Genomic DNA, 71,841 nt, shown 5'->3' on the forward strand with positions numbered 1-71,841 from the left:
CCAGACACCCGGGCTGCAGTTTCTGCCCGTGGGATTCTCCATGCACTTACTCGTAGGACACTGTACATAAAAGGTGCCGTCCTCCTGCAGCAGGAGCCCAAGCCTCCAAGCTGTATTCCCTCTTGTGAAATGGTTTGTCTTTATAGTCATGCTGTACCCTATAGAGACTTGATGCATGGCAGTAAATATATGCCTTTGTGGTGCAACAGACTTTGAATTTATCAGAGCTGGCTCTCAGGCAGCAAGCTGAGTAACAAAGCAGTGTGAGGAGAACGGCAGAGCTCTGTGCTGACTGATTTAGCCTGTCTATTAGCTGAACTAATTAGCCCAGATGGAAAGCAATACTAATGCAGTCACTCTGCTTCTGCTTTCTGAGCCAGTTTGTTCAGAGCCAGCTCTGATATTTCTACACAGTAGTGCATTGTCTGTGTAAATATATTCTCCATGCTGCAAATCAAATCCCTTAGTGCTTGCATATGCCGTTGCTAACTCTTATCTTTATATGTCCTGGGGACACGTTGTATAGGATCTACATGTGAAAAAAGTGCAATTTTCCCCATGTTATTTACTGGTAGAGTTCATATTTCCTACCCTAGGTGACCTAGATTGCATGTATTGTGTAATGACTTTTGATATGAAAATTCCTTAATGCTGCCGTGAGATGGCTTCTATTTTGCAATCCCACCGTAAAAGAGTATTTTATGAGTTCTTTCTTAATGTAGCTGTCAGTGTTGGCAAACATATATTCCAGTGAAAAGATTAAACAGTCTACACAGCATCATACAAAGCAGACTAAAAAGTAGGCTAAAAGAAAAATATTTCTAAGTGGGTTATCTTCACATGGTTATAAAACACAGAAGGAAGAAAATGAAATACCATTCATCAAAGCTATGATCAGTTATGTAAGGGTTGAACAAGGATGACTACTTATGAATAATTCTCCTTCTTTTGACTTCTAGCTGTCCTTTAAAAACATAAAATACAATTTAAAAACAGATTATGGAGCACTGAAGTGAAAATGCATAGGAAGGTCTGGGGAAAAAACAAAATAACACCCATTTGTGCTGAAATACGTACGAAAAACTATAGCTGATGTTGATGAACCTGAAGCCTAAAGGAGTGGAGGTGGAGAAACTGAATCTGGACCACAGTCCTCAAAGAGGAGGTATCAGTATATTCAAATATTCAGTAGTGTTAGTCCAGCATAAACCCCTGCTAGAAACACACCGTTCGATGATGATCCCCACTGAGGACTTGCTGAAATCTTTCAGCTAGTTGTGAACCTGTGCACGGTGTGGGTTATTTGTTATTTTACAATGCTACATTTGTATCAGGATGTCGAAGTTGAAACACCAAATACAGACCTATGCTTTCACTGAATTCTCTATCTGGTTTTCCACTATTTTACCCGAGATTGACAAACTTAAATATTTTATTGCCCAGATATACCCCACAATGCATTTGCTTGTTTTTAATGCTGGTGCAACAGTCACACTCTTCCAGTCTTTTGGGATTTCACTCTACCTTCTTTTGGTATTGTTAGTGCCAAGATATACTAAGAAATGTCAGTAGGCCAGAGGAACTCTATAGCCTGCTCTTTTACAGTTCCTGGGTGCAAAGAACGCAGGCTGGTTGATGTAACAGGATTTATCCCAAGAGCTGTATTTTGCCATCATCTGACTTCCTTGCTGATTTGGCTGCAGTTCGTCATCTTCATGTGATGTGGGTGCATCATATCCCTTCCTCCAAATATAAACTAAAACCCTTAAGTACTTCTGCATTTGCTGAATCATTATTGACAGTTTTATCATTTTCTTTGACTAACAGGCCTTCTGTGATAGCTAGGGTTTAGTTTCTTCCTAACGCATGTGTTAAATTTCTTCCTTCTTGCTATCTTAACTTCACTCCCGACTTCTTCATTACTTTAGTCCCTTTTAACAGTTTTCTGCCATACTCTAGCAGTTGCCCACCCCACAGCACCCTGTTATGAAAACCTGTCTCTGGCAGACGATAAAACAATCCTTTTATGAGTGTTCTTCCTGATGAAAAGGCCACTCACACACAGCAGCACCTGAGTCACTGCGACTCAGGAGACACAAGGACTCGGTAACCACTTGCTGAGACCATCCATACCTGCATGTATGATTTTAGCTGTTGGGAAAAAAACATTTCAGTGATAAGCAGTGCCCATTCGAGTTCAAGGGATTTAGTATGTTACATATTCATCTGAATGAGCTGCCAGTGAGTGCTGCTGGGTGTACTGATGGATCCCATGATGAGCTGAAGATGTCCTCAGCAAGGAGGCAACCAAGCCTTTGATGTTCCAGAAAGCCTTGAGGTCAGGGTGTGGGTTTGCATGAACCTGCCAGACCCTGAGAACATGACCTTCACCTCGGTATCTCTGACCGCTGTGGCAGTGGAGGATGCAGTGGAGAGGCCTTTTGCACAGGTCACAGAGATGGAAAAAAAAAATGGGGGGAAGGAAATGGCTGACATCTGTACAGTAGCAGAACCTAGGCTTGACGGGATTCTCGTAAATCAGCTATATCGATTTGTAGTAGAGGGGAAAGGAGAGAGAGCACACAGACATATGGAACTTCTGGTTGCCCAAATGCGAGCACCGAGTGCTGTCTGAGGTGCTCCGAGCCATGTCTCCAGCTGCAGCTCCAAGGACACAGGTGCCTTGTAGCTCCTCTGCCATACCTGGCAGTTCCATATAAAAGTTCAGGATACCTTAAGGCATCTTAAATGGCATCAAATGCAAATGTTTAGGCATCTGAATTAAGCCCATTGCATGGGAGTCAGATTAATACAGTTTAATTGAGGTAGCTAAGTGGAGGTATCTTATTTGCAAATAAAGCTTCCTTCATAAGCAGTGGAAATGCAGTGAGTGCGCCCTAGTAATTTGATGAAGCACAGGGGGGGTGCCTTTGGCTGAGCTGAGTAGCTCTCTGGAAATCTTGGCCAGGGCCAGGACATTACTGCCTCAACAGAGGCACGTTGTGGCTAGTTAGATGCCTCGGCTATCTTGCCTGGCCCCTGGTTGCTGCTCCCAGGGTGCAGGCCCTGTGTCGTAGCTACTCTCCCTCTGCAAACGTCACGGATGCTGTAGGGCAGCCTAAACAGCATTAGCCATCTGTGTGTGAGCAACAGGAAAGCTATAACCAAGCCCTGGAATTCCACTGGCTGCAAAGGAAAATTACCCAGCTAGCACATGTACAGACATTTACATTTCTGTTTCTTAATCTGGAGCTGAATCTCACCTGCTGTGTTTGATGCAGGACTCGCATAGATTTAAATAATCGTTATTTCTAAGCCTTACGTGGTGCTTAGTTTGGCTCAAAAGAAAACATTTCTAGATTGCATGTCAAAATGTAGCTGCTGTAGGGAATGGTTTGTGTGGTTTATTTTTAACCTGTGCAGGATATGTCATAGGCTCAGATGCTCTATTTGTAGAAGCAGAATTTACCAGCAGTCTTCTGTCCTTTGTGCCACCAAGACCTGCAGTCTCTTCAGGCAATTTACGCACAGTAGTGAGGACAGGGAGGGGAGAGTATCAGCCTACCTAGCAGTGTACACCCATGGCCTGAAGTGAAGGAGGCACATTAATATTATGCGAGCAAGAAGCTGCAACGCTGTGTGATCGGCCCTGACAACATAAATAACAGCTTCTGTCACCTTGTTTTTGCTGTCCTTCATTCCTAATGTAAAGTGATGTTTTGCAATAAAAGAGGATATTGCAAAGACTTTTTCAGGCACCAGTCTGTTCACATCAGAGACAGAGTCTTTCTACTTCTGCAGACACATCAATTCCAATCAAGGCAAAATTTTCTCTACTTTCCTGGAGAAAAAAATCACTGGAAATGTTTTGTGGCATCAGTGAGTTTTGCATGAGCAGAAACAGAGGAGAAATGTCTCTTTTTTCTCAGTGATTCAACACGTCACCAGATAACTCTGCCCTGACGCACTGGAGAAGATTTAGCTTTGAATGGGGATGACAGAAGTTAATGAATAATTACTTGGATATATGAAATCTTTCATGATAAGATTTCAAATTGCTTTACAAACAGTAAGAAAATCAGCTTCATAACGCTTGGTAATGTAAAGTAAGCTGAAGGAAAATTCATGTCATACTGAAAATATGGGGTTGGCTCAATTTCGAAAAAAATATAGGGCTTGGAAAAGTAAACAAGCTCCCTTATCATTGTACCAAGAACAGAAACACTAATATTTTAAAAAACTATGAGGAAAAAAATGAGCACTGACTGTGTACAAATTAGTCTGAGATGTGAACATCTCAAACCCTTCAGACTTTTAGTGGTAGGAATGAAACCTTGCAGGCAAGGACAATTCTACTCTGCACTGAAAGTTTTGCTGCCTTCTTTTACCAGTGGTTCAGTAGCCTACATGTTTTCTAAAAGTTTTCCTGTAGACTTTCAGTTGTTCAAGTAACTATGCTTTGTGAGTACTGGTTTTTCTTAGCATTATTGTTATCTGTTCTTGGTACACAGACAAATATTATAATAGAGCTAACTGACAGGCTTCAAAGATCAGAGCGGTGTCATTCCTCCTGTATGCTTACTTCATATTGCGATGTTTCACAGCCCATGGTCCTAGCATCTGCTCTGTTCTACAACTCCACAGCATCTCTTGTGCTTGCTTATAGTGAGCCATCCTATATTGTATCTGTTTCTGCCTTAAGACTACCTGGGGCATGGATACAATTTATTGTTTAAATAACTTTGTCTATTGTAAAGTGCTGTATTCATTCACAGACAGTAAAATTGTCTTCAGGTGATGAGTCATAGAAAATGCCAACCATGTCTCTCTTGTCTGCTTATTCTCAGTTCAATGCTCACATAATTTCATTTGGTCCGTTACAGCTTGATGTGCAAACTTGCCTTGAAAACACAACATTTCAAATACATTCTTCAATCTACAGTGGGATGTCAGAGTTTGTAGTCATCTGTGTTATGTCTCTCACAGAGTGTGTGCTCTCCAGAGCTAGACTGCACGGTACCAGACAGCTTCCCCAAGGAGACAACACTCCTTTGTTCATTTCTGGCTGTGTTTTTCGCTTGTTAGTTGAATTCTTGGCATAGTTGTTGGACAGATGTCCACAGCGGTCACAATCACAAGACTGTTTTTGGTCTTCTGGTTGTTAGGTTTGGTTTCTAAGGAGCATTCCGCTCCCTTTTCATTGTCTGTGCCCTTTTGAGACATAGCTGTCCTCTCCACCACCTTTCTGAAGAGTGAGGTGATTTTCTACAGAATTCTGAATATAGAATTTTCTCATCCAGATAGCACTGCTATGTCACAATAATTCAGTTATGGTATCCAGTTCACAGCTATGTCTAATTTCAGACTTAGATCTGTATATTAAAAGGGCAAAAAAATTCAGAAGTGCTACCTCTGCAGAGCTTTCAGTGTTTGTATTAGCTTCACCTAGATCTTACAGAAAGTCGCAGCAAAATTCGTGCTGAATGTAGCAGGCAACCAACTGAACCTGATGAAATACAACATGATGGCTCAGGTGTTAAGAACCAATCTGCTGGTACAGTGCGTCAGATGGCTGCAGAGGTCTCAGCTGAGGCACTCTCACAGTGACAAGGGAACAATTTACATACTACATTTTGAGAGCAGTGAAGATAATGTAAGAACGCTGGTACTAGTCGTATGAAAGGTCCATCTAGCCCTTTTCAGGGTCTTTTTGCATTTGAACCAGATGATTGTTGTAGGTCCCTTCCAACTGAAAACTATTCTATTCTATTCTATTCTATTCTATTCTATTGTACTCTATTCCAATACCTAGCAAAGAGTGAACTTTCTGAAGGGCAAAGTGGTATATTCTTTAACAACTAGCACTGCACACAGTTTCCAGGCTGTGAGGCTTGCTGGATTTACAATGTGGCATCAGGTTGTTCTCCGCTATGTTCCCAGTTCCCTCACTAATAACCGCAAATGTTCTGTTTGCAGTTTTACTCTTGCTAAGCATTAAACCATCAGCTTTCTGGAACTATTACAGCCCAAGAACTCATTCCTCGGTGGTAATAACCAGCTCAGGTTAACCATCATTTTACATGTAAAGTTAGGAATATTCTTGCAATTATTGCACTGTGTTTCAGCCTGCTCTTCTGCTTGGTACTATAAAGATCTTCCTCACGCTCAGCACTTATCTTTACTACCCCAAATAATTTCATATCAGCACATTTTATCACCTCCCTTCTCACAGTAAGTTTTGCATTACAGTATTTTTATCATATTGTGTATGACTGTGTTGAACAGCTTTATTTCCCTGCCAGTTCCCAAGGAAGGAAAATGCCTTTCCTTGCTGTGAAAACTCTCTGTTTAACTCCTGCCCTCTTTTTCCCATCTTTTAGCCATTTTTTTGCCATTGCTGTTCGGCTTCTTGAAAATCCTTTGATGAGTAACTGCACTAAGGGTGTTTTCGAATTCTGAATAGACTGCATCAGCCGTATCTCCCTTTTCACATGCCTAGTGACTCTTTAGGGAACTTGTGAGGCAGAAGTCCTCTTTCTAAGAGCTATGCTGACTCTTCCTTAACACATTATCTTTATTGCCTCTCCTAGTTCTTTTATTACACTCTTTATTAATTTATCCTGGTCCAGATGCCATGTCTGTAGATCCCTGACACTCTTTTGAAACCATTACAAAATAATCACAATCACGCTTACTGCCTTTCTCTTCCTAGATAAAAAGCTGGTTTTAAGCAAGAGGTTATACACCATAGTTTGAGATATATTCACTTAGAACTCCTGGGACAATACAGTTTTGTTCTGTGATTATCTGTTTATCATGTTTGTTTAAACTATAAAGCCTTTCCGACTGATCCTTCAGTTTGTCACAGATTCTCTAATAACTCTCCCATAAAGAAAGGGTCTTGCATGAGAACTTCCCTAACTCTTTTAGAAAAGCCGTTTATTCAGCTTTTCTGTAATGCTCTGCTATGATCTTGTCTTCTCTGAGGGTACCTTTGAACCTTAATCTTATATTGACTGTACTGATTCTCTGGTACGCTTTCTGCTTTTGATGCATTTGGAAAAGGATTTAGTGTTGCTTTTCATACTTTTTTCAAGTTGCCCTTGAACAACAGTTCTGGCCTATTTTATTGTGCTTTTAAGCTTTTTTAATTTATGATTTCCTCCATTTGGATATGCATCAGTTTTTAAAGGATGCTGTAATAAATTCTATGTCCTTGCAGGATAAAGAAGCAATAAAAAATCTGCTAAAGTTTTGCTCAGTTCAAAATAATGATTACAGAGAGGATTCTTGCCAGAAAGAAGCTCAAAGCAGCAGTTAGGAGAGTTAAATAGTCTCCATGCTGTCTAACAAGGATTTAAAGATAACTATGTGAGGAACAGAGCAAACATAGCCCACATATGAAGAAAGATTTGAGAAAGGGCATGAGGATGTCAGTACAGTCAAAGGGCAGGGTAAGGGCAATTCAGTGTCCTGTTGCTAGGGAGCAAAGCTGGAAACTGCCCTGGTTTCCCTAGCAATACTCGCCGCCCACACCAGCAGCTTCAGCTCTCTCCACCAGGAAGACGGAGGCAAGAGCTCCACACTTCCTCACACTAGCGTGGTTTTGACGCCACTGCCACCTTCAACCTTGGGCTGCTTCCTCCTTTCACTGTGCCTAAAATCAGCCCTGTTCCTGAGAGAAGCCTGCTTTCCCATTCTTCTAATGATGATTTCATATCTAAATCCTCCCCTTAACCACCAAGTTTTCTAATGTTCATGTCTTCATAAGCATGTCTGGAGCTGAACAGCTCTGAAAGGTCGTATTCCTATGCTGGATTTTATGTCTTGCCGCTCACTCTTCTTGGTGGGAGCCATCCTAAAAAGGCTGTAGTTATGTGAGTAGTAATTTCCTGCTGGAAACTTCATAACCATGTAAGTTATATTGCTTTGACAAGTTGAAAATAATTTTACTCACTAGCAGCAGATTGGAATTGTTCTGATGATTTCCGTTACCATGCAGTTTGCTGTAAGAGACTGGAAAGAGTAGGAGGAGATCACAGCATGGTGCACTCAAATCACGAATCGTATGTTGGAGGTTTGGCAGCGTGTTATCTGGGATCCTCTGCCCCTGCAGCTACAGCTAGATTTCATTTACTCAGTTTCAAAAGCAGAAAAAAAAAAAAAAAGCACACTTCATCTGGAGACGAGTTTCACTGTCGTTACAAATTTCGTGTTTACTGTCATTCTGATTTATGCGCTCAGTGTGAAACTGATTACTGCATTTTGGATTGTAAGGAAATATTCCTTTGGAACGTATGATGGAAACTGATGTTTCTCACCTGTCTTATCAGAACACGGGTTATCAGATGAGGTCATACTTTCTGCTAATAAGAGCCGGCAAGTTAAGGAAAATGCATTCTTCTAGTCTCAGTAATGGCCTTCTCCTCTCTTAATAAGTATAATCATGCAGACTGAAAATCCCAGCTATCCAGAGTGTGACTATTTCCTCTGAAGACCAGATACATGACAGATTGCTTTCTCAGAATTTTTATGAATCCCTGTTTTTCAAATACTTTTGATTTTCTTCTTAGATATTATTTCATGCAACTGCAAAACATGTTAATCGAATGGACATCCCTGAGTATCCCATGACAGAACTCGGTAATGTAGATGACAAACCCAAATTACAGCTGCTTCAACACAAACACACCGAAAACCAGGCAGAAGAGATTGTTGTTCTCTGTAGAGAGGAATGATACAATTAGATTGCAAATGCAGTACAGCAAAAAAGAGAGGGAATAATCTGTGTTGCCAGCAACAATAATGACTGCAAACAGATCACTTTCCTCTCATCCTGTGCATCAGCAAGACGATAATATTGAAGACAAGGAGGGATGTTCCAGCTGTCAGCCAAATACATTGGAGAAGTATTACTGAGTTTATTTCCTTGAAGCCTCAGCCGGAAAGCATGACAGAAATAGGCAAAATGCCTTCACGAAGCCTTGCTTTTTCTGGCATACTTCCTCCGTCCATAATGAATTGTTCTGTCTCTGCAGGGATACATTTGGGCCCTGGAATAGGTTATGTAACTTAAATTAATTGCAGTATTTGTCAGCATTAAAAAACAACAACAAAAAAAGCCAAAAGAGAGGGTTTGTTTTTACAAAAGGCTTGGTAAGAGTCCTATAAACACAACAGAGAACACTATTAATGAAAACATCTGCTCTTTTTTAGATCTCTGTCTTTGGAATTTAAATATTTTTCATGTTTCTCTGGCACTTCTAACTAACAAAGTACCCTCTTTGCACCTAAATATATTGTCATTTTAATGCATGCCTTTTGGGGTGAACAATCAGAATCTTCGTACTTGGAGAAAATGTTGTTACTTACGTATATGGCACTGAGAGCCCCTGTGAGGGCCCCTTATCATGGTGTCTCTGGAGCCGGACTCACGTGCTTTCAGTCTGCATGCACGTTGGGATAGCAACTAAACCAGTAGCAAGCAAAATCAAAACTGGCCATGATTCCGGGGTAGAACGATCGATTGAGAAATACCTGAGTATATTTAAAGCATTAGGTGTTCTGCATATTTAAATAGGTCACCACCCCAGGTTTGCATTTTGGATGATGCTCGGTTTGGTGCAGACAGCTTAGACTGGCTCTTTACAACTTCTGTGCCACGTGACTGCATGAAAAACAAGGAAAGAAATTTTTGCAGAGCAGCTTGAGCTCAAAGTGTCTAGCAAGCCATTACAAATGGGTAATCAAGTATAAGCAGTGATTCTGCAAGAAACAGAAAGAAAGATTGATCAGCAAATGTAAACCGTGTCTCGAGGTCAGGAAATGAGACTTGCCAAAAGTCAAGCTAAACTAGACATGCAAAGACAATTACAACAAACAGACCAAGGGTTTACAGGCAGGTTAAAAAATAATTTAAAAAAGAACGAAGAAAGAGGAAGCAAGGCCGCAATGCAGTGAGTGCCAACATCTTTCTCAGAATTCTGGATGAGCTGGTTAATGAAATCACAAATAAATATTTTCATAAGTCTGTTCAGTTGTGAATCTAGTCCGGCTAAGAATAACGTACTATTTTTCATAATAAGGCTTATGCAAATTCTGTGTTTAACAACAATGGAGGTGAACACAGCATCACAGCTATAGTCCCTTCAATCTGATTTGTTATATGCAAATCTGAAGGAAAAAAATTAAGAACGTGGACATAAATGGGATAAAATGGAAACTTTTTCCCCAAATTAGACCATGCCAGACTAGTCTGACCATTCTCTTTAGTAAGAACGTGGATTTTTTAGATGAAGGTAATGTTATATTTACTCATAAAATGAAGTTGGGATGTTTCCTCACTACAGATGATTATTGCAGTTTAAAATAACCGGCTGGCTTCAATGACTAGAATAATGCAAATGCAATAATATAGGATACAGTTATGAGCTGGTAAAAGCTTTAGATAGAAGTAACTAGTTAGTCAGTTTGAGACAACTGAGAAAGAAGAAGCTGAAAAAATAATGATGATTTCCTGACATTACACAAGTGTGATCCTGAAAGTCGCACAAGGCACAGTGTTTCCAGCAGGAATAAGCAAGTATCTGAGTCCTCTCAGCTGGAACACTGCGTCCAATTTAGGTCACACAGAAAGCTTAGCTTGTATGAAAGGAAAACTCAACTCAGAGGAAAGATGGAGAAGGACCCGTTACCCTGTAACACAGTTTGTATAAAGGCTTGTCAGTTTAGCCTTCAGTTTGGGAGTGGGGAACATGTTCCTTACTAAGGATGAAACGTGCCTCTCCAGCACATTTGGCAGACCACACTTTAACATGCTCCGCTATCCAGTAATAACACACACGCTAATTTTAATCATGGGCTGTACCCTGTAAAATGAAGTCACAGGGCACAGTCAGCCAACAAAATGAAGGTTCCCCACACCTGCTTCAGCTTAATGCTGTCAGTGCTCTAATCTGTCTTCTCTGGAGACTAAAAGTTCTGGGTTTAGTCAAGCAGGAAAAGAAATGCTGTAATTTCCACCAGCAAAGTCAGGATGTTCTGACACAGAACTCACGCTGAAATCAGTGGCAGTGCTACATACAAACAGCTTTCCCGCTTGTACTCCTCATGGGGGACTTACTTGTGTTAGACAGCTTGCCCAGGGCTGTATGCAGCTGGCAGTCTTTGTGCAACAGCAAGCGAAGACCAGGGTAAAGGCTGCTGCTGGTTGCAACTGAGATACATGTCATGGGAAAGTTTAAGAAACTTAATTTTCCTTAGGCCCTGCCAGCACAATTACTCCCTTGAACTCAAAAATGATTTTTTTCTTCACATAAAGACTCCTTCAAATCCAATAGTAGGTGTTAACAGCACTATATTTATGTTATAAATCAACCAAAGCTTATCACTAAACCACATTTCGTAACCAGACTTTGCTAGTCTCTGTTGTGCTTAAAACACAGGGCTTCATTTCACAGACCAAGCACTGTATTGTTTTCAGAAGGATTCTCTTTGCTGCTTCATACTACAAATTTCTGTGAATGACAAAAACACTAATAAATGGCATTCACAGGAAATATCACACCACCTTATTTTCTGACCACAGAAACTACTCTAATACCACTGTAAAGGTTAAAGGCTTTAAAACAAAATTAAAGTATTAGCAGACTAATCATCAAAGGAATCTGCTGCTTTTTATTCAAATAAATCTACAGAATTATGCAAAGATCAATGTTTTGGGCATATTGCTGTATTGAGTGCTCTTTTTCAGTTACATTTGTGTTACGAAAGTAAGTGGAATTAAAACTGGCCACATTGTACCTCTCATAGCAGTACTCTCACAGTGGTAATACTAGTTTGTACACCATTTTTACAAGACAAAAAATGCATTCTAAGTTGCTGAGAATGTTTTAATAGCTTTTAGATTTTTTTTTCGTATTTTGCTTCTGTATTTTTTTAAATGTCACTTTGATTTATGAAATTTCTGCTCACCATATTTAAAAAAAAAACCAACAGTTTTTCCACTTTTTTCCGGTTAGAAAAAGAAATCTGGGAATAAAAGGCAAATGGAGAAACAAACAAAAGCCCAAGAGAATCCAAAATGCCGAATGAAATAAAAAGGTATCTTAAATTAACATTTAACGTGTGACAATGAAGTAAACTTCATCTTATCAATTTTTAAAAGTTAGCTTTTAGAACACTTCAAAATACCTTTCCAGCCACATAACATCTCGTGGGGGTACAGGTAAGCTTCAGAGTAATGGGGTCTAGCTACCATGGACATGGGGAAAACCTGGATAAACTGAGAGTTGAGTGCAGAGGCAACCCGGTGTCCCCGTGTGCAGCCAGGCTGGAGCCAGCATGGCTGGTGCAGCCCTAGGCTGTTTCAGACCCAGGCTAACCCTGCAGTGCTCCTGGTAGCAGAAGCAGGGCCCTGAGGCAGCCCAGCTGCTCCACGGAGAGCCAGCCCGTGCCCACACGAGCCAGGCTGCAACATAACCGCTGTGCCTGCCCCAGACCTGAGCTCGCCGTCCTCGCAGCAGGGCCACGCTGCTGCCATCCAGCCAGACCTGAATCAGGGCCTCCACCTGCTTCCCCATGGGGATGGGACACCCGTAAATGACCTTCACCATTTGCAGGTATGTTCCAACCTGCTTTCTCCCTGCCTCTGGTGTCTTCCAGGTCCAGGCACCTGCGGCAGACCCTGGTGCCAGCCAGGCAAAACCTAATCATAGGATGGTTTGGGTTGGAAGGGACCTTATAGATCATCTAGCTCCAACCACCTGCCGTGGGCAGGGACACCTGCCACCAGACCAGGTTGCTCAAAGCCCCATCCAGCCTGGCCTTGAACACTGCCAGGGAGAGGGCAGCCACAGCTTCTCTGGGCAACCTGGGCCAGGGCCTCACCACCCTCACACTTCCTGATACCTAACCTAAATCTCCCCTCTTCCAGTCTAAAGCCATTACCCTTGCCCTGTCTCTACGTGCCCTTGTAAAAAGTCCCTCTCTCTCGATCCTGCCAGGCCACGTCCTCCGGAGCTGCGATTTTTACCCAGATCGGGACAGTCGCCGCCACTCGCGGGGCTGACGAGGCCGCCGTGAGCTCTCCGCACGCACAGCTCCGAGAGGGCCGAGCCGCGGCTCTCGGACCGGACCCCGGCAGGGCAGGGCGGCCCCTCAGGCACCACCGGCCGCTGCCCGGGCACGGCGCTGTACGGTCCAGCCCCCGCCCGGCCCAGCCCTTCCCGGTGGCCTCCGCCCCGCGGCAGGCAGGGGAGGGACGGCGCGGCGCCGGCTGCCGGCAGCTCCCACCGGCAGCGGCGGCGGGGCGGGCCCGTCCCGGCAGGTGAAGGAAGGGGCGGGCGCTGGGCGCGGTGGCCGCGGCGGGGCTGCGAGGCGGGGATGAGCGGCCGGCGCGGCGGCTGCCGTCCGCGGAGCTGAGGTAAGCGCCATCCCCTCCCGGCGGGGTCGGCCAGAGGCGTTGCCGCTCCCCCCCGGCCACCGCCGCCCCGGTCCCCCTTTCTCCCTCCCGTCGCCTCAGCGCGGTGCCGAAGGGAGGGTGTCGCCGGGAGCCTCGGGAAACGCCGTTGCCGGCCCGCCAGAGAGCCCCGTGCCCGGCGTGAGGGGGAAAGGCCGGGCCCCGCGGCCCCCGAAGCTGCCGCCTGGCGCCGAGGCGCTCGGGAGCGGCCGGTTTCCCTCGCCTGGGGTTGTGGAAGCTTCGCCCCTCGGCGGCGGCGCGACCCTGGGAGCAGGGTTACGGTCACCGCGGCCCTGGGGAAGGCGCGGTTCCCGCCGCCGTGAGGGGAGCCGCGGGAAGGCGCCTCGTGTCTCCCCGTCCCGCGTGTTGGCGCCTTCGGCTCGGCGCCGCGTTGGTGGCCTGAAGGTGGGATGGAGCCGTTTTGGCAGTGCAAGTCCACCTTTGTGAGAAGGAAAGGCTCTCCAGGGAAAAACAGAAGCGTAGGTGCTTTCCTTCAGGAAGGAAAAGATGCAAGAGCTGTGCTGTTTCCCCACTTGCGCTGAGGTGCGGCTTTGATGTTGAGTTGTAGGGGTCGGGAGTAATTTCCTAGCACATTTCCAGTGATAATATAAGTGTGTGTTAGAGGATGAAGCAAGACTTTTTAGAGATTATGTGTAGGGTACAAATGCGTTGTTGACAGCATTTTCTTTAGTGTTACCGTCTTCTTCAAGCCTCCTCAATCTTGGAAGCCCGCTCGTATTTACCTGGGTCATGCTGTCCCTTTGGTGTAGGTTTGAAGTTCCCGTTCATCTGCGGGTGTAGGCTCTGTGCAAACTGTGTACTGCAATTCTTGTATCAGCAGAGAGCAAGGACACTGGGCATGTGTTTGTTTAGTTTGTCAACTTTTATCCCACAAGTCACTGGTGCAAATCAGTAGTAACTGAAGGATACTGATACCCAGAATGAACTGAGAAGGTAGATAAGTATTTCCCTTCCTACGATTCTGTCTGCCAAAACCTCTTTTCTTGGGTCTTGATGATGCTAGCAAAGAACAGGTCACTAGTGGGACCGAACCGGCCTTGCACCTTGTCTAACTTCATCATTACAGATGAGGTAAAATTGCTGAGCAGATGTCAAAGAGCCTCTCCTGCTGGTGTATGTGCTCAGGGTGGCCGATGTGCAGACGGGACTTCAGTTTCCTGTGCGAAAGAAGTTGTGTTAAACTGGTATGTTTCCTACTGTGAAAAGCAAATTTCCACTTTCGCTCTGCTCTTAGTGTCTTAGGGGTTATGAAACAAATTCAGATCTGAATAATTACACATTTTTTCTGTTTATATGTAGTGGTATTTCTACAGGAAATGTAGAGCTGGAGCATCTGCAGTTTGTTTCATTCACGTACCTCTTTCATGCTAGAGACAAAAGTAGAATTAACTTGCTGTTTTTCTTTTAGGCATAACACATGTTTCTTTCCTTTCCTGTTGCTGTATTTTGGAGCCATTTTGCTGTTGCGAGAGAGCTGATTAATAGATATCCCTTGCCAATATTCCATCACTGAGGAGTCAGTACTGGGTCAGCTTAGTGGTGGGTTAAATGCTGTTTCCTTTTCGTAATTTTCTGTTTTAAAATCTCCTAGCTCTCCATAAACATCTCCACAAACTTTGTGCTAAAAACATCCAGAAAACAATGAGCTTTTTCTGAAGTTATAAAGGAGGGAGATACAGAGATGCCAATTCTAGAAAAGGTTTAAAGTTTTCAAGCCAGTAAGAATGAATACACCAAGATAAATTCCTGCAGGCACCTCAGGCAGGGCTGTCTGAGAATTCCGGTGTTTGAGGCCGATCTGATCAGCTGACCAAGAATCTGTAAGCTCTTGCAGGCAAGTGAACCCCCTGTACTTTAAAGACCAGGCTTCCAGTCTAATTTTTTTGTTAGAAAACTTAGTTAGCCTACAAAAAAACCCAAACCAAACCAAAAAGAATGGGGCCATTAAAAGTCTCCTCCTTTGATTTCTTACTTAAGTGGACATGGGGCAGTCTCCTTTGATAGAAAACCAAACATGGCAGCCACTTTGATAATGAATACTAAGCAGAAATGGAAATGCATTGAGAACTGTTAACTTACTCTTTACGACACTGGAGCACAGACAAGGATGACCAAAAGGCACATACATGTTATCATTTTACCTGTAGAAGTGCTTTTGACAAACCCTGGTGGTGACAGTTTGCTCTTTGCCTGGTAGCCCTTAGCTTGTTGGTACGTTTATTGCTGTGCATTGCAATACAGTAAGATTGCAGTAAGGGAGATACGAGTTCTAACTTGATGGCATTGACTTAGTGTTGGTATATCTTCTAGCCTTTTTGGCATGAGATGTTAGACAATGGGTAACTTAGGCTTTCATTAAATTATCCAGTAGTTTCATAAGTTGTTTGGAATGTGCAGCCCTGAAAGTATTTTGTCAATTAATTGTTGCTGGCTTAAGCCCTGATGTTAAAAGTACTTGCAGATGTAAGTAACCCTGTTATTTGTAAAACTGTTAGTTTGCAATACTGTAGGATCTGGATCTTGGCTTATTACATCTATCAGACCTTGCAGGAAAGTTCATACAAGCTCAGACTCTCAGCAGAATTGATGGATAGCTCTGTAAACGATGGTGAGGACTCAAAAGTTACCAGGGGACTTCCAGAGTAAATTGGTTTTCTCTAGATTTGAAAGTATTGGTTGATACAATGATTCTTTCACAATGTGTTTCATCTTCTGATGGGGATTTCTGAGGGAAGAGAGAAAATAACCTCCTAGATGGCTATTCCTCTCTTGTGTAGCTATGCATTCTTCTGGCTTTTTTTTTTTTTTAAAGGTAAGCTTATTCCATAAAGGCATTTGCTGATGCCATTGCTTCGCATTTGCTTTTGAACCTGTACTGTAGTGGAACAAACAGTGTCTGGAAAGGAGCTGTGAGTTTGGAGATCAGAGGAACTTAATGCAGCCTCAAAGGTAATCTGAGAGAGACGATACATTTCTGTAAATGCAATACTAAATGGAATCTGCATTCTTTTTACTGTTCTTACATGTACATAGGTCACTGTCTATTCCATTGCTAAGTCTCTTGTTAATGAACACCTCTGCCACTCATCTTATGCTAGAATGCAAGTTATACCTTTTGCAATGTGTTGAGAAAAGAATCAAAGGCACTGTAGTTTTGATCAGTAAAATTACACTGGGTATCATAAACTTTAAGGAATTATTTATCATGTTATATATTACAAGCATATGTATCATCAGGTTGTTTAAGATAGATGACTAGGCTAGACCTTACAACAGAATTCTCAGTACACCATACTTTTTAACACTAATATCTGCCTCTACGGTATTTCTCAAAGACCTGTTCAAAGGTTTGTTGAATTTCTTATATCTTTGTTAAAAAGAAAGGGGGTTGAAGATTCTACATTTCATTTAACACATGCGGGAATCTGGAAACTATTTTTCCTGAGGTAAATGGTGAATTCTGAACAGGGCAATGGTTAGGGGTGAATGCACAAACTTGACTTCCTATGGAAACAAACCTAGATGTTGTTCTCTCCCTATCCCAGCATACCTTTGTAACTTAAATAATCTATTTATTTTACTTGCATCTAGCTCATTTCCAGTAATGACCAAGTTCTTATCTCTTCCAAGGTGCTGTTATCGCAGTGGTCACGCCTATCTGAGTGTCTTTGGCACAACGATGTTTAAAGATGACGTACAGTGCAGAGAAGGAATTGCAATCATGCAGAAATCAGACCTTGGCAATACCTTCAGCTCCTGCAAGCTTTGTTTTTAGGAGCAGAAAAGAGAGTAGCTTGCATGCCTGTTGTAAGGATTCCTGTTGTATCTCCCTGCAGCAGTCACAGGCTGGTTTAACCAAAATAATTCAGGGGCACCTAATCTGTAGCTTGGGCTCTCCTTAAAGTAGTTCTGGCAAATCTTAGCTTTATGGAAAGTGGACATTCTGGATCTGTCTCCTAAAACAGTTGGAAAGAGCTGAGCTAGATAGCTAGTGTCAAATAAGCAAATCTTTGGCTAAGTTTAGGAATAGCTGCTTGCTGAATTTTGTTGCTGGATTAATCTTCATATCTCTGGTTGCCCAGAGGTAGGGAAAGCAGACCGTTGCTTCCTTACAGTCTTATCTTTCTGGAAAAGCCACAGGTTAATCTCCAGGAAGGCTAGGGAACTCTTATTTTTATCCTCTGTATGTGTGAAAATTCTCACTGTTCAACTGGTTATGGTTAAAGCTTTCTGGACTTTTATTTATGCTAAGTTATAGCATTGACTGACAAACTGTATGGCATTAGTCATGTACCGTCAGGATTGCCTCCCTCCTAATAGAACAGTAGGTACATTCGAATCATTATTCTGTTCTGTCTTCCAGGGAATGCATATGTCTTTAACCCCCTGCCCCCCCTCAGCTCTTCTAGTGTTAATTTGTCAAAGAAGGAACTTCCCCATTCAAGCTAGCTTTGTATCCTTACATTTTTAAAAGGTAAATGCTTTTTTCCATAGATACGTGCAACCACTCTTCTGTAACTTATAAAAACATGAGATTGTTTTTTGTCATTATAGACCATTTCCTTGGATATGTTAGGGCGGGAAGATGGGATTTTGGGGTTCTGTTCTTTAAGGTATGACTGACTCTAGTGCAGGCGCTGATACTGTATGTTGTAGTGTGTGAGCGCTTAGGGATGACTGGTAATTCCTGCTAGTTTCAGATGGATTTAGGTGCCTATGGAGACTTTCACAGTGTGGAGATGGCTTTCGCTCTCTCATGGAACATTTAGAAAACTTATTACCTGCAAACAGATTTGAGATCACTTTACAGTGGCCCATGTAAACAGGTTGTAATTGTTGTTGCTTGATGTAGTACACATTGCAACTAAACTTTAAGTGTACAACATCATCTCCTCTTCACACATGCATGCACAATGGACTTGTATATGCCACTGTAAAACACTTCATTGATGTTTTTGATTGTTTCCGTGCAGGGAATATATGACAACCCCGAACAGGAAAGTTACCGAACGCATTTAACCAAGGCTTTTATTTCATTATCCCTTCAGCTTTACCATAAATGAGAGTACTAGGAGAAACTCTGATTTATGCTTTTATTCATAACTGACCTGTAAGGGCTCTTCAAACAGGAAATCTTTCATTCCAGATGGTTTCCTCAAAAAAATGGAATTTTCATATGGGAGCAACAACTGAGCAAAGTATCAGCCTTAAATTTTTTTTTTAAAATCTAGTGGCCATGCTGAGTAATATTTAACTTTTTTTGTGAGCACCAAACCCCTGAAATTTTAGAATTCTATTCTTTTCAGCAGGAACACCACACAAATATGCAAAGGTTGTGAATGAGGTCCCCAAGAAGAGGGAGTTGTATGTATTTTAAGCAAGCATCTATTATTCACTTTCTTTCAGGGTGCGTGTACTATGTGTTTTAAGCCTTTCCTCTAACTGGAAGGGTAACGTGCTGTTTTAAAAACCCAGAAAGTAAAATCCCTTAGTGTAGTAGCTGGAGCCTTAAAAGAAGCAAGACTCAAATTTAGTAGTCGGCAACGTACAGTACTACTTAAATATGATAAATAAGGATTCTTTTCCAAGGCTCTGAACACTTTCGCAGAGTTGACAGTTCATCAAATTACTGCAGTTCCTCAGAGTTTGCATTCAGTTATGAATTTCTGTATAGATAGAGCATCATTTTTGTCCAATAAAAGAGATAACTTTCACAGACTGGAGCAGCAGCCTTCTGTCACGTGGGCTGAGAGTCACTATGACAGGGTGTAGTCACCCTTTCTTTAGTGTCTTCACCTTTCTTTTGTTTGTTCACCTTCGCTGTGCCCCTTACCCCTGTCCAGATAAGTGTACTGCTGTCTTTTTACCGTTTTCAGTATACCTACGAGAGTAGTAACAGTCTGTGGCCTGAGTCTTCAGGCAGAGATGTGGGGTTTTTTTGTTTATTTTTTCCTTTCTCTGTCAAAAGTGATGGTGTGACAGAAAGACTGGAGGTGGATCAGCCATTTATCTTACCAATTATTTTTGATTGTGCTGTGCAGCAATACCATAATACACTTTTTTGCATATATGGAGCAGTACTGCAATGATGCTAGGATTCAGTCACTGTATCAGTTTCATTGCAATATCAGTGAGTTTAAAAAAAGAAACCACACACTGACTGACTAGTGCTTCTAGACAGTAGGTGCTCACACCTAGAGCGGAGGAGAAGCAGCAATATGTAGACCAGAAATTTACTAAAGGATTCAGTTCTTAGAGTTGGCTTTTATTTTATGTTACAGTTCATCTCCTGTCTTGCAGCCAATTTGTAAATTTCCAGCACCCTGACTTAACACAGGTTACCAAGTTCCAGTTAAGTGATTAGTCCCAACTTGCTGTAGAAAAACAACTTACATTTCGGAGTTTGAATTATTATCCTCATTCTTGCTTCTGGCAGTACCTGGAAAGAAAAGACTGGGAGAGTCCAATGGCATCAATGTGCATGTCTGGAACTGTTGCTACCTCGGAGATCTTTGTCTTGAGTGTTGACTAGAGAGAGGTGATGGGAAGTGTGCTGCAAGACTCATCATGACAGGTGATTTATGCATAATAGAAACATGACTAAAAGCAAAAGATTTCTCAGGAGTTTGAAGCATATCCAAATAATCAAGAGGAGAGAGAATAGTAGAAGGAAGTAGGAAGATTTAGGATTCCTAGGTTCAGTACTTGTATGGTCAAAAAAACATACTGGGTGATGGAAATGTGATCTGTATGTATGGGTTTTCTCTCTGTTAGGACAAGCATGTGAATTTAGATTGGGCTCCACTGACCTGAACTCCATTGTTACTGCGTGTAAATGCACTGTTTCATTGTTCAGGTCAGCCAGCCTGGAACTGCCAGCTGAACCGCATCTTTTGGTGTTATTCTGCTTTAACAGCTGGAAATAAGGTCAGGTCTAATTTAGCTGGCAGTCTTCCTGTTTAGATGAACCATGAACCTGTGCTGTGCAATTTAATAATTAATTCTTAAATGAAAGCAAAACTTAATTCTAAATGTTCTTAAATTGAGGTGACTTTAACTCCAGCTTCATCTTGTATCAGCATTGAGTTTTTCATTCAAAGATATGCAAAATGAAAAACAAGAACCCTCGGAGGAGGGAAATCTTACTTATGTCAGTTTCCACTTTCGTATTCAGTTCTTCAGACAGCTTTCTACTCTTCAAGAGAGCTTTACTCTGCTGAAATCAGTCACTGAGATGTCTTTAGCTTTATTTATGCAGCACTTCAGGACAGCATCTCGCATCCTGAAACGGATTCTGTGAGTGTAAAAGCATGTGTTACTCGTTTTCATTTTTCATGTAATAACTGCTTAGTAACAAAACAGGAAGAAGAGAGGTGGAAGTAGATGATAATGTGAATACCTCAGTCTTGTCTGGTGAAATATGACTGGTAAGACAAAAAAAAGTGGTTTGGTAGGAAGCTTTGTTTCCCCGTTCTATTTTTAACTTCAGCTACTGCAGTGATAGACATTAATCATCATTCTGGAAATAGTAATAGTAATATTTTTATAAATATTTGCATATTTTCCTATTAAATGGTAGTCTAGTGAGGAGAGAAAAAAAACAAAGCTCATGTTGAGTTTAAAAGTCTTGTGAACTATGATTTTGGGGGTTATACCCTGTTGAACATCTAAATTTGATCTGCAATTTCCTTCCAGAGTCTACATGTAAATCTTATTCCAAGCTAAAATCTCGTTGAAATGGTCCTTGATCTCATGTTTTACTAACTCTCTTAAATTACTATACAAGACATACTGTACTTCTTAATATACTGACGTGAGGGACAATCTCTCTATTTGTGTATTTGTGAAACTTGTCAAAACTCTTCTATGAAGAAAAAAGTTTTGGTTTAAATGCCACATCCTTACAAATTTCACCTTGAAGTCTACCTAGTTCCTCTTAATTTCAACAGAAGTTGCTTGCATGCGTCTAAGTGCTGAGGTTAGCCTTCAAACCAGAATATAGGTAACCTTGAGAGCTAGGTCTTGCAACCAAGCAGCAGAGGCTTAAATTATTAGTCTCTAATCTTGTGGCAACTCTGCTAAAAAGAGTAAATCATTACTGTGATGTTGCTTAACAGTAATTCTATTACAACATGCCACGTAATTGCTTGCTTCTCATAGACCAAGCTGGAACTCTGAAGAGACGAAGTTCAACATAGTACAATTGCAAGGCAGTTGTTTCCTCAAATGGGAACATCTCTTATCTTGGAGTGCTGTGGCATGATCTTATTGCAGAGATGGCATGTGTTGTTGCTGAACATTGTTTTTTAATTACATGAGCTCCTCAGCCTTTTACATAATCTAGCAACTGCACTGTTTTTGACCAAGGCTATGTACTGAAGTATTTCCTTATACTAATAAAACTGTATACTTGTGTAAGAGCTAGTTTTCTTCCTCTTTGTTGTTTTCTGTACCTGCTTGTATTCCTGGAAGGATTAGCATTTTTTCTACTTCATGTCCTGGTAATGACGTAGAGAGAAATTTAGCACAAAGAAACCTAGACTATAAGCCTGCAGGTCCTATTGACAGATGAAATGCTTATAATAAGCTAATTCAAAACTGATCTGATCTCTAAACTTGACTAGTCAAAATGAGGCACTTCAAGCTATGTTTGGGCAAAAGTGTGGCCCAACTTGCACAGCTGTTGAGCATCTGCAGCCGTTAATTGCCTTCAATCAGTCAGGCTTAGACATTCAAAGTTTCCACTGCAATTTTTCAGTCAGTTAATCAGACTTCACTGTCCAGGAAGGTATGTTTCCAAACCACCGCACAGTTTTCACCGAATCACAGAATGTTCGGGGTTGGAAGGGACCTCTGTGGATCATCTAGGCCAACCCCCCTGCCAGAGCAGGGTCACCTAGAGCAGGTTGCACAGGACTGCATCTGGGTGGGTTTTGAATATCTCCAGAGAAGGAGACTCCGTAACCCTTCTGGACACTGTTCCAGTGCTCCGTCACCCTCAGAGTAAAGAAGTAAAGAAGCTCTGCTTTGTGTTGAGATGGAGCTTCCTATGCTTCAGTTTGTGCCCGTTGCCCATTGTCCTGTCGCTGGGCACCACTGAAAAGAGTCTGGCCCCGTCCTCTTGACACCCACCCTTAAGATACTTGTAAGCATTTAGAAAGTACCCCCTCAGCCTTCTGTTCCTCAGGCCAAACAAGCCCAGCTCCCTCAGCCTTTCCTCATAGGAGAGATGCTCCAGTCCCCTCATCATCTTTGTTTTAAGTGAGTGGAGTGGGATTTGTGTGTACAGACTTTTGTACACATTGCGTGGAGAGATATGCTTTCTGCTATCAAAGTGGGCATACCACCTGTAGGAGCATGGGACGATCAGTCCTGTGCAGTCTCTGTTGTATGATGTCTAGGAGAGAGTACTTGCATTTGATTTTTGAACTGGAGACTTGCATTAGGACTGTAAATAGGTGAATATACTCAACAGAATGATAACCAGAAAGGGTTTTCTGAGAAGACAAAATGCACAGTGTAGTAAGGGCACACAAGTCTTGTGATTAGTAGTTCTTTTCCCCTGAAAGAGCTGGAGGTAGAAAACTACCTTGAGGAATACTAATGGGATTATATACAACAGAATTGCGATCCTGGGTTTAGGAGAACTCAAACAAGATGATGATGCATTGTCTGTCCAAAATTTATTCCAGTCTCGCCATCAATCAGCTTGTATGGGTACTCAGGAATAAATTAAGCATGACAGACTGCTGGAATTATGCTAGATAAATACTTGATGTGTGACTGTGCAGTGGGGGAGGGAGGGAAATCTGGAAGGTAAAGAGGAATATTTTAGATGTACTTCTCATCTTTAAAGTAGGAGAACAGGGTTAGGTAGCCTAACTATTCTCTAGCCACTTAGAGGAAAGTATTGTATTTGTGGGAAGCTGTTATGGGAAGAACTTGTGGTGACGTTCTTTTTTCCCCCTGAACTCAAAGCCTCAGTGAGTCATTTCTCTCCTTATTTCTGTCTCCGGGCAAACATCACAACTGTTGTGAAGATGGTTGCAGTTCAAAAAGCCACTGGTCTGAGTGTCTGAAGAGGCAAATTGAAGCATTATCAGAGGAATGTGTGAATTTGCTGAAACTCACATCTTTCGCTTTGAGGTGCAGATAACCTTTCTAATAATAATGGAAACAACGCTGATAAGATGGAATACTGTATTTCCAAATGTATGCAGTACTACATGATATCAAAGTGATTAAGTCCGGAAACTATCTGCCATATTGGCACTGTGCCTGCTACGCTTCTGCTGCCAGACTGTTTCTCCACAGCTTCATGGCATCCTTACTCCCACAGTGGAGAGCAGTTCTGTTTCTTCTCCTCCCTGCTGGCTGGCAGATCTTCTGCTTAGCAGAGCTGGCCAATGCTGTGGCTCTTTGGCTCTAGGGGAATGAGAGGACTGCCGGGGGTAGAAGGATACTTAAGTGGAAGAAAAGGGTTTCAGAGTGCTGCTGATGCCACCTGTGTGCTTGCACTGTGGGATTCAGCTCCCCAGCAAAATTGGGGTGGCAGGTGGCAAGGGATTAGTGACAAATCTGTTAATTACTAAAGATGTACTAACCTCTGAACTAATGGGCTGCAACAATGTCTTGCTACTTAATAATTACTTGGTAGTAGGAAGCTCACTGCTGGGCTGTTGAACTGGGACCTAGAGCTCTTTTGCCAGAGTTGGAGATCTTACTCCAAGGAATGTGGCACTTGATTGACGGGCTTTGTTTACTGAAAGGCAAGCAGAAGGGATTTGCACAGCGTCTTTGCTATGAAATGGTGGCAAATTGAAGTCTTTTTGCTTGAAACTCTTCATTTGGCAACTTTATACAATTCCCTTCCTTCCTGCAGTGTTCTCTTCCATTTTAGATAGCAAGAAGCAAATTCATTAGATGAGTGCTTCTAATTAATTCTTGCTTCTATGCCTGTGCCATTTCTACCTTTCTAGTCAACATACTGAGTAATTTGACTGCCATGTGTTACTCATTCCCTGTTATTTTTGTAGCCCTAAGGAGAAGATCAAGACTGCATCATCTAGTGGTTTGGTAGGATTTTGCTCTAAATGCGCTTGCTGGTCTGTGTTAATTGAGAAGGTGTGTGGAAGAAATGCACCTGACACATGGATCAGGAGTTGTGAAGTGTCATTCTTACCTTCTTATGGAAACAAAAGTTGTGAGAAAGCTCTGTCTCCCACACAGACTTTACCAGTTGTAGTAGTGGTGTTTGTCAGTCTTCCTTTCCTTTTTTTTTAGTTTTATTATTGGGTTTCTATGTTTTTTGAGCAGCTCACAGGTAAAGACCAAATAGGAACTTGGCCTGATACTCAGGTGTGAGTCCATATAAAAAGCAAATACAAACCTGATGTGTTCCTAATAATCCTCTCCTAAGAAGATGATAAACTATGTCACTATTCACTATTTAACGTTAGTGTCCTAAGGTCTGATAGTTTTTATGTTTATTTCAGCAACATCACCTAGAAACAGGAGAGCGAGCTTGTACTAGTATGAAAAGGATTGAGGATAGTGTTCTGTAGAACAGCCAAAATGTCAAAAAGGATGGTCAGTCTTGGATAATAGATTCCATGTGATTTCTCACTGAACAGTTGCATCTCCAACAAAGTGGAATGAAAAATGATAAAGAAAAACTATGTAGCATTCCAAACGAGCAAAAAATTCAAGGTTTAAGATTGCAAGGTGTACAGTACATAGGAAGATTTCTTTCAGGATCAATTGTGTATACTTTAGTCTTAATAATTTCTAGTAGTCTCTCTATCCTTTCTGATGTAAGGCTCATTTTTTCACATTTAGTTAAACTGTAACTATCGCAGTCTTTGCACTCACTACTTTTGGTTGTGCCATGCCAGCTGCTGGTTCTCTGGTAGACTGCACAGGAGAGAGGAAGTGGCACTGGAGCAATGGAAGTGAAGCACAATGATTTTGTTGTTACTTTCATATTGCCAATTTAAAAACAAAACAAAACCAAAAAACAACAACAAGAAAAGTTTTTACTAACGGTTATTGCAATTACAAATTTCTTTTCTGGACCTAAAATATTATGCCTTGTGAACACCTTGACTTATTCTTTTTTAACATAGGTCAACGGAAGATTATTGAATCTGTAACTTACTGCTTTTGCTACTTTTTTTCTTGTGGAGAGAATCCACACAAGAGATCTTTGGAAGACAAGCAACTGCTTCTGTCATATCTTAATACTTGTTTAGATGCAAATAAAAATGGGTGTACTTGTTTGTACAGTTAGAAAAGTTTGGCACCATGTGATAGCTGGAGTAATCTAATTGCCATCTGTTATGGTTCTTCCAAGAAAAACAAATAGCCAGAAATGCAAGACTAGCATTGTTAATCAAAACTGTAGTATTATGCTGCTTCTTGTTAAAGGTGGTTCTTTCCAAAGAATAGTTTTTATTCATAAATACCCACATGTTAGGCTACATATATAATGTGTGTACCTATATACATGCACAGATATAGATGAAATAAAACCTGAATAACAGGAGATGGAAAGAGTCTGCAGTTTTACCTAAAACAAGCTATTTTCCAGGATGTGCTTTTGATAACCGTAATGATGCTTTTGTTTCTCTGGTATGAGAAGACCTTTGTTGAATAATAAAACTGCTGCTTGTAATTTTCGTTTTTTTTAAAGTGACTCTTTGGAGCAAAAATCCTGCTTAGTCTATCAGTGGTGTATCTCCTCTGGTTTATCATATAAACTGTATGTGCTTTTGTGGTTATGTCAAAATCTTTGCTAACCTGTGATGATGCTAAATTTAGAAATATTTTCTAAAATTCTGTAGCCAAATTTTTTCCAAGTATGTAATGGGATAATTTTAGTTTGAAGCTTTAGGACTGTTAGGTTTTGAGCTGCTGGAGATGCACATGACAGAAATTGAAAATTAACTCCATTATAACCCAGGAAATGTCTTTCGTTAGAATAGCGGCTTACTAGTTAACAATAAATGACTAGAATGCATGAAAGATTATCTGATATTTTCTGGAAGAAGGGGAGGCTTTTTTGTACAGAGTGTAATGCACTTCTAACACTTTCTAGCACACCCCTAAACCTGAGAGTTCTTTTTATAGCTGTAGATATAAACATGTGTTGGTAATGCATGTCTATGCTTTGAGACAGTTAAGAAGTGCAGTTTTCTAGGGGATCTTAAGTGTATGAGTCTGTATGGTTTCAAATGCTAGATAAAATGTCACAAATACCATTAAATATTTAAAAAGTGTGCAGAAACAGCACTTTCTTCCTTAAAGTTCAGCTTCTGTAGACCTTTTATTTTGTTGTGCCAGTAACACACACAGCTGAATCAATGCATCTGTGATATGTATCATCTGTCATTTGGCTTGGGTCTGGGCAAACTGTTGTTGTATTTACTATATGAAGATGTCAGGCTTGATTACTTAGGTTGAAACAGGACTAATCCCATTGACCCAAATTCCTGAATTTTCTTTGTGCAAGTGATATCCAGCTTCAGCTCTTCATTGCGTACAACAAGTGACTCGTATTTAGAATGCTGTCAGAATATCTAGGAAGTGTATAGCAGGAAGATAATCTGTGAAAATTGTAAAAGCTTCTGCTGAAAGTGTTGTATGCTCCACATGAATTCTGTGGAGTACCAAAACTCGGAAATGAAAGACTGCTATATGGACTCCTTGGACATAATGACTGTTAGTTCTAGGCAGTGCACAAAACATAAGATTTTGGAGGTCATGAAGAAGAGTGCCCCTCTGTCATAACCAGTTCATCTCTGTAAAGAGTCTGGCTGCACTGTTTTGAAAGAGCTTTTCAAAGAAACCTTTTAAGAAAGAATGGTGCACAAAGGCAATGTATTCTTTGTAGCTATTCTTGTTAAGACGATAAGGGTTACTAGAGTTTATAACATACACAATTTCTTTAAGAACTGTATACATATGTATTTTTATATATGTGTATTTATAGTGTGTGTAATAAATAAAAGTAAGTTTTGGAGGTGAAAAGCCAGTGAGGCCAGGAGTCGACCAAAATGTTCTTTGGACCAACTTTGACCATAAGAATGGAAAGAATAGACAATGCTATTAGATGTTTAAGAAAGACAACTTACTTTTTTCCAAATCCTATGATAGGATAGGGTGATGTGATGCCAAGATGCATCTTCAAATTAAAGGGGCAAGGGGGGATAATCTAAAGGGATTGTAAAATGTATGTAAAAAATGCCAGACCTCTGTTAGATTCAGACTTTGGCTGGAAGAAGTCCTTAAGTCTTCATTCAAAAAAGAAGAGTTCGTGGGAAGGAAATGGAAATATCTTTTAAAGTGAATGTTCCAGTTTACAGATTTTTTTTTTTTATCATCACTTGATGGGACAGTAGGAATAGCTATATGGAGTCAGATCTGAGGAGTGCTTACACAAGAGTGTAAGAACTGGGCAAAGATGTAGAGTATTCTTCCAGCCTAAGAATTTGCAGCTCAGGGGCTAACTGGTGTCATTTTGACGTGCCAGAGACTGAGATCTTAGAATCTGAGATGGATTTCTGTATTCCCAGTTTCTCATCAATCACTGTGTGCTAAGCTCGATGCATTACAGCATTTTTCTTTTTTCCTTTTATTTTTTCCTCCTCTGAAACATTAATGATCACCGCTCTAGGGAGGGTTTTGGTTTACATGTGCAGTACTACTAAATCCGTTCCCATTATCTTTAGTTTTTCTGAAGTCTTTATCCCAGTGTGAATGAGTGAACCCTTATAAAGGCTTTTATAGGAGTACACATCTTGACTTTTAAGACAGGTCAGAAAAGGAGATGGTTAGAGAAGAGCAAAGTGACATCAAGATAAGATGGAAAGTAAGAATCTAGAACTTGTATTTTAGCTTCTTGCTTTTGACCTATCTTACTGTGAGGTGTTTGTTGCTTTTATAGTATGATGTGTGGGTTTTCTACCTATTGTGAAACCTTTCTGAAAACTTTGGCACTATGCCAGTGATATATTTGATTAGGCAAGCTGTGATCAGTGTTGTAAAATAAGAATGTTGTTGTTCATGTCTTATTAAGTATTGCATATGAATGTCTTACATACTTGAAAATAGACCTGTGTGAACTCACTTTGAAAACAACTCTACAGCTTCGGAGGTGTAGGTCAATGTCAGGCTAATCCTTGCTGTTGGAGTTAATTTAAACAAGATTTAAGGGGAATATGTTTGGTTTTTTTTTTCTTGTTGGTCATACTTCTGAAGCAAGTGAGTGATTTCCATAATAGAAATTATAATATAAAAGGGCATTGTCCAAATTGTCTTGTAGAAGATGACCATTGCATGTGATTATACATTTTTAGGGTCAAGTGATATGAAATGACCGTTCCCTTTCACGTCCTCCAAATTAAAATTGTTTGTTTATTGCTGTCTTTCTGGCATAGCCTTGCAGTGTACATTTGATTTAATTTTAAAGTCTTTAATTTTAAAATCCTAACCTAAAATCCCAACTGATCTGGTGGTTACAATTAAATTCAGCTTTTACAGAAAGTAATCATGAGCTTGCAGAGATTCTTCTTTCTAGTGCATGTTAAAAAAAAAAAAAAAAGTAGCATTTACCTAAGTGGTAAAATACATGGTAGCCTTAAATCCTGGTTGTTGTTGTCCTTGCTCCTACCTGTTTCAGTCCTTTGATTCAGTGTTCTGCATGGTTGGAGGTGGGAGGGGAAAAGTACCTTTGTGCCTTATAACATCCTTTAGGGACATTCATATTGTGATTTAAAAGCAAACAATCATCGGAATCAGAATAAGGAAACCTTGTTCCTGGTACACCTGCTCGCTTGCATAAGGTTTTGAGCACAAGGAGCTTCAAAGCTGTTGGTGGTGGGGACTGTCCATTAGCTATACAGCTCAGTTGCGCCTTCTATAAATTACACTTGCATGGTTACTAGCTTATTCTGAGATTCTGGTTCCTAGTCAGAGTTTTCAAGTATGAGAAGAGCAAACTCTGAGACGCTTCACTGCATCATTACGTAGAAACTAGTGCCTTCTACTGTGTTGTACAGCACTATAGAGTGAGCCTTTGTGGTTACACTGTCTTTAAATTGTATCACATTTCCTATTTTTATTTTGCTTGTAAAGAGGCTATGTTTGTCTCATTTTGTTTTCCCAGGGTCTGACAGAAGTCAAGCTTCCTCTTCAGTACTGGCTGCAGTCATTTGCCTGCAGAGGTGTATTTCCTTAAATATAAGGTTACTGCAGTCCACCAGAAGAGGGGCGCGCAAGCTTGAAGGGCTCACGGATGACATGACCAAATGCCGCCTCTAAACCAGGGCTTGTGGAATTTCTTTAGTATTTGAGGAGGAGTTTGTTGTTGGAGTCAATGATAGAGTCTATAAATTCACAGCAGTTTTTTACTGATAGACATTCAAAAGGACTTTCTCTATAAGCTTTATGTGTCTTCATTTTTTTTAAATATCCTGCTGCAGCAATGTTGTCAAATTGCTTATATTCAGTAATTTTTCTGTTGACTTGCATACATACTCGCATGAAATATTCTCTTTAACTGGCAATAGTAGTCTTGGACTGAAGTTTTGTTAGCCTTGTACACGCACAGTATACAATGAACTGTTGTTCATGGAACAACTGTATGTTGTATGTCTTGCCAAAATGCTTTAGTATCAGAAATGGTAGAAAATGGTGAACATAAAGTGTAGGCCTCTAAGGTGGGTTTTTCGCCTTTCTTCTTTTTTTTTTTTTTTTTCCTTGGACTCCTGATGTTCTTTAAATTGATTGAAGTAAAATTCTAAGAGAACAGAAAAAATATTTCTAAACAACAGACTTAACTTTATATAGCAAGATGTCTGCTGGTTAAATGTACCTATCAGATGTGCTTTATAATCAGTAGTGGATATTTGACTCTGTTGTAAACTTCTAAAAGCCTTTGTTTAGGTGTTGCTTTTACAAAAGTTCAGTGGTCTCACAGCTTAAATGCTTAAGGGTGTTTTGACATGTAAGCAGAAGTTATTTTGTAGTCAGAGTGCTTCCTAAATTATCATTTGTGAGTACATTAGTGATAGAATTGTATGCAGTTCATCACAAACCAGCCTAGCAGTAATATTGTTTAAACTGTGATATCTTAGAATCAAAAACTTCTGCCAAGGAAATAAATAATTTTTGGAAACTCCCACTTTAAGTGTCTATGTGTATTTGGGGAAACTCCCTTTGCAGCTGCCTACCGTACAACTGTCTGCAGGAATAGGACTTTGGCAATCATGTTTATACTTCCGCTGAGTTATGTGATGTTTTTTTTAAAAAATTTTTTTTTTTTTTTACTGTGGTCCAGTTTAAATTGTTCTGCGAGCACTGATAATCATAACCATAGCTGCATTTAGTCTTTTTTACAAGGACCTTGTATATAGGTAACAGTTAAAAGGAACAAAGAACCCATCCATCTGGTCTGAACAGTAAAGGAGAGTAGAAGTCCTGTCTTGGTAATGAGTCTTTGAATTTATTTTAAAGAAACATGATAAGCAGCAAAAGCATGTAAGAACTTGCCTTCTATTTTAAGTGTTACTTATACCAAGTGTTACTGGTATAGTCTGACTGGTGTAGACTTGACACCCAGTTAACTTGCTGAGTGGATGCTCCTATACAGTTTTGAGAGACCTTTTCATTCAGTATAAATCCCTAAAGTTAAACTTGAAAAGCTACTCATAATAAAATTCCCAACATAGAAAATTATGCTAGGATAGCTGTAGTGATTTTAATTCAATCCTTATTTACTTCAGTATGAAGTCTTGGGTTATTTTTCAAGGCTAGCTGATGTAAAAGAATCTGTTAAATGATAATGTTCTTATATTGAGAATTTGTAGAAGGTTCCTCTCCTCCAGCTGCACAGCCCAATTCTTTTTTACAAGCTATGCGTATACTGCAAATACTTTGTGGCTGTACTTTGCTCTATAGACGTTTGAGCAGTATATGACATTAACCATAACCCAAAATCAAAGTCAGTATATCATCTTGTAGGACTTGTGCCAAGCTGTTTGGTGAAACAACCAGGAGAAGTTACAACTTCGTTTTAAAATTGATGTGCTCTTTCTCTGAAGTATGGCTTATTTATTGCAGACCAGTGCTGGCTGGCTTTTCTGAAGTTCCAAGCCAACAATATGTCCATAGACGTTCAGAGCTTAAGAGCAGTGGGGTATAAATACAAACTCAGCTTTTTGACCTTAAGTGTTTCTCAGTTTTAGATTGAATATATATTATCAAGGCTTCACCTATTTTCAAAATATATATATATATAAGTAAATATGTAAATATATTATTAAGGCTTCTTCATCTCATCCTAAGTAAGCCGAGCGAGGGAATGATAGTTGAAGTTTGAAGAGTAGGAATTCTTTTGGCATTGAAAGAGGATTTTTGGAAGTTCTGGCCTCATTTCTCCCCTTTGTTGCTGACTTTTTTTTTTTTATTATTATTCTGTAGGTCACCTAGCAGAAGTAAATCTGATGCATGGTTAGTCACATTTTCACAGGACTGCCTTACCTGGCAGGTAAAGGATTCAGGCGAGTAATTTATGCTTGGTTTTCTATAATCTGCAGTTGTGGAATATACAGTCGACAGATATATCATCTCTCAGTATAGTGGATGTGTTTCCACTATGATCTAGAAACATGGGACTAAACTAGTCCCATGAATTTTTACCATAAGGGTGGTGAAACACTGGCATGGGTTGTCCAGAGAGGTGGTCGATGCCCCATCCCTGGAAACATTCGAGGCCAGGTTGGACGGGGCTCTGAGCAACCTGGGTCTGGTTGAAGATGTCCCTGCTCACTGCAGGGGGGTTGGACTATATGACCTTTAAAGGTCCCTTCCAACCCAAAGCATTCTATGAATTAATAAAATAAACTCATAATAATCTACTCCTGATCTAAGCTCATTAAAATCAGTAAAACTTTAACACAATGTGACCTTCTTTAATGCCTTACCATAGTGTAGGCTTTTATGGAAATATATAATGTATGAACTATTACATTATTCTGAGTGGAACTTGACTATTGAGCTGACTGCTTGCTGCAGCTGAAGGAAAGTGGGGTTTATGCTATTTTAATTATTTTTGTTGCTTTGTTAATTTTTCTGCCTCGCCTGTTGCTGTGCTCTTCTCGTGCTGCTCTTATTTACAGTCCATTCTTGCAGTTTCCTGTAAATTGGTCAGCAAGAGGAAGTGGTCTTGCTGCAGAGACAACTCAGCCCGTCAGCTAGACTAGTGAATTTTTACTGGCCAGGACAGCATAGTGCTAGACGTGTGTTTTATTGCTCTTGCTTTCTGTTAACTGAAGGTAAGTGGGATTGCTTTTGACTGGGAGCAAGAGCTGTTCCTAAGAATGGCAGAGATGACTGGCTGACTTCCTAAGACAGTGGCCCTGCTGGAACGAAATCCAAATGTTGGTTTCTTATGTTTTGGTTCTTCCTATTAAGGCTATCTGAGTGAAACCTCATAATGTTAAAGAAATGAAGTAACTCCTTTTGAGTGAAATTCTTCCTAGACTATCTTGGTGCAAGGCTGCTTCTCACCACTGATTTTGTGGGGACCGATGAAGGCTAGTGGTCTGAAAACCATATACCACAGTTCTTTGCAAAACTGAATTTTGTGTTGTGAAGAGGATAAATGTAATACTCTTTCACTTCCCTAACAGGCATAGTAATCAAATGCATAGGATTTCATGTCTCTTCAGACTCTTTGTTTGCAATTTTGAAACACAACCCTTCTGATTAATGTTTGGTCTAGAAAGTTAAGCTGACTTTTCGTTCTTCTAAAACTGTGAAGCATCTACATTTTTTTTTTTTTTTTTTTAATTCCTCAGTGGAATACCAGCTTGTGTGTGTGCAGGTGTGAAATGGCTTGTAACTCTGTGACCATCTTGACAGTGTTGGAAATCACCAGAAAATTCAAAAGGGGATCTTGGAACTTAAAATGAAAAGTTCTGTATTTCTGAGTGCTTAGGTGAAGAACAGGAGAGGACAGCATCAGAAAGACTAGAGTGGAACAGCAGTACTTCAGGAACATGTTTTGGATAAATGAGACATCGTTAAAATAAGACTGTTGAGGCCAAGGAGCACGGTACTATAGTTGCGGAGTTTGGAGGGGAAAACCAAGACTTAGGTGTGTCAGAGCAGAACAAGGAAAGAGGAACTGATTTTCTTCCAGTATTACATACACTCAAATGCCGTCATCCTAATCATGGCTTTTTTACAGAGGTAGAGATAAAGGTTGCAAAGATGGTAATGCAAACTTAGAAGAGTATGCTTAGATAGCAGAGAACTGCTTTAAAGCATTGTGTGTTAATGCTTAAAGTCTAAATTGGTAACTGATATTGTAGCAGATAAAGCAGGTGAATTAAATTCACAAACTGCTGAGATGTAGTACTCTTTACACCTCTTCTGCGTGACAAATCTGTTAATTAAGTCACTGAGACAACTGGGTATTGATTCTTATTAAATAGCATCAGGATTTTGTGTTGATATGCTGATCCTTTTCGCTAACAACAGGTTTATACTCATGATACTCACAGTTTACTTCTCCTTCCCATATAACCTGGCTATGGAAGGAGTGCAAATGGGTGCCCTGTGGTGAAGACTGGGAATTGCTTTTCTAGCTGATACAGCCATGCCCAGTACGTGAAAAGTTATTTTCTTCTGTGCTTTGACTCTTGGCTAGTTTACAAAAAGATAGGATGTTATACAGAACCTTCTTCCTTCAATTTTGGAGTACAGATTTGTGTCCATTTCCCCACAAATATGTGAAGCTAGCTTTACTTGGCATATGTAGTCTTTGTTCATCATTCTGAAACTTGCTAGTTGTTTTTGTCTTACTTGAACTGTCTAAGCCGGGGTGTTGGTTAATTCCAGACAAAGTCTGTGAAACACTTCAATCCTTTTAAAAGTGCCAGATGAAAATAAGTGTAAAACAATGGCATTTATTCATCATTGGTGGTACTTGTCCTGTGGAATTGTTGCCCTTGTGTTGTGAGCCTCTTGGATTCAGATTTTATTGTCTTTTGTGGTTTGCATAGCGTCAAATGTACAGGTAAGACTTGCTTTAAAGCACGTATATGCTGCATAATCTTTCAAAATGGCTATTTTCAATTTCTTGGGTTAAAGAGGGAAGGACAAGCTCCAGCAACAGAAGAGCAAAGAAAGATGAAATACTTACCATAGTTCTGTGCTGCAGTGCCAGTACCTGAAGCACAGGCTCTTCAGAAGCACTGGCAGCATTTCTGAGCTGTGACTCTGCTGGTGTGAGAGCCGGAGTACGCTGTAAGAAAAAAGGACTACTTTCTTTTTCTCCTGAGGGAAAGTAGCTGATTGAAAGGTAACTGGGGAGCAAGTGAGCACTGGAAGATCCCCTCTGCTTTCTGACTTGCCATCCGACAGAGATTTGAGGTATGCAGGGCTTGATTTATAACCTCTCTGGGAAGTTGGGAAATCTGACAAAGACAGCGCTGCCCACTAACGCTGGGGGAAACAGGAAGTAACAAAGGAAACAAGTCATTGCCTAGGCGTCCCTTCTGGCCGCAGTGCAGATGCACAAGCGGTTGGGGCAGGGTTTCTTTTCCTTTTGTGTGTTGAGCCTGCAGCAGCTATCGCAGTCACTCTCAACCTCATAATACACAGAACGGGGAGAAGCGCAGAGATGTTCCTGTCATGCCGGAGAGGGGTCATAAGTTATTAATGGCTTTGTCATCACAAAGGAAACAATCACTCGGTGAAACTGTCAGCAGAAAAACTATGTGTCGATCAGGCACGGTCACCAGGTTAGTGCATATTTGTGGCTTGTAATTCTGTCATCTTTTCTCTTTTAGGTAGAGAGCAGACTAAAACTAAGAGTTGAGTATTGTACCTGGGGTAAAATACTTTTAACTCATACAGAAAATTCAAGGGTAAAGAATTGAATGGGCAAGAGATGAGGCTAGTGTTTGTTGAAAACGTTTGCCAGAAAAGCAAAGCAAGTTGAAGCAAGTTAAACTGAGTAAACTTACAACAGTGTATCTCAGTTGGGTTTAGTTCTCAGTTCCCTTTGTCCTGTAAGATTTATTTAACTTTAAAGTGTTTGTACTGTGCGATTAATCCTTTTGAGAGACTATTGTGAAAGGGGCTGTTAAAAGTATTAAGAAATGGAATGTGTAACCAAAAAAGTAGGAGAGATATGGAAGAGTTTTGCAGAAATACTGGATAATGTTTAATAAATGGAAAAAAGACCCCAGAATTTTGCAGAGAGCAGTTTTAAGAACAGATAGTAAATGCTTAGATGGTTGAATTAGGGACCTAGTTTTTGTTCAGAATTGCTGAGAGCACATTGGGGAAGCTTTTATTTTACAGCTTTGCTGTATGTAATGCTGCCTCATTTTTTGGTTAAGCCCTTTGTAGAGACTGAAACTTCAGTCTCTCTCTGCATTATATTAGGAATGTATTGTTCTATAACTTATATATATAATGTTATATGTAAGTTATTCAGAAGGAAACTAGCATCTTGCTTTGCTAGTTTTACTTTCAAAATAGAATTTGAAGACTAGAAGTTATGAGATATCAAGGAGTTTCAAAAGTTCTCGGACATAATTGGCATAGAGATATTTGTTACAGATTCAGATACGGTTTAATTTTTGTGCTGCAACTTTGGAGGCTGTTTTCAGTATGACCAAACTGGGCTCCAGGACAGGCCATAAATATTATTAGAAGTAGTGAGAATTTTTAATAAACCTTTTGGCAGCTGTAGTTTGAGATGAGGGTGATGTGTTTTTACACCTATATACTGCGAGGTGTGGAGATGACCACATCTGCTGTATGTTCTGCTGAAGTTAAGCAAGAACTGAGGACTCATGGCTCTTCCAGAATGCAATCCGTAGTTGAATCAGCTTGTATTTGCTTTAATTGGGCTGAATGCCAATAGCTCTTAAGGCCGAAAGGGGTAAGTGTTCTTCTATAATGTCATCCAGATTTTTAATGTGGCAGAATATTATTTTTACTCATGGAGGGACTTTTAGCCTATAAATCTATGCGCTAGCCTCCAATGTTGCTATTCTATATACGCTGACTGAGGCGATAGGTTAAAATTACTTCACAGATGTATACATTTGCATACTACACAATAACAGAAGTCTACTCTCTCTTTGGAGTTTGAGCTTGGTAACAGTATTGTTATGATTCAGAAGAAACTTCTGCATCAGATTGGCATTATCTAGGCTACACAATGAAGTGTGTAACTTCATATTTTTTCATGCTGTTGTGACTTCCATGGTACTTTAAAATTAAAAACCAGGTCATTGTGATAGTGTTTGAGAAAAGTTTACTCTAGCGATAGACTTGGACCTACTTATTGATACATTAACAATACACTCCAAATTAGTTTGGTTTTTAGTCTGGTGTAACAGTTTGTATATATGACATAATAACAATAGTAACTGTATAAGCTCTGTATTGCGCTCAGTAGTGCTAACTGCACTGTTCCATCTTTCCAAAAGCACTGTTGAATGGTAAAGCAAACCCTGTAAACTGCATTTCTGCCATTTCTCCTACTACATGCTGAGGCCTATTATCTCCCTCACAGGCATAGAGTTATCATGGGGATCACGTGAGAAGCAAAGTGATGCAAGGCCCTTCACTGTCTGCTGCCATCCTCTTCTGGCTCAGAGGGTTCAGTGCAGTGCAGTTTCAGTGGGGGAGAAGATTGATTTGATAGCCACTTATAATGGCTTTTGGGGCTTGATGGAAAACTTAATTCAAAAATATGCATCTAGTCCCTTGGTGAGTGGGAAGAATAAAGTGTGTAGCTATTACTAGGAGCTTGCACAAAACAATGCATGAGTAATGTCACCTTCTGTTGTAACAGAGGACCGGCATCAGAAAGACTGCGTGGCTTTGCTCTGATTGCACTTAGGGGGTCCTTTATGTTAGCTCCATGGAAGAGACTCTGCTTATGCACCTGGGGTGAAAATGTGTAGTGGGGTCTTTGGCTTGTAGTGCAAGAACGTAACTGCATAAGAAACTACTTGGAAATGTCTTTATCTTCTTAATGATCACAGACCTAACAGCCTCTACAGTGACTTCAGTGCTTGCTATTGTTCTGTTCTTCATGTAATGGATTAAAAAAAATTATAAGAGGATTATCAGGAGTGGAAGGAGCCATTTCAGTGAGCTAAAGGCAACCACAGATACTAAGACCAGAAAAATCTTTAAAAGCATCCATTTTTCCTTCCTCCCACACCAACAATAAAGATCCTGCGATTACATTGTTTTGGCAGCTTTGTATCAACAGCTCAATGCAAAATAGCATCTACTGCCATTCTAAGATTGTTTTGTACTGTCAAGAAAGGAAGAAAATCTGCTTGGGACTAGATTCAAAGTACTTAAATGGATTTTAGAAGACTAATATTTCAGTTCATAATACCAAAATACTCCCTGTGTCTGCAATGTGTCTGCAAATGAAAGTGTCTGAGGAGCCTACAGGTGTGATGGGGAATGCTATAAGCCACAATGAGATCCAGAAAATCGGCATAGCAGCCTCTAAATCTGTTGAAAAACCCAGTGTATTAGGTGGACTCTTTAGCTCAAAGAACGTGTACTTGGTTGCGTGGAGTTCAGGCACATTGCTTTTTATTCACTTAGATGGGATGGGGAAGTTCTGAGGTTTGGTCTCTATTCTCAGGACTGTTTTATAGTGAGTAGTCAAAAGTGAGAAATGATCGTGAATAGAGGAAGCAAAACCTGGTACTCTGTTGTCCTTCCCCTCAGTTAAATCCTGTAGTCGTCACACTGTAGAACTGGATTCTTCCCCTTCCCCCCTCCTCCCCCCCCGCCTTGCTCCTTTACTTCTGTGATGATTTATTTGGGTTTTTTTCTGTCTGCCTGATATTCTGGCTTTTCAGGTGAAGGAGAAAGTGCCCTATCCAGGCACACTTGAGTGGGTAGTCTAACTAGTCTATTCCTGCACAGAAGGCCAACATGACCTAGTCAAATATTGCGGTTTTCTGTATTGACCTAGGGCGGAATATCTTTGTCCCCAGTGTTTGTCATTGGCTTCCTAGAAATCTCAGTTTACTGGTTGTTTTGGATAACCTCTCTGAGACATTTAACTGCCTCTTCTGATATGTTTTCAGCCTAAGTCCATAACACTGAAACAGTTTCACACCAAAGGCTACGTGCTGAAGTCCTTTCTTGTTCTGTTCTTTGTAGTAAAAGCACATGGGATTTGAAGACCCATGATGAACCTGAAACTGTTGATGGCATTGAGACTAATGTTACCGTTAGATCAAGAAAACTGAGATCAGAATATATTTGTCTGAATAAAAAGGTTCAATTCCTTGATCTTTTTTCTGAATGTAGCTAGAAACAGACTGAAATAATTTAATAATAAATTAATTTCTAATGTTTGAATGTTCATGTGCCTGATCTTAAAACAAAAATTTAGCCCAGGACTTGTCTTTGCATTCCTCATTTCAAGGAATTCACCCTTAGCAGTACTGCAGTGCGGCTTGGTGTCAGCAGTCAGCTGGTTAACACTCTCCATTTCCCTCACTTTGACTTTTCTGCAAGATACAGAGAAATAATTTGAAGGATTTGGGGGTGGTGGTATAACTTTTGTTATGATTTTTTTAATTGTTAAAAGCTTAAAATATTTGTGCATAGCTCCTTCTTGGACCTGTTAACACATTTCTGTTGCTAGAAATTTCGTTGTGGGGAAGGAGGAGGAAAGAACAACTCAGCTTGGGAAGATCTCAATCATGTAATAAGAACAGGGAGGAAATAGCAGAGGGAAGGATGTAGCTGAATACAACAAAAGTGACTTAATTTTTGGTGGGCAGGAAAGTCCTGGAGGAAAATTGGGAAACCATGGTACCTTGCAATGTCTGCTGTGAGAACCTTTCTAGGGCCTTGGGCTGTATCTTCTCTGCTTGTGCCTGTTTTATAACACTGGGGACTAAAACCTAATATTTGTGATTAAGTTTTCTAGGCTGCCTAGAGAATTTAATTGAGTTTAAACTCTTCTGGTAGAAATTGTTAGTAATTTCCACCCTTCCCCACACATGCATCAGCAGCAGAGGGCAAGCAGTTAGATCTAAACCCTAAGCTGATCTACTGAAAGATCAGTTGACTTGCATTTCTGTTTTTCCAAACACACATACAGTGACTATGTACTCCACTGGTACAATTAATCCCTCAACAGAACTGTATCATTTGCTTATTCCTTTCAGTATGGGTACTTAAAGTTGCTACTTTAGGCTGGAGCATGGGAGTGCTCGGGGTGGTGTGTTGTGCTGTAGGCTCTTGGATTCCTGTACTGAGCTACACTATTGACTTCCATTATGGTCCCTTTTGGGGAAGGGAGAAGCAAAGAGGATCCATTAGATTTCAGTCCTCCACTAAAAGCTTTTCAGTTCTAAACCATAATTCCTTTATCAGAAACTAATTAACTGGAACTTCATTAGTTTTGCCTCTTACCAGCAAAGGTCACTAGCCCTACACCTGAGGGTAACAGGCCCTTTTATGCCTAGGTCAAACTTCCCATTCGGTCACACGTGACTTTTTTTTCTGTATTACACAGTAGGATTTTTAGCCTAGGTCTGTTACCAGTTGAAGAAAGGAAGGTCTCATAGTGATCTATCAGACAGAAAAAACTACTACTTAAGAAACTAATTTTTTTAGTAACCTGTTTAAGATGACAGAATAAAGAGTGGTAACTGCAAAGGTGCTTGGTGGAGCATGGCATTAATAATTGCTATATAAATTAAATGGCACCCTGCCACTGAGATGAACTTCATTTGTCCAGGATGCTGTCATATATGACATGCAGTATGAGATTATATACCAATGCTTTCATTCAGAATAAAACATGTAAATATCAGGAGTAAGTAGTATTGAATACCGCAGTTACTAAAATATGACTGTTGGTTCCTTCATTATACAGAAAATTACATTATATGTACATGTATGGCATAGAGAAGAAATTGATTCTCTTTCTGGTCACCTGCCTGATTAAGTCTTATGGTGGTATCTGAGGCATTTTAAAAATATAAATACTTAAATAACATTTCCTAAGCACTCTTATATTGTTTCAACAACTGTCAATCACTTTTGAGAGCTGCATAAAAATAAATCGGGACTTTTTGCATGATGGTTTTTTATACATAGCAAACTTCCTGGAATCTATGAACACCCGTCTGTGCTACATACTTGACTGCTGAACCATGTTAGTTGTTTGGAAAACTTGTTTAAGGAAACAAGCTTTGTTTCTCGGTACTCATTTCTTAAACTAAAATCTAAGTTTTAAACTGTTTTTAATTATTCTAAATTGCAGAACGATGGCCTCGCAGGAGCAGGTCTGGCCAGTCCCAATGAAGGCAATTGGAGCACAAAACCTTTTGACAATGCCTGGAGGAGTGACCAAATCGGGGTATCTTCATAAAAAAGGAGGCACGCAGTTGCAGATCTTGAAATGTAAGTTGAATGAGGTATTAACTAAGTTAAATGTTTTAAATGCTTGCCTTTGGGGCCATTAACATGTTTTATGTTAGTAGACTATTTAATGAAGCTGTTCTGCTTACTCTGTCTGTACTGGATTACAATTTCACTGCAATATATGTATGAAAGACCCATATTGAAAGAATTTCCTTTAATTGTTTTGGAATGGTAAATCTTAGAGGATAAATGGTGTGGTTTTCTTTAACTTGATTAAATCTCTTGTCAAGTCCTTCACAAGTAAGATTTTAAAGACAGAAGCAGATTCCCAGGATATGTATTAATTTCAAATTTTTTTATTTTTTTTTTTAATTCATACTCAGTCTTTTTTCCAGTTAGTTATTCTGTACTGGAAAAATATCCCTATCTTCTACTGCTGTTGTGGAATGGGATTTTTCTTACTGCCAACATTAGGCTGTACTTAAAAACAGTAATTGCTTCTGGAATCAGAATCTATTTACATGGAGAAAACTTAAGATTTTGGGTTTGTTTATATGCTCTTCATTTGCTGTCCCTGTTTAACTAAACAATGCTTATATAGTTAAGGATGGACGTTACTGCCTTTGATCAAGGAAGAAGTGTTTGGTCCCTTTGGAAAAAAAAAAAAAAGGACACTGTTGTATTGGCAGCTTTATGTACTTGAGGTGAAAGAATAGGAGGAGGTACCATCATGGTTTTGGGATGGACATAAATGTGTATTTGTAGCCTGTGGCTACTGTCCTCCCATTTTTTAGGTTGCATTCTTGTATTAGCTTATTCCTCTAGTAAAGGAGCACAGGTGGAGGTCAGCACTGCAGTCTCTTAGGCTTCTTTTGATGTTATCAGGTCAGCTGCCACTCAAATGAGGGAAGCAAATACTACCCTTGGTCCTGAAACTCTGTGCATAGACAGCTTTACCATGTGACTAATCATCAACAGGCTGTCACTTAACTAGTTTGTGCTCTTTTATAATGATTAATAAGATTACTAAAATCTTAAAACAATAATTCTACCCAAGTCAAGAGGTTCTAGTTAATGTAACTGCCTTTGGATTTGTATTTTGCTGACTATTTTCTTTATCTTTTCAGGGCCATTGAGATTTGTGATTATCCATGAGGGATGTATTTACTATTTTAAGAGCAGCACATCTGCATCTCCACAGGGTGCATTTTCTTTAAATGGTTACAACAGGTGTGTGCCAAAGAACTTACTTAACACCCAAGCTCACTTTGCTTAATGCAGGAGGCTATGGTTTTCATTTCCAGTGAAGTTAAACACAACTACATCTGTTGTTTGGGTTAAGCACTGATCTCGGATTCCAAGAGATGTGTTCCTTTCAAACTGCATATATGATGTTTCCAGTGCTTTGCAAATGTATAGCCTTCATCCTTTCTAATTTAACCAGTAAAGCTGTTAAAATTGCAATGGGCTTAGGCTTGTTATTCACTTAATCCAGTCTCTGCACCTGCAGATAGATGTGGATTCTTTCAGACAAATGATGTTTGTTCTTTAGTGATATCAATGATCATCACCAATGTAGAAAGGAATCGGAAACAAATATTTATGTAGTTACTGATTCAGTAATGGTAATTAGTATCAGAACTGAATCAACTACAGGAGTGATAAATGAGAGAATGCATGTGCAAAATGTCTGACTCATTTCACTACATGTTGTAAATCTTAATGTTTGCTTTTTAAGTTGAAGACAAGAATACATGGCTTTCAAGTTAACCAGTACTATCAGAATCTGAGTGCAGCATACATACAAGGCCTGCTAAAAGAAGTCTAACCTGACTTTAGGAAATTGCTGTTGTGATTGATGCTAAGAAAGGACAATGAGAGAGAGAATGTAGAGAAATACCACATAATTGGTCCTAACCTCGGCAATTTTACTGTATTTGTAAACATGTGCCTTATTCTTGTACTGCATAATGTTCTCAGACTTTTGGCATAGGGAAATATCTTTTATTAGAATGTGAAAGCTTTCTAACTGACCAACAACAATGACGTATTTTATGGGAATGCAGTTGTAAACATTGTAGCTAATTAAAAATTCAAGATTAATTTGTATAAGCAACCTATACTGTGACTTGGTCACGACACTAGCTTCTGTAATCACATTAATGTGAAAAATACCATGGAATTTGTAAATGCTAGGGACTGTTTTATTGCTTTTTATGTATCTGCATTCTAGCAGCCCTGTAGAGACTTTGGTTGGAACTGGAGCCACGTCTTGGTTAATATTATGCACACAAATAAGCATTATTGAAAAAGAATTTGAGGTGAAAGAATTTGGTAGACTGTGTAGTTGCACAAGGTTATGTGAAAACAAGTCACTCTAAGGCTTCCTTGGACTTCTGTTTTATAGTTTTTATTCAATAGCCTTTATGTGTTAAGAGTGGATGGGAGACGAGCACGTGCTGAGTTCACTAGTGACTCAAAGTGTATAATGATGTCTGTTGCTAGTATCCCTCCCAGCTGTACCATGGGTATTTCCCACATTAATATCCTTATTAGCCTTACGTTAGTGAAAGAACTTATAGTTCCTTTTGTGGCTTTGTTTCGGACTGGGCAGATGCAGAAATCTACAATGCCAGATGTAGAAAACTGCAGCCTCCAGGTTAAAAGTAGGATTGGGATTCTAAAAAAGGCAATCTGTAATTCTGAAATAACTTTGCAGTTGACATTGTTCTTAGTGGCAGCTTCAGGGTGTTCATTAGATGTATTTTTTTCTAAACAATGTTATCTTGATTAGGTGCCTAACCAAAAGTCAAATGTCTCTAGGAATCTTTGTTTTCATGTTTACAAACCACCTTCCCTAAATATTAAGGACTTATGGAAATACAGTATTATATGAGGAAATTGGTGAGTTAAAAAAGTTTAGGAACAAGAAAGCAAGCCCCAGTAATGATTGTAAAAAAACCTTAATCAGATTTCTTTATGGCTTATGCTGAATAAATCTTAGAAATGTTATTTTTAGATTACCCAGTCTTGGGATTTTAGTCTCCTTGTTTGTTCCAAAGCCTTATAGTGAGCATTTACAACCAAATTTTTTTGTATGTAGGGAATTTCTGCATTTGAGACTCCTCTGGGGAAAAATTAAGAAGAAACAAACATATCTAAAGCAGTTTGTTAAAGAGGTTGAGTTGTGCTTGTTTTAAAATAATAAAGTGCAGAAAGTGTTTATAAGTGAAAAGTGGAAAAAATTAAGTTAACTTTTAATATTAGTTCTCCTTTATTTTCATGGAAATCCTGTGTTTTGATTTCTCCTCTGTGCCTTTCTGAAATAAGGATCACAGGCCCCCTAAATACTTCTTAGCATGGTGTGAAGCTTGTGAATTAACGCAGTTCATTAAAAAAATTGAACGGGTCAAAACATCCATTTATAGGTATGGCTAGGGGTTTAACCAGTGCTCTTTCTCCTGTCAGCTCTCTTCCGTTGTCCTTTCTACCACTGTAATGGAGAAGTACTGCAAATGCACGTATGGGGATTTTTGTGGCGTTTTCCTGGGCTTGGGGGTTATTTTTCGTAAGGCAAAACTGGCCCTTAAAACTACTTTCTATCAGAGCTTTATGACTTGCATAGCAGAATTAACTTTATAGATCAAGGTTTTTATGTATTGGTGGTTCTGTTTCTCAGGGTTATGCGGGCAGCTGAGGAGACAACATCAAGCAATGTGTTTCCTTTCAAGTTAGTTCACATTAGCAAGAAGCACAGGACGTGGTTTTTTTCAGCTTCTTCTGAAGATGAAAGAAAGGTAACTTTCAGCTTCTTTTGCAATATAATTTTCCTTGAAGCAGAAAGTGAACCTTGAACTTCCCTAAAATCTAAATGAACTGGACACGCAGCTGTCACTGAAATTTATATACCTAGTTCTTTGGGCTCCTCTGGAAATCATGTCTGAAGTTTTAACTATTAAGTTAGTGTTAGTTCAAGTCGTAATTTAGGGAATGGCTGTAAGTCACGTACTAGATGGCATGGTTTTCTGCATATTCCTCATTTCATTTTTAGCCAAGGAACAAATATTTGTATGTTAAACCTCTGATAAAGTTTGAAAACTGTTCATTGAAATATCTCACCTATAAACATACTATGAACAGGTACCCGGCTTTAGAAATAACAGCTTGAAATTTGCAAACTGAAAGTTTAATATTTTAATACGTTCTTATAGCATTTTAGATAGTCAAAACATTTGACTTGTAAGTCCTCTCAATATAAAGTCATGGATAAATACTATTTCAGTGTAGGTTCCTTGCACAGTTACTCTGCTCATACAGAGGACAGATACTGTGCATCTTTGTTTAATGATTTAAAGATGGATGTGTTGAATGTTGTGTTTTTATTCTTATTCAGAATTGGATGCTATCCTTGAGGAGGGAAATTGATCACTACCATGAGAAGAAAGAAACAATAACAGAATTCAGGTATCAACCCTTAATCTTTATTTGCTTCTTATCCCTAACTCTTGACAGTGGTGTTTTAGGCTCTTTGCACCCGCAAGTAATTTACTGCTAAATATAAACAGGTGCAGGAAGGCCCAAGTATGAGAGGCCTTCCTAATGCATAGTGTAAGGAATATCAAGACAAAAATAAATCTTTTTATTAAGAGAACTTTAAATGTCACCTTTGTCTAAAACAAATAAAAACTTTAAAAGGACAGTAGGGATATATCTGGCTATTAATTGGAAAATAGGAATAGACTGCTTCTGCTTTCCCAGCATCCCTTTCCAGTGCTGCAGTCCTGCTAACAGACATGTTTACTGTCCCAAAATCCATGGCACAGTGATGAAGAAGGTACTCTGTCTTTTCTTTTGCAGTGACTCTGGTTCTGATGCAGACAGTTTCTATGGCTCGGTAGAACGTCCCATTGATATCAAGTATTCTCATCATTCGGCATATAATGAAGGTGACAAATAAGATTTATTTATTTGCTTATTTATTTTTTCTGGATCGTGCAGGAATTATTCCTATAGCTTAAGCAAACTGATCTAATTTGCAACTGTAAATTCTTTTTTTTACAAGGTGTGTAGTTGTTGTAATTATAAATCGGAAGCAGATATTTTGTGCCTTAAACCATTAGTAAAAATAAATGGTAACTAAAAAAATTCAGATCTTTCAAGGAGGTGTCTGACACTCTAATAATACTATTTAAATTTTTTATTAAGACCGCATGTTGGAGATTTTGTAGATCTAGCAAAAAGATAAAACTTTTTAGTATGTCCATAGGTCATAATTTAGAACTACAAAGTGGTCTCTATTACAATAATTGAATATTATTCAAGGTAATTGAATATAATTATAATAATAGGATATTTGTAACTTAAAAGTATGTTCTGCAAACATGTGGAAACAACACAGTAAAACAATGTGGAGCTAGTTACCTCCTGTCTAGACTGTGCAAGTAATTCAACTGTCCTGAAACACAAGCAGTCACCCACATTGGGATGTTGCTGCATCTGTGTTGTAGTCTGGTTAGTATGACACAGAATCAATCATCCCTCCAGCTCAGGAAGATCTTACGTTAGTCATAGGATGGGCCAAAGTGAAATGCATAGGATAATATTCTTTTTTTTTTATTCAAAGTTTGATACCTATTCATTGCTGTAGTTGTTTCACAGTAAACAGTTTGGGCTGAGTGTGTTTATTTTTTAACTGGAAGTGAGGACATTACAGAAAGACTGTTGGATGGGCACTCACAGCGTATTTCAGCAACTGACTTCCTAGTAAAGAAATGTGTTAGTGAAGTCTGACATGAGAAGCCTCGCCTTGAGGTTCAAGATAGTTCCTTTACTAGGCCTTCTCCCATCTACCCTGTCAGATTTCTAAGGGTTGACTGGAGCAAGTAGTCTCATTTCCTGAAAGGAAATTCCTGACTCTTTTTCCTGACTAGGACAAAAAGGCAGGAGTGAGTGTTTTTAGGAAATCCGGTTCAATTGCTACGAAGCAGAGGAAAATAGACTCATCAGCATTTCATGTAGGATTGTAGTTTAGTACTTGTGTGTTTATGGGAGGCAAGGGTTGTATGCAATATGAATTATGTTAAAAGGTCCAGTAGGAGTTTAAATTAGGAAAATTAGAAGAGCTAACTGATTTTTATCAGATATTCATACTTTTTTTTTTTAGTGCATTTCTCTGGGGAAATACTGTGTATTGTCTTTGAGGCTCCTATCATCGTCAATGATGAGAAATTACTGCCTAAAAGTAGCATGTTTTTCATGTCTTGATCATTCTGACTTGCAGTTAAAGGCAACATTGAAACCATTTAAGCCATTTGTTGTGGTGCATTTTTTTGCTGCCAGAGCAAGGCAAAAGAATTAGTTGTTTTGTAGATCACTAGGCTTGGTTGGGCTTCAATATCGCAAAATCGTAAGTGTTCCTGTGTTAGGGTTAGGTTTTGGGGACTATTTTTTTTTTTCCAGCTGGTTTTACCAGTGCATCCATGTGGTTGTGTCTCTGCAACTGATTTGAATTTTTCCCAGGAAGGGTATAACACTAGAAAGTGTCACCAGAAAGTAAATTTTAACTTGAAAGACGGAAAAAATTTAATGTGCAGTGTAGTTCATCTCCCACTGTTTTAAGTGATGGCTTTCTTAATTAACAGCAAAATTTAAGGAAACACCTAGCCTATAGAGCAGAGGTGGACCAAAATTTAAAATATTTTTTTACCTTTTTAAAAAACTTAACTAAAAAACATTTGTTTATTAAAAAGCAGTAAGTACTCAATACCGTTTCTTGGTTCCAGGAGTACTTATCAGAGTCTGACACATTGATTTTTGTTTGCAGATTATGACCAGGAGGAAGAAGAGGAGTCTTATTTGCAGCCAGATACTTCTGACATAATGAAAGATGGTATGTGATTTCTTTCATTCCCGTCACAAAAGGCCCTCAATGAAGGCAATATTCATGTAGAATGCCAGATTATTATTTTAGCTTGGTCATATCTAAAGCATTGCAGGTGGTAAAATAACTGAAGTAATGCACAGGTATCTTAACCTTGAGAGGTATTTAGGGTCAAAGATCCTAGTAACAGCAGTAACAATTTAACAGAAAGTGTTACATGCCTTTAAGGACATGTTTTCCTGCAGGCCTCCTGCCCTGGAAGGACCTGTATCTGGTGCTTAGCCTGGAGGAGGGGTAATGGTTTTAATGTAGTCTCTTTTTGTTTATTTTTAGCAAGGGGAAAATGCTAAGTCATTATAAGTCGTTGTCATGGTTTAAACTCCAGCTGGCAACTAAGCACCACGCAGCTGCTCGCTCACCCCTCCGGTGGGATAGGGAGGAGAATCAGAGGCGGGGGGGGGGAATGGGGGGGAGTATAACTTGTGGGTTGAGATAAAGACAGTTTAACAGGACAGCAAAGGAAAACATAATAATCATCATAATAAATAATAATAGAATATACAAAACGAGTGATGCACAATGCAGTTGCTCACCACCCGCTGGCTGATGCCCAGCCCGACTCCAAGCAGTGATCGCCACACCCGACCAACTCTCCCCAGTTTATGTACCAAGCATGAGGTCATATGATATGGAATATTCCTTTGGCCAGTTTGATTCAGCTGTCCTGGATATGATCCCTTCCAGCTTCTTGTGCACCTTCTCAGCTGGTAGAGCATGGGAAGCTGAAAAAGTCCGTAACTTAGTATAAGCACTACCTAGCAACAGCTAAAAACATCAGTGTGTTATCAACGTTATTCTCGTACTAAATCCAAAACACAGCACTATACCGGTTACTAGGAAGAAAATTAACTCTATCTCAGCCAACCAGGACAGCCATGCCTGAATAAAAATTGCAGGGTTTACTACATATAGCATTCAGAATTGTGCTGCAAGTTACATGCTTATCCAGCATTTTGGGTCCTATCAGACCAGATGCCAATCAAATATCTTAAATCACTTTGAAAAGAAATTTGAAAAGTCTCATCTCTTGACATACTTGCATTTCCCCTCAGTATGTCATGTTTTTTGGCTGTTTTCTTTCTGTAGATATGGTCCTGCCTCCAGCCTACCCGCCTCCACCAGTTCCTCATGTCAGAAAAGCTGGCTACTCAGAATCAAGGGCAAATTCCTTTGCTGGCAAGTCTACTGCGCCAGTACCACCACCGCCTCCTAAAAGAAGCTTACCTGATATCAAACTAGACGATCTCTTAAACGTGAAAGAACCCCAGTTACAGTGCCGAGCTGAAACTAATCTAAAGATTCAATCCTCAAGCCGGAGACTAAGTGAACACCTGCCCCCTGTGCCCCCTCCACCTCTTTTCAAAAAGCCTGGGTGTGTCAAAGAGTCCTGCTCATTGCCTCCAGAGCCTCTGCCTCTAGCTCAAGTTCTTGCTACTCCAGAAGGATGTGAGAAGCTAAAAACCTTAAACCTTTCACCGCGAACTCCTCCTCCACTACCAAGCAGTAAACCCAAGCTGTCACAGTTTACTGAAAAAACATTAGAGCCCAAAGTGCCAAGAGAACAAGTTAAACCTGGACTGTTTGTGCCACCAGTGCTCCCTAAGCCACGTGTGCTAAGCCACCAGCCGCCTGGAATCAAGCCTAGACCAGACAAGTCTTCATGTCCCCAGTTACAGTAAGTATGAGAATACAATGCACTATCAAATTTTTCCATTGTATATTAGTTAACAGGTTGACAGACATATTTCTCAGATTCACATCAACATCTGTTTCTCTTCCCTGCACCATCCCTCTCTTCCTCAGTGTTGTGCTTTTTTGCCTCTGTATTTGTTATTTGAAAATTCTGTAATGAGTTTAACTTCTGAAATAGTTCAGAAAGAAATAGTAGATAGCCCAAACTTTAAAAAAATTACACCAAAATTTTGTAGTTCATTCATTCTCAAGTGTGTCTTAAAGACTTAACAGCCTTTGATCGCAGTGAATAAGAAGCCTTTATGTCAGAACCTCGAACTGCAAAAACAATTTTAAGGCTTCTGTGGAGCGCAGAAAGGTGTTTCATTTTGTATTAAGATCAGCTTTAGCAAGGGATGTGGAACTAGTTATGGTGGCGAGTCAGATGAAAATATTTTTGTCCATTGGATCATTTAGCAGCTCTGAAGAACAAGTAGTACACTCTTTAAAGACAGTGCAAGAAAGACCCTGATATGTTGGAGTGACTCCAGTGGAAGGCCACCAAGATGTCTGGGCTGTAGCACATGATATGTGAGAAGAGGCTGAGGGAACTCCATTCATTCAATCTTTAGGAAGGCTAATGGAAGATCACTGCTGTCTACAGCTGCTTAATGGGTGGGTATGGAGAAGACAGAGCAAGACCTCAGAGGTCTGCAGTGATAGGATGAGAGGCAACAGGCAGAAGTCACAACCTGGGAAATTACAGGTAGATAGTAGGAAAAAATGTTTCACCATGCAGGTGGTGAAACACCAGAACAGGTTGCTGTGGAGAGGCTATGGAATCTCCATTCTTGGAGATACTCAGAACTTGACTGGACATGGCTACCTGAGCTGCCTGACCTAGTTGGACCTGCTTTGTGCAAGAGCTTGGACTGAATGATCTCTAGAGGTCCCTTCCAACCAAAATTAATCTGTGATTTCAGCTAAACTGAAATTTGCTCTTCAGTTCTAGTTTTATTATCCCTTTAGTGTTTTGTGCATACTGTGTTTTCCTGAGGAGACGTTCTTCAGTTTTTGTTCTTTTTCTGCCAGGAGATCACCACCAGATGGACAGAGTTTTAGAAGCTTATCATGTGAAAAACCAGCATTACCCTCCAAGCCAAACCAACCTGATGATGATTCTGATGATGACTATGAAAAAGTAAGATCAAGCAGATAACCCATTCCCAAAGAGTATTTTTTTTTTCTTGGTTATGTATACTTTTGTGAATGTTTTAAATGCATTATTTTGGGAAAAAGATAACTTTCTGAAAACAGTGTGCTTTGATTTTTTTTTTTTTTGAGCTTTAAGTAATGCCTTGATAAATTCTGCACTTTAATATTGGAAAGTAAAAATTACATCACCACTAATAATTTCAGATATTGATGGCTGTAGCTTATTTGCGTAACAAGTTGCTAGCATTTGGAGTTTTCATTGACTTACATGGGTGATTTATTCATATTTTTTACAGGTTGGGCTGCCTGCTTCAATATTTCTTAATACCTCTGAATCCTTTGAAGTTGAAAGGTAAAATGTGGCTTTAAAATTGTTGCTTAGAAGCCTAGAAAAGCCTGCACTGAACAGCAGTCCAAAGATCATTTTGATAGGTAGAATTTGTTTTTAAAACCACAATAAAAGTATTTAAATTCTTTTAATATGGAAATCACTTTTTAGGGGAGTTAATTCAGTGCTCATGTATCAATTGAAAATGCATACTACTCACAAAGTGATTTTGCTCCATCTGGAGAAGATTGTTCTGCCAGGATGCTAGAAGGGACAGAAGGCCAGATCTTCTGTGCTGCGTTGCTGGCTCAGATGCTAGAACAGTGAAATTCCTTCAGCTGTGATGTGCTATGAATCATTACAACTGAAACAGAGATTTGTAGGAACAATTTTAAGAATCTAGGGATTTTACTTACCTGATAGAGAAAATGCTAACATGTAATTGCTGTATTATTTGTAGGACATTTAAAGCTAGCAGCCCACGGGGACAACCGCAAAATGGATTGTACTGTATTAGGAACTCATCTACTAAGCCTGGAAAGGTAACTTGCAATTGCTGAATCTACCCCCCAAACCCCTTTTTGATTCAGAGGTACTGTATCTTATGTATGATAAAGTACTTCACAATTTAGATATGCTCTTTCCTTAAAGCAAGAAAATCTGAGACAATTGCTATCATAACTTCAGTGATTTTTTTTTTTTTTTATTATTTTTTTTTCTGTTTGGCTGGGTTCTAACTAGTTCCTTAATAATACCTTGGCTTAGAAGAGTTTATTAGCATGGACTGAATATGTTGCATTTTTCTCCTTCAAGGTATTGGTTGTATGGGATGAATCAGCAGAAAAAGTAAGAAACTACAGAATCTTTGAAAAGGTTAGCAGCTGCACTATGTGTGCATGTGTATATATGGGCATGTATAGATATCTGAATTTCATGTATATGTATTGTGTAAAGTATACATGTGTATAGGTGTATATTGGAACTAACAAGTTAGTCTAAACTTATTCCCATTCCTAAAAGTAAAAATAAGCTGGTTTACCGATCTCTGGTCTAAGATGAGAGTTCGAGTACTCGGATCTGGGCTTTCTAGTTTCTGTAGTGTGCAAAAGACAAGCAAGCTGTACATGTTCACATCTAAATTTTAGCTTCAGTCAAATCCTAAAGGAAGAAATATTAAATTCCTGAGTTAATGTGGACTTATTTGTATGACTTGTTTGCAAAGCAGTAGCTTGTTTGAAAGAACTGCTTAGTTCTGATGATGATGTTTTGGGTTTTTTTTTTTAAACATTGATTTGGAAAAATTACAGTCAATAATTACATATGTTTTTGTTCTACAACAGGATTGCAAGTTTTACCTGGATTCAGACATCATGTTTTTGAACATGGGAAGTTTGGTCGAATACTATAGCACTCATGTCTTACCTAGTCATGACAGCCTGATTCTTCGGTGTCCTTATGGTTACTCTAAACCAAGGTGACATGATTGGCATCATTCACTGACACTTAGGACACCTGGGTTCCCTACTGCCCTTGAATTAAGTGTGGACTCCTGCCACTGTTGGACATCCCATTGTTTGCACACCGAAACTGAGTCTTTCAGCCGTTTGTTGTCACATGACTTGCGTATAAACTCGATTTAATGAACTCTTGGTAAAACCTTACAATCCCGATCAGTGGATTTTATGGTCTTTTCTTTTAAAAAGATATGAACTGATTATGCTGTGAAAGCTGTCAATGATACCTACACCTTTTGTATAACTGCTGCTATTACTAATCTCCTTGGAATGTGGAAGATAGACATGAACATAGAAGTGGTCTGAATACAACCAATACAGAAAAGGGAAACTTCTGAAAGAATTCACTTGTGATAGGGAATACTAATACTCTGACTTGAAGGTATTACTCCTGAAGTCAGCACTGGTGCTCAACTGAGAGTTTTTGTGTTGCTTGTATAGTTGATGTGTAAATAACAGATTCCTGTGCAAATAATTTGGTTTACCGTAGGTAAAGATGATCAGGAAATGTGGCTTTTTTTCAAGCCACTTCATACATAAACATAACTTCTGGTTACGGTGTCTGCAGTAATCCATATCAGGGTACTATCCAACTGATACAGTTGTGGCATCCCACATACTGCTTAACGACGTGCACTTCAGATAGGCGTGGAATAATACTGATTTGGCTTTCATGGGAGCCCCATTATTTAGTTCTGAACTGGAGAGTAGGTGCCACTAGTGTTTTTAATAGGTATGGGAGAAAGAGAACGGACTACTTTTAAGGGGGAAGGGAAGAGAGTCTTTTGAATACCCCAAATTCTGACTAGCAGTATTCTCTCTCACTGCTGTAATCAAAGGTTCTTTATAAAAGAAAACACGCCCCATCCCACATGCCCTTCCCCACCCCCCCACCCCCCCACCCCCCCCCCCCCGGCCCCGAAACCATGAATGTGATGCTACTATCACTCCATAAATCTTTCTGGTTAGTCTCTTACGATCAGGTTGCCAGCCCACTGCATTCTGTTCTAGGGCAAAACCCACTGCCCTAGTCTACTTTTTGTAGATCACCAAGAATTTTTCCATTATTAAAATTGCTACTCAGTTTGTAGTTGCATGCAAAATAAAATCTGTTTTTAACATACTATCAAACTACTGGTGATGGGCATTAGGAGGGTGCTTGTAATATTTGTTCCCTAATATTTCAGGGACACTTATCCTAAAACGGAGGGGTTTATATTTATGCCAAAATTACCCTACTTCTAAATTTTAATAAAGAGGGGAAATTTATTTTAATGACCTGTTAAGTAACTTTGTTGATTCAAAAGTACTGTTACAATGGTCTCATACTCTAATAATGTTTACAAGACCTGTAATAAAAAAAAAAAAATCCTCTCACTCCTGAAGCAGTAGAAGGTAGCTAGATCAGTCTGACTCTGTATCCATAAACTTAATTTTTTCTGTTACCTTTTTAATCTTGTTGCAGTCAGATGGTCACAACTTAAAAAACATCAACAAAACCATTACATAATAAGAATTTTCTGGTTATGAAAACAATAAACCAAAATTTAATCCCTAAGGGATTTTCCTTAATTAGAGATGTAATACTAGGACCATACATAGAGGCAGAGTTTCTTGCCTCTATTCCTATCTTTTGCAAGAGACGGAGACATACGCAGTATCAGTTTATTGATCTCTGTTTCTATTGTAATAGATTTTATGTGCGTAAAGAATATGTAGTACTTAAATTTCAGATTTTGTTGAATATTGGACATTTGAAGTTTCCAATTCCTTTTATTTTCAATGAGAATCCATGTGGTTCACTACCCTGATACAATCCACTCCGTAAAGAAGTCTCAGCCAACAAAGCATTTAAAAAATATATTTGGCTTACAGATATATGTATATCAGAGCAAGTTCTAGTTTCTTGCAGTATTTACGCAATATGGTTTACAGAGGAAATTTTTCTCGGTCTGGGAATAAATGACTTCATTGTGTCATGACAGTCATACTTACAGTATGCTATCTTTGGAGCCCGATTCAGATATTTAATTTTTTTGCAACCATATACTCTTTAAGATTTTATTAAATTGTAAAAATACTTATGTAATCCAATACATATAAAACATAACACTGTACCTCTGTAATACAAGATTTGCAAATATGTAAATTTTTTGTGATAATTTCCTTTTTTATATAAATGTATATATTTCTGAAATGGATAAACTTTCAATGCCAGTTCACCTGATTTTGTGCAATAGTCTTTAACTTCATGGGTGTGTGTTTTAATACTTTTGTAGTTGTGTTAAATAGTGCTTGAGCTTAATTTTTCTGACTGTGAAGTTTGAAGAATTAGTTTTCAGCCCCTTTAATAAGCAAATCTTCATGTAAGCAACACTAACAGAAATTTGGAATTTTGGTCATCAGACAGTGTGGCTGGGGGTAGAAATTACCTATTTTCCATTTACTTCAAAGTTTCTTGAGTGCAGGTTTGAGGACTGAAGCATCCATTTTACTTATGGACACAAAGTGCCAATATGACCATAATAAAAAGAGCATCTCTGAGGAACAGGAATGCTTGAGCAAGAAATCCAAGTCTCCAAAGGTGTTCTTTCAGGAGCTTGCTTGTGAAAAGAGGACTGTCCCATTTCGCAGCACCTAAGAGTCAGGTAGAAGGGTTCCAAACAAATCTGCAATTGCTTACACTCTCTCTTCCAAGTCATCTTGCTCCTACACACTATTTTAGTCTTTTTATTTTTAATGTGCAATTAGATGAAGTTAAATTTCTGATGTTTGTAGGGAGGAAAGGCACAGCTAGAACACACGACTCATGGTCTGTCTCCTATACCTCTTACTAACCTGACTGTCCTCTTTACCACGAATCAGCCTCTTGCATCTACAGCCTACTGCAAGCTCATTAGCTTTAAAGTACTTTGTGGAGAAGCGTAAAAGCAGTATTTGGTATGCCAGAAAAATGCAGTTTGAGTTTGGTGATATGCAAGTCAAAATAATTTAGTCTTGCCTTTTCTATCTAAACTTCCAAGAAAGAGTGTTATAGGTGATGTTTGTGGGGAGATTGCTCTTCTAGGGGGAAAAAAACAAAAGAAAATCAGTAGTCAACATGGATTCACCAAGGGGAAATCGTGCTTGACCAATCTGATAGCCTTCTGTGATGGCAGGACTGGCTGGGTAGATGAGGGGAGAGCACTGGATGTTGTCTACCTTGACTACAGCAAGGCTTTTGACACTGTCTCCCATAACATCCTCATATGGAAGCTCAGGAAATGTGGGCTGGATGAGTGGTCAGTGAGGTGGTTTGAGAACTGGCTAAAGGGCAGAGCTCAGAGGGGTTGTCATCAGCGGCGCTGAGTCTAGTTGGAGGCTGGTAACTAGTGGTGTTCCCCAGGGGTCAGTACTGGGCCCAGTCTTGTTCAACTTACTCATCAATGACAGGGATGAAGGGATGGAGTGTACTTGCAGCAAGTTGGCTGATGACACAAAACTGGGGGGAGTGGCTGATACACCGGAAGGCTGTGCTGCCATTTAGTGAGACCTGGACAGGCTGGAGAGTTGGACGGAGAGGAACCTGATTAAATTCAACAAGGGCAAGTGCAGGGTCCTGCACCTGGGGAGGAACAACCCAATGCACCACTACAGGCCAGGGGTGGACCTGCTGGAGAGCAGCTCTGTGGAGAGAGACCTGGGCGTCCTGGTGGATGACAAGTTGACCATGAGCCAGCAGTGTGCCCTGGTTGCCAAGAAGGCCAATGGTGTCCTGGGGTGCATCAAGAGGAGTGTGGCCAGCAGGTCGAGAGAGGTTCTCCTCCCTCTCTACACTGCCCTAGTGAGGCCCCATCTGGAGTCCTGTGTCCAGTTCTGGGCTTCCCAGTTCAAGAAAGATAAGGAGCTACTGGAGAGAGTCCAGTGGAGGGCTATGAGGATGGTGAGGGGACTGGAGCATCTCTCCTATGAGGAAAGGCTGAGGGAGCTGGGCTTGTTTATCCTGAAGAAGAGAAGGCTGCGAGGGGACCTAATAAATGCCTACAAATATCTCAAGGGTGGGTGTCAGGGGGATGGGGCCAAACTCTTTTCAGTGGTGCCCAAAAACAGGACAAGGGGCAATGGGCACAAACTGAAGCACAGGAAGTTCCAGCTGGACATGAGGAAGAACTTCTTCCCTCTAAGGGTGACGGAGCCCTGGAACAGGCTGCCCAGAGGGGTTGTGGAGTCTCCTTCTCTGGAGATATTCAAGACCTGCCTGGACAAGGTCCTGTGCAGCCTGCTGTAGGTGACCCTGCTTTGGCAGGGGGGTTGCACTAGTTGACCCACAGAGGTCCCTTCCAACCCCTACCATTCTGTGATTCTGTGACAAAAGTTTTGATGAAGGACTGTCAATTTACAGCTAGTGTATCACAAGAAGTGAACCAATATCCAGACAACTTTTGTGATTACAGTGAACGTGCTTTGTGTCAGCAGTCAAGTATTCCCTAGTTCAGAACTTCAGTTTTTACAAGAATGTAAATACACAGTGAGAGTATTCATGGCCTCTGTGGCTTCATGCTTTGGAAAGTTCGAAAGGACGCTAAAGATTTCTGACGCTTTAATGTGATTATTGTGGATTTGGGGACATCTGCTGGGCTGCACGGTCCACGCAGGGCTCTGAGCAACAGGAGTGTGGCTGCTACACGTGTGCACGGAAGTCCTTTGGGCAGAAATCAGTCCGACGTGACTTTGGATAGAAGCTAGAGATTAAAGCTTAACTTCAGGTGGAAACTTGATGGGCCATGTCTTTGAAACTGAAGACGTCTTTTGGCTCATCTTTCTCATATGAGTAACAATGTTGTTTAGAAAAATTACTCATCTGAATGGCTTTTAACCTAGATGACAACAGAATTAATTGAATTTTATATTCTTGTGTTGAAAATATACTTTGAGGTAGAATTTACATAATGTTGGACAGCTGAGCACCACCTAAATTATCTACCTCATGAAGCGTTGAAGAGTTTTTATGAACATTGATTACTTCACCTAGCAGCAAGCAAATTGCTTGATGTAACAATAGTTTCTATCTTACTAAATAGTCAACTCTTTGAAGGAGGATTTTTTCCTAGCAATGGGAGTGCTTGAAATGACCATGATTACCTCTTAAATAGGAGAGCTAGTAGTTCTTTTACTATAAATGCACAAAGTACCAAATACCAGATAACAAATGCTACAAAAACTTTTAGAGTAGATAGCATCCAAGCTCACTTTAAAACTGGATGATTAAGTTCAGTGGTCTTAGGGTATGTAGTAAGTTTTGTAGCACCGCCAACCCCACAATTTATTCCTTCAGGACTTCAGTTCCTGTGCCTTAATTATAGAATGGCAGTTACTATCCTTCACCTGTACCTCCCTCCTCACAGCTTCTAGTTACCAGGGAGGTGTATGATCCAACCTCTCATGTTCATGACATGGCCCTAACACGCACATAATCTTAGAGAGATCAAAGGATCATTTTTAACTACTGGAGTTGGTTTGCACAGAAATGACTAATAATAATGACCGTTTGCAGGATTAGATTTCTGGATATATAAGAACCAGGGAAAAGTGTCTAACCCTTCTTTGAGTTACTGCTTTTTCTGCCTTTTGAGAACCACTTCATACTAACTCGCCCTGCATATAATCTTGGCACAGCTGGTTCTTGTAGTGGGAGGCTGACGTGCACTTAAATTCCGACCTTGGAAGCTTTTTGCACGGACAGAGTTTGGCAACTGCACTGAAGGCCAGGGATGTGAAAGGTACGCCACAGCAGCGTGGAAAAAAGAAAGGTCTTGTCCCTGTAAACATATTAGAGGGTTTTATTACAGGACAAAGAAGGCAAGATGTACCAGGTGTGGCCTCACAAGGTGTCTGGTTTAGGCTTCAGTGATTATGATGTGCTTTAATTTACACTGTCTTAACATTCATGCTTATTTATTTTTCCAGGTAAATGCCAGCCACACTCTAACAGTGGAAGTACCCCTGAAAATGTACTATTTTTAAATTAAAAGTGATTTAAAGGAATTCAAAATTTGATATTCTAATATTACAAAGTGTCTCCCAAGATTAATTAATTTTATCCTGTATATAATAATAATTAAAATGTTAAATACTTGAAAATATTTTTCTTATGCTTCTCAGCCTTCCTCATTACTTTGAACTTGCCCTGGTATCTTTTTTCCTTTTCCTTTCTTTGTTACACTCTCCTGTGTCTGTTTTTAAGTTCTACCTCTTCAAAAGTTCGAACTTTTGTTAGCGGCACTTTTCCTTCTCCTACCATGAAGGATGAAGACGACATCAGAGAGCAGCTCAAAACAATCTCAGCAGCTCTAGAGACACTGGAATTAGCATAGAAGCAACTTGTGGAGAACATACATCTAGAAGGCAGATGATGCTTTGGAAGTCATAAATGTTGCGATTAAAGGAATCGGCTGTACTTGGAAAACAATTTTGAAAAACAACTCCAAACCTCCACAAAGACTGTTGTAACGTTAAAAGAGAAAGTTGCTTGCTTGATTTCCTTTTGGCTAAAGCAATCATTGCACCTTTGGTTGTGTTTAGTGGAAACTGTTTTTACCCAGCTTGAACCATGACGTTATATTTACATTTAATCTCAATAGCGTATAAAAATTTCCCTATGGCCCCCAGAGCATAAAGTCAATATTTTTCAAACTTCAAGTGAAAGTGGCCTCTCAGTTTAATAGATTGTGTAAAATCTGGCAACATTTAGGATCAGCCTGTTGCAGCTGCTCTGCCCTTTCCCCACCTGCTGCTTCAGTTCTCTTCATTTGTATTTTTTTTCAACTTAAATAAACCTTGTATGTGTGCTTGTTTGGTTGCGGAGGGAGATGAAAGTAGACCAAAATATGCTGGGTTTTTTCTCCTCCATGTAGTTGTTCCATCAAATGTTTCTCAGATTATATATACATTAACGATTGTTTCTACATAGTATTTTTGAATAATCGGGCAAATTCTCCTTCCTTACATAAATCAGTAAAATTCACAAAAGTAACTCCCTCCTGTGAAGAGCATGATTGCAGCTGGGACAAAAATAAAGTTTCTAGTAGTACTTTTGGCATAACCTTACCTACACTGACTGACTTTAGTAATACTGCACATAAGCCATGAGATATTATTAATGTTGTTATACACAGCTGAAATCAAGGTAACCCATTGCATCATTTTTAAAAAGGTATTAAAGTTCAATAATTTAAAAGAAAAATCTCTCACGAGCTTTTTGGTAGTAATGCTACGTGTGCGTGAGCTCACTTGTACCAGCACCAGCAGAGTCCTGGATGTCAGTGACACTTCCAGACACTTCCAGGGCTGCTCTTGGGGTATTGGGTAAAGATAATTTGTGTTTGCCTACGCACACCCTTCCGCTCCAGGGCTGGTGTGACTGATCAGGGACTGGCTTTTGCTTTGCTGGCATCTGACAAGGAAGTTCCAGTACTAAAACCCCCCTTTTGGAGGCCCATGGGAAAACCAGCAGAGAATTCACATACTGGCATTGTTGATTTAGAGGAACCAGGACTTTGTCCGAGAAGTGGACTAAAAGGTCTGTGTGAGATCAAAATGAATGACGACAGTAGGGAAGCAAGTCCTGTCCAGTCAACAGTCTGTCAGGACAGAACAGTTCTGTCAGGCCAAGAGGGAAAGATCTATTTTGATACCATCATTCGCCATTTACAGGTAAGAAAACAGACCTGGAACTGCTTATGTGGAATGAGTGCACCCATATAAAGGAAAACATAAATGTCCTGATGTCAGATCTGTGATGTCAACTTAGTACCGTGCTTCTCACGGGTGGCTGTAAACAGTTTGATCATCAAGGAGTGCTAATGCCAAAGGTCAGTTGCATAAAAATAATTGTAAAGTATTATTTTTCTGATACCTAGTAAAGCCAAACTAAAACACTGTGTAAATGAATACATTCACTTTTCTCTTTCAGACTGTATGATGTAAGTTGAGTGCAGTGCTGCTGATGTTTGAGCCTGCTGAGGAAAACAACTTACTGTGGGCGAGTCAGCAAGCGGAACATCTGTACCACCAAAACAGCGCCCCATTCTGACACCTCTCATGGGAACACTGTGCTGTCTGCAAACACGTGGTAGTATTGTTCTGTTTTTTGAAGGGCTGGTAACCATTCTCCAGCCCACAGGCAGATGTGCACACAGCAAGTGCAAGCCTATTGGCAACAAGCTTGTCTTGTCGCTCTCCCAGACCCCTCACCAGCAGCATGAAGATCTTGAATGGGTCAGATACCACAGGCTGAAAAACACCGTGTGGTTCCTACTGGACCTTTTGTGGCAGCTGTAACGCTGTAAACCCAGCTGGTAAGAGTTATCCAAGACAGACAAGCTCTCTGTGTCTTAACTATTGCACAAGTGCTTTTTCAGACCATCTTTGATGCTATTTCCACAGCACTATGAAGCGCTTTAGTACGCGTCAGTACCTGCGTGCCCTCCCTTAGGATTCTACCCACGCCATCCTATTTTTGCCTTTGCCCCAGCACTGCTGTTCCTGCAGCCAGGCAGAGGCACTTCAGGAACGTGGTCAGGCCGAAAGCTGAGCCAGCAAATTGGACACCGTCATGGATCAGCTCTAGCAGTCTCTGGCTGCACAGGGAGTTGGCTGACTTGGCAGAAAGCTGCCTCACCCTCTCCCTCACCCTGATTTTTCCATTGGATTAGCCAGGTGAAACAACATCTTCTCTGGCCTCACCAGTATGGGATATGATACAAGGGGTGGGGTGAGGGCTGGAAGGGGCCAGCAGGAACCGGTGACCTTGGGCAGGTCACAGCGCAGGACAGTAGAAGAGAGGGCTAAAGGAATGGCACTGTTCGACAGCATTTCACCATTAGATCGAACAGGTGTGATGATAAAACACCTCCTTTGTTCAGCCTAAGCTGCTTGTGACACCGCACCACGTAGTTACACAGACACTCTAAGGCAGCACTGCTAGTGAAAGAAATGACCCTGCCCTCCCCCAGCCCCCGGGCACTGCTGCTGTCCTCAGCATCCCCTTCTTTCTGGGCACTGCTGGTCTTACAGCCACGCACTGGGCTGGATAGCAAACAATTCCTTTTAGAACAAAGCAGTATGTTTTTGATGAGCTGGTTTTAACATGGATCAGTTCTCCCATTTACCAGACAAGAAGAAAGAGAGCTTTATATGTTGGCTGCCATGGTGAGGAAAGAGAGGTAAGGAAGGTGCCAAGATGGAGGAGAGTCTTGACAGATAGTCATCTACAGGCCAAAGGGATGCCAACACGTGAGGCAGGCAGCTGGACCCTGCAGGTGCAGAGCAGGTGTAGATCTCGTTGATTAGACTTTGAACAAGGGCAAAAGCACGCTATCTGGTACATAAACACACCCACTGGGTTTAACCGGGTTCAGCACTAGACAGGTAAAGTGACTTTAATGTTTTAGGCTTACAGCAACAGTTCTTATAAAAAAAGCTCAGATGTGAGATGCTAATTATTAGCCTTTACACTAACACATGTCCTGTTGTGGGATGTTTTGTCCAGCAATGTCTTCTTGTCAGATGTGCCATAATCATTGTGTCATCACTTGGCAACTAAACCACCATTTTTGGTGGCTGAATTCACATGCAGGTTTATGTATATCTCTATGGCCTGTTTTTCCATTCTGAACAGTGACCAAATGAAGATTAATTGCCAGAAAGAGTGAATCAGGTGAGTGGAGCGTGTTTCCTCAGTGGAGGTGGTTGCAGCAGGCTCGATTCCTCCCATAGCCCATGGAGAGATGTTTATGGCTCCTGATAGCACCCGTCAGGTTCTGTGAGCAGGAGTCTATTTTTCTTCTGATGGTATGGATAAGTTGGGGTTGGGCAGTACAGATAACAGAGGAGAAGAGTTCAGTGTTTCTGAAAGCATGTTCCCAGACCCCCAACTCTTCGTTCAACCTGTGGCAGGCACTATTGTATACAACAGTTTCCAAAAAGAAGTGTGAAGCAGCAGTCTGAAAATGATATAGAACCAATAGTAAAAATGTGCAGAAAATAAAGTTAACTTTACAGTTGGTGCTTTATTTGTAGTGACTAAAAAAAATGTAGGGTTATACTGGCCACACAGCTCTTCAAAAAATTTAGAAAACTGAAGGGATGATTTATAAAGATCTAATCAGGCCTGCTATATGCGAGCTACACAATGTACCTGTGCACTCCCTGAATCAAGTGTACAACTTCTCGTGAGGCTGGAACTTCACGCACGCAGGATATCTGACTGACCTGAACACCTGCAGTTTTGATAGATGTCTCTACCCCTCACCAAGGCAGTTCTCCAGCTTGGCTACTCTCGCGGGCTATCTGCGCTTCGGGACCGATCTCGACCCGCGCGGAGCTTCCAGCGCTTAGATACCGTCACCGCCGCCTGTCGCACAGCCCTTTATCGCAACGCCGCCTCGGCATTTACTCGATTTCTGCCCCTATCTCTCAGCCTGCGCTAAGATAAGCTTCCCAGGCGACGCGCTCCTCCTTTCTAAGGAGACGCAGCTCCACCAGAAACCCCTTCCCCACCCCGGGGGATCTTCCCGGCCCCCGCCCCGCCGCCTCAAAGCCCGCGAAGCGTCAGCCCCCTGAGCTGACCCGCTCCCCGCTAGCCCCCTCACGCGCCACCAGCCGGCCAATGGGAGAGCCGCTTAGTCGCCGAGCTTGCGCCCTCCAATGGGCGGCGCGGTTATTGGCCTGCGGCCTCGGGAAGCCGCACCCTGTCAGGTGGGGGAGGGGGGAGGGGTGGTGGAGGCAGAGCTCGGCGGTGGGACCGGCTGCGACGGGACCGGCTGCGGCGGCCCCTCCTTTCCCGCCCGCCGCCCTTTCTCATCTGGCCTCGGGTGAGCGCTGCGGCGGAGGCACCGCCGGTAACGGTCCGGGGGGGAGGGGGAGGGGGAGGCAGAGGGGCGCAGCCGTTAACGGCCGTAGGCGGGCGGGGGTGCAGCCGTTGGCGGCGGGCGGGCTGTGAGGGGAGGGGGGAGGTGAGGCGAGGCTGGGGCGCAGACGCCGGAACCAGCTTGTGGAGCCCGGGGTGGGGGGGTGATGTCTCTGCCTTCAAAACAAGCCGCTGGCGGGGGCTGTGCGTGTGTGGGCAGGCCAGCTGCTGGCGGGGTGAGGGGCTGGGAAGGAGGGTTGCGGGTCTCCGGCCGCTGACCGGGACGGGGCGGTGGGGGCTGAGCTGCGGGGGGGCGGTTCGGGGTTGGAGGGCCCGGGTCCTGTCGGGCCTCTCCCGGGAGGGACGGTCCCCCCCCCCCCCCTCCCGCCCGCCACCAGCGAGGTGGGATGCTCCGGCTGCCGGGGCCGCCGCAGGACGCGGCCGCTCCGCGCTTACATCTCCATTGCACCCCAGCGATGCGTCTGCTGGCTCTTCCCCCGCCGCCCCTCTGCTTCACCTGCCCCCTCTTCCAGACTGCGGGGTGACCTGCTGGTGGTGCTTGGCAAAATGCGGGCGTGAGAGCGTCCAAATAATCGTCCGCAGAGGACGCAGGGATGAAGGAGGGGATGTGATGCGTTTGTGCGGTGTTATTGATTGGCAGGGTACCAGCAGCAGCAGACGGGCGGTTGTTTTGTTTCTTCTGCTGGAAGGGGTAGCTATATTTTAGCGTTTCTAGTCTCTGCTTTTGATACAAAATGTCATATGTCTTTCTGCACATAATTACTGCGCCGTCTCTATGCTGCTTTTAAGGTTAATTCTTAAACTAGGTTTGCTTTAGGTAGAACTAGCAATTAGGGAGGGGGAAAATCCAGTCAAGCTGGAAAAATATCCATGGCTGTATTGAGATAGGGAGCCAGGAATAGCACTGGGTTTAAATCTTTCATGAGATACTGCTGTAGCGCAACGGTGTAAGCTCCTCGCTGGTTTTGTTTTATTCTAGGCTTTTTGGAAAGTTGCTGTAGATCATAATAGTATCATATACAAAAAGTATTCTGTTTTCTTGCATGATGGTTGATGTCTTTAAATGGAGCTTTACAAAACAGGTCTACCTTCAGCTTATGAATTCTCAGACTGCAGCAACTGCCAGATAATTTCTGGGTGCTTTGCTGAAAGCTACAGGTACCTCCATGCACACAGGCTGTTTACGGCTCTGGGTTCTTGTAATGTGACTGAATGTGCTAACAGAGTACTCTGCAGTTCTTAACTGCCACAAATTCATTTGTCTTTTTAGGATAAAGAATTTATTTTTAAAATAAAACTATAGAAAGTGTTTCTAAAATAGGATTCCATTTTTCTTTATGAAGTTCATTGATGTAACAGTTTTGTGCCTCAGTAAGGATAGTCTCTTTAGAGCTGTTGTATAATAAGTGAGGAAAAAAACGCAAATATGGACTGGCTGCTTAATTCTGGAGCAGGTGGCTTTGGTGTTTCTTTATATTCAGTAAGCAGATTTGATGTAATGGTGTAAAAATAGTCTTACCTGAACATAATGTTCTATGTATTTTGCCTCAGTTACAGACTTTAAACTTGCTGGGTTTCGTAGGAGAGTTTTCAGCAAAAGATTGTTGCGAGTTAGATCTTTGCTGCAGCAAGATAAACATGCAAACATAGTAATGCACATATTATTAAGTATCTTGTAGTTTTACTGGAGTTCTGTTTTCTTTATGAGGTTCCATGCTGAGGTAAGTGCTTTTTAGCAGAAAACTGCGGTTTTGCCTGATTTTTTTTTTTTTTTTTTTTTGTGGTTGACTGTTATAAAATGGTGTGAGAAATCTGAACGTTTGTGCTTCATCTGAGAGAAGCACTTCTGCTAGACTGTTGTGCCAGTAAGTTCATTAGAGTATGGTTCACTAATGCTGTAGAGTGAAGAAGGTCATTTACTGCATCAGTATTTTCCTGTGAAAGTTCTTTTTAAACGCCTCCAACAGAAAATGACTCAAATATGTTATCAGCCTTTGAGATTCACTATCAATATGAAATGTTATTTTGCATATGCAGAGTTGTATCGTTTGATGAGACTATGTGGACAAACTCATTTGAGCACGGAGAGACTTTCACAGGAGTGAGGATAAAGCTACTTCTGCGCCATTAAAGTCTTGGTTTTTGAAGGGTAGCTTTGCAGTGTGAAGTGCTTTTAACAAATCTCCTTAACCAACGTTCTGTGACTTGCTATAGGAGGAAAAAGCTGAATTTTGAAGTAGCCAATTATGTTAATAAATAGAACAAAATATTATAACTGGAGGATTCAGTCTAGAAGGATGCTTAGCATGCTGATTGCTAGTAAACATACAACTTCTTTGCGGTAAGTCCTTTTTAACTCTGAGGAGGTTAGGCAGTAAATCTTGTAGCCGCTGCTTTTCTGACTTGTAGAAATAGTTTTCTTAATTATTTAAGAACTGCGGCATTGGTGAGTAGTGAGTAATTTTTAAATCCCAAACTGTTGCTATGCAAATGAGCCAGTCCTGCTTTGAGGAGAAAGTTTATAGTAACAAAACTTCCCCACTACTTTTATGAAGGAGAGCATATCAGAAAAGTGTTGCTTCTGTTGTGCAGCAAGGACGCTTCAAGCATGAGGGTGTGAAGTAAAAAATGATGCTAAATTTCTGATTTTAATAGCTTTTAAATTAGAATTTACTCTTGGACCATGCTGCATGGCAGAAAGCAGTCTCTGAAATGGCACTGTGTTACTAGTTCATACCATAGCTAAGTATTTCTTGGACATTTTTAGAGTGATAGGTGCTTGTGATTGTAAGCAGATATGAATGTAAGTTTAAACTGATGATTCTGTTGTGCAGGTCATTTGACATCTGCTGAGGAACCTGTCTAAAACTCTTCTGCCAAATTATACATCTTCTATATTAATACATTCAACAGCATTTTTTAAAAATAGTGGAAGTTCCTGGATTGCCAGAGTTTTGCAGCTTTTATTCATATAATTTAATCAGCCTTCTCAGGGGAGCAGGAAAACACTACCTAGTCTTGCCAACTTACTCAGCATTTCTCTTCAAAAATACTGCTTTTGGGTAGGGCTGAGAACAGTAGCTGTACAAACTTGTTAGCAAAGAATGGTGTAAAGTGTGAATCCTGTAAACTAGTTTATTTCCTGAGGAAAGGATCTTTTCATTAGAAGTAGTAATGCTTAAAAAGTACTGGTTATACAAAAGTTTGATCTATAGTAATTTTTACTTTAAAATTACCCTTTTCTGTGGTTACTTTTCCTATAATTTTAGTGCTGTGTGTACAGTAACAGGGTTCTGTAATGTTCAGCATAACTTTAATTAACATCTGTTACCATCTCAGTAAGCATCTTTGTTTATTGAGAATAATCATGATAATCTTCAGTGAAATTGAAACAAATAATTGGTCTCTTTCCTCACCAGTCAGAGAATGTTGTTTGCTGTGGTCTTCTCAGTTCAGAAATATCAGTGGTTAGTAGTTGCAGAAGTTATAAGGACAGAGACTGCAGGAAACGCTGTTTTTGGAACTGCTGCTTTTTCAAATCAGGCATAAGCTGAAATGATGGCATTTGTCAGGAGGGCTCTGGTTTAACATTCTATTCCTGGTCTTGAATAAAGTTTTAAGTATTACTGCAACTTTGGGGAATTTTGAAGTCTAAGTGTTGTTAATTTCAGGGCAAATAAAGTTTTAGTGTAGATATGGATTTGCCTAACTGCTACCAGTCAAGCTGGCTGACCGGCGTGTATGCTTGCTGGCTTTGCTGGACTGACTCTTTGACGGTTAAGAAGAAACTGAAAATGTCGTCCTTGAAGGCATAGCCAAACAGGAGTAACAACTTCTTCAGCACCTTTCTAACTTCCTCCCTTTGACCTTGCTTGTTAGATTGCATTTTGATAAATGATCTCTGCCTGCTCTGTTGAGTACAGTTTTTATTCAGTGAAAGAGCAACCTTTCAACCTCAGATCAGTGGCATTAGCAAGTGAGGCATCAAAAGAGTTTGTCACTTATTTGAGTGGTTTTCCCTGCAGAGTAATTCAAAATCAACATACATGAAATCGTGTTTCAGTTCAATTTTAAAACGGGGATATTAAGAGCTCCTCTTTAAAACGGAGATTTGGAGTTTCCATACTCTTCAGACTAATCAAATATTCCTTTGCATATTTAGTTGACTAGTGTATTTGTTTCTAATCAAATATTCCTTTGCATTTTTGACTAACGTATTTGGTTTGGTCTTTTAAAATTAGTGATTTTTACACCATATTTTGTGTATTGTTTTCAGATCTTGACTCCTGAAATCTGAAAAAGATAGGGAGTAAAATCAGAGTTCCAAGACTTTCTTTTTCTTTCGTATACCTAATTGAATTGCTGGAAAGTGGTTATGGAAGCAGTGAACAGTAAATGTGGTTAATCAGTAATTTTTCATGGTATCTTTGATAATTTCGCATCAAATGAGTAGACAAATGTTAAGTTGTGGTACATTTATGCACCAAAGATGAGGGGAAAATCAAATTACTATACCTAAGATCTTCTAGATTTTTGGTTGGAATCAGTAAACATGTAAAAGCGATTTTGGGCTAAAACGTGTAATTTCACTTGCAGCCACAGAAACTTAGTTTAGTTTATTTTGGGTTTGTTTTCATTTTGTACATACAAATTTCAAATTCTTGTTGTGGTGTTTTTTATCTCTGTCTTGTTTCAGATCTTGAATCTTGAGAGGTCTGATGCACTATTTCAGCTTTGTTGTAGCTAATGCCAGATTAAACCAGCAAGTGTCTGGGAAAACTTGGACACATGAAGACTGTTTTCAGCGGGTTTTTTTTTGATTGTTTTTTGTAGTGGGTGTTTTTTTTTTTATATACTACTGAGCATAAAGTTACTGTTCCTGTATTGTGACTGTGGAGGTGAAGGATAAGACATACTTTGAGTTTAGTTTTCTTCTAACAGATGAAACAATTTCTTTAGGTATTGTCATTATAAAATATTGCTGAAATTCTATAAAGTATGTATGCGTATGAAACATCCATTCCATCTAAAATTCAGCAAAATAAGGCATTGCTGCCGTTGTGCATTAACTGACAGATGCATATACTTGGGTGGTTTTTTTTCCGAAAAATCTTGTCTAATTTAGCTTTGCATAGTAACCTTGAATCAACACAGCTTGAAGTATTTCAAAGTTATAGAGACTTATTTTATTTTTCTCTTGAACTTCTGAACCTGTTAGCTACATTCAGCTAAATTTAACAGGAAAACGGTGACTTCAAACACATGAAGTTTCTGCCAGTAATGTGATAATCTGAGCCCCAAACTTGAGCAAGGATGGACTCGAGCAGGATGTAGAGGGGAACGTGAGAACATGGGATAAAAAAGGTTGAATAGGGAAGCATAGACTTCAGCTGATAGGAAATCATGTTTCGTTAATTGTGTCATCTTTCTCTTGGTGCTCAGTTCCATGATTTTCAGGTGAAATTCTACGTGACTAAAGTGTTGCTGTATTTTTTTAAATGTCACTTCAAGTTTCCATATAATTTGAGTAACAGATTCAGTGTAAAGCGCAATATTCTATTTTGATTCCAAAGTAAATTTTATTTCCTTAGTGTGGATATAATTTTTAAGCCTACTAGTATATATAGCAAGGTGTGGTGTCTGGTTCCCCCCTACCCCCCTGACTTGCAGTGAAATTTATTAGATGTTGAGTTTTCAAAGATATTCTGGTAATTTTGGTTGTAACTGATAATTTGGAAGCATTTCAGTACAATTGTATGTGTTTTATGAGAGAATTAAGGATGAAGATGTGTGAACTTGGTGTTCATTTTTATAAATTATTTTTCATAAAGTTTTGGTGGCCAGAAGTATACACTAAAAATTTATTTGGTTATGTGGAACATTTGCACTACAGTATTAAATTATTTTTTAATCTAGTAATAGACAGGAAGAATAAATTAATAATGCTTTTAGACGTTTGCTTAGATCTCGACTGTAGGTATTAAATGGATTTTTTTTTTTTCTGTTTGCTTATATAGGGATTTGGGTTAAAAGTCAGTAAATTCTTTAGAGCTTTCCCAAAGCAAGTGAAATGTACATGGCTTGGATGGAGAGGGAGATTAAAATACGTGTGTTTTATCTAAGGGAAGGCTATTAGATCTTTTATGTGTCAAGGGAAGGTGATGGATTTCTGTGCCTTGGACTTGGAGAGAACTGTCCAGTTGTTCCTTTTGATTGCTGATACTTGTAACAACATCTTCCTGTGTATTTTTCCCACTGCTTTCAATCTCCTTGAGAACCTGGCACTAATCTTGATGCTGCTGAGTTATGTGGATCATCTCATGCTGAGCTGCTTGCCTCTCTCCTGGAAAGAGAGGATGTTTGTGACTGCGGCATAGGGTAAGGATTTTGACAAGTGGGACATCCGCTTCTGGATCTGCCATAGTCTTTATTGTTGTTCTAGGACACTTGCTTTGACTCAATTCCAGTCTGTTAATGGAGATGTTGATTTTTAACTGGAAACCTCAGTTAAGATGCCTGTACCCTTGCTTTACAGTTGTGGAATGACAGTCCTTTCACTATCCTTCAGTTTTCCCTCACTGCAGCAACTTGGGGAAGAGCCAAGAGCAGAGAACACAGTGAACAGTTAGCTGCACAAATTGGAGGAAGGTAGTCCCTCAAACTGTCCTCTGGCCTGCCCAGCCACCAGAAAATAAAGAGCATTTTGGCAGCTGGTCAATGAAAGCCAGAAGTGGTGAACAGAAAGCTGGGAAGCGTGGTTAAAATCTGAGTGTCAGCCAGAAGAGTTGGACTTGGGCAGTCTTGCAAATTATGAGGGCAGCCTTATTAATTGAACATTCTGGCTGGTGGAAGAGTTGCCTGAGGCTTAGATTCTTTATGGGTCAATACTTAACCATTTAAGTGGGAAGACACCCCTTCAAGCCTCAAGCAAAGCTCACAATGTCAAAAATAAATCTTTGTAGCTGCATTTGCTACTTCAGTTGCATGTTTGATGGATTTGGGATCCTACCTTATGGGAGTGGGCTAAAGTATTGAAATAGCTGGTCTCCCAGAAGCACTGAGACTGCTGTTTTTTCTTGTGCTTTTTTCAGTCATTAGCGTAAGTATGATATTTATTGATACCGGAATAGTGTCCATTATGCTAATTATTTTTAAGCATTTATTAAGCCAACCCCAAAATACAAAGAATGCTGAAGATTGCATAAGGAAAGGAGATGTGAGTAGTTACTTAGGATATCCTGGATTTGTTTTTCATAATGTCACCTTTTTAAAGAGCTTAAGCTTATTTCAGCATTCCCTGATTTTTAGGGCATTAAGTCATTACTGTGTTCACATAATGTTGTTGAAATATGTTACTTCTGTAATAACTGAACTGTATTTTTGGAAATTTCATTTCATCCCCAAGTCAAATGGGGGCACATTATTGCACGTTTTCAGTAGTGTAGTTGCTGAAGTCACTTAAGAATGAGACAGATTTTGAATGCCTCTTTTTCTCTGCAGACCTTTAATCAGGACTAGACATGTTCTGAAATAATTTTGTATTTGTTATCACTTGTTACTTTGAAGACCCATTGTGATACCAAATATGTAATGGGTAGAAGGAAAAGGTGAGGTTGTTCAGTCTGAAGTTTTGTTTGCTACTTTACTTCTTATACTACAGTTTTTGCTTGTTTAATGTAGTCCTTACTTTGATGTGTTAATCATTAATGAATCACATAAATTAATTTCATTTGACTGAAACTCAAATCTAAATTTATTCAGTCAAGGATTTGATGATCTGATGATCTGAGAGAGTAATCTGGTAGTTTTCCCCTCCCTCCTCTCTGTTGCTATAGTAATCCTAAATTTGAACCTTGTTTCTGCGGACTTTTTTTTCCTTAATGTAAGTTTTGTAATAGCTGCGCAGTGTGTTCTCAAACCAAAATACTGATAATACAGGTTTTGTTGTTGCACTTTTTTTTTCATTTGGATGCAACATCTGAGGTAAAACTGATATTCAGCAGCCTTAACTTGCCTTCTCATTTTCTAGCTCTGGTGAGACCTTGTGTCATTAATCTTTTTGTTCATGCTTTAGGCATACACCATTTAGAGGGGGAAAAAAAAATCAAACACAGGCCCAACTGAAGTAAAAAAGGACCCAAACCTGTCTCTGAGTTTCATGGAAAGTTGTTAATAATTATCGTAATTATAGAAGTGGACATTCAAATTGCAAAGGCCGCGACTTAATTTAGCATTCAAATGTTCTTGCAATTCCAGTTTCACAGCAATGTTCAGGGCTTATTTGATGAGGTGCTTTCAGCTACTTCTGGCATGGCTGAACTTCTGACACTGCAATAA

At 40.2% G+C, this 71,841-nt stretch overlaps 2 protein-coding genes across 15 annotated transcripts in view; both read left to right on the forward strand.

Moving 5' to 3' along the window:
• Positions 1 to 13,363: 13,363 nt before the first annotated feature.
• Positions 13,364 to 54,801, forward strand: SH3BP2 (SH3 domain binding protein 2). Of its 3 annotated transcripts, none has more exons than XM_075422147.1 (13): positions 13,364 to 13,423; positions 40,827 to 40,966; positions 42,055 to 42,157; positions 44,607 to 44,724; positions 45,321 to 45,391; positions 45,785 to 45,873; positions 47,751 to 47,816; positions 48,954 to 49,542; positions 50,631 to 50,739; positions 51,050 to 51,105; positions 51,542 to 51,623; positions 51,895 to 51,954; positions 52,422 to 54,801. In XM_075422147.1, the coding sequence occupies exons 2-13, from the start codon at positions 40,831 to 40,833 to the stop codon at positions 52,557 to 52,559; spliced, it is 1,617 nt and encodes a 538-aa protein (XP_075278262.1). In that variant the 5' UTR covers positions 13,364 to 13,423; positions 40,827 to 40,830; the 3' UTR covers positions 52,560 to 54,801. The 3 variants fall into 3 exon arrangements, with proteins under 3 accessions (XP_075278262.1, XP_075278263.1, XP_075278260.1); XM_075422148.1 differs by lacking the exon at positions 13,364 to 13,423 and adding an exon at positions 35,118 to 35,289; XM_075422145.1 differs by lacking the exon at positions 13,364 to 13,423 and adding an exon at positions 35,118 to 35,289 and having other exon boundaries at positions 50,634 to 50,739.
• Positions 54,802 to 63,346: 8,545 nt separating this feature from the next.
• The window catches only part of ADD1 (adducin 1), a 77,411-nt gene continuing 68,916 nt past the window's right edge, over positions 63,347 to 71,841 (forward strand). For 9 of the 12 annotated variants that reach the window (XM_075420396.1, XM_075420401.1, XM_075420402.1 and 6 more), the window contains exon 1: positions 63,347 to 63,448. The gene's annotated coding sequence lies outside the window, so the exon portion shown is untranslated. Of the gene's footprint in view, positions 63,476 to 63,698; positions 63,720 to 64,176; positions 64,196 to 71,841 lie in introns of those variants that run through there. The other 3 variants (XM_075420397.1, XM_075420398.1, XM_075420399.1) reach the window with 3 other exon arrangements.

The sequence above is a fragment of the Opisthocomus hoazin genome, chromosome 5 (assembly GCF_030867145.1).
Source record: "Opisthocomus hoazin isolate bOpiHoa1 chromosome 5, bOpiHoa1.hap1, whole genome shotgun sequence".
NCBI classification, from domain to species: domain Eukaryota; kingdom Metazoa; phylum Chordata; class Aves; order Opisthocomiformes; family Opisthocomidae; genus Opisthocomus; species Opisthocomus hoazin.

Bases quoted from the DNA above. Each gene is read 5' to 3' on its own strand.
- SH3BP2 (XM_075422148.1), top strand. From the start codon at position 35,180: ATGCCGGAGAGGGGTCATAAGTTATTAATGGCTTTGTCATCACAAAGG. The intron at 49,543-50,630 runs GTAAGTATGAGA...TTTTTCTGCCAG, and splicing joins TCTTCATGTCCCCAGTTACA to GAGATCACCACCAGATGGAC. The intron at 50,740-51,049 runs GTAAGATCAAGC...TATTTTTTACAG, and splicing joins CTGATGATGACTATGAAAAA to GTTGGGCTGCCTGCTTCAAT.